General features: G+C 44.8%; 1 protein-coding gene across 1 annotated transcript; it reads right to left on the bottom strand.

Annotated features, from left to right (window-relative positions):
- Positions 1-32076: 32076 nt before the first annotated feature.
- IRF1 (interferon regulatory factor 1) lies at positions 32077-44815 on the bottom strand. The gene is made up of 10 exons (XM_040405114.1): positions 44769-44815; positions 38353-38443; positions 38158-38257; positions 37302-37478; positions 35365-35414; positions 35124-35253; positions 34633-34755; positions 34181-34224; positions 33943-34069; positions 32077-33547 (listed from the first exon to the last, which is right to left on the bottom strand). The coding sequence occupies exons 2-10, from the start codon at positions 38437-38439 to the stop codon at positions 33465-33467; spliced, it is 921 nt and encodes a 306-aa protein (XP_040261048.1). The 5' UTR covers positions 38440-38443; positions 44769-44815; the 3' UTR covers positions 32077-33464.
- Positions 44816-72089: the final 27274 nt, after the last annotated feature.

The following is a 72089-nucleotide window of genomic DNA, read 5'->3' as shown; positions in this document are numbered from 1 at the left end:
TCCTTTTTCCCACTGCTGTAAGCTGCTAACACCTCTCGGTCCATCCAGGGTTTGATTAGGTTCACATGATAAATTTGGTAGGGTTTACGTCTACCTGGTTGGTGAACCCGGTAATTCACCTCTCCGACCTTCTCAACTATTTCATAAGGTCCTTGCCATTTGGCCAAAAATGTACTTTCTACTGTGGGGACAAGGATTAATACCCTATCCCCAGGGTTGAAGTTTCTTACTTTAGCCGACCTGTTGTAAACCCGGGACTGACTCTCCTGGGCCTGCAACAAGTGTTCTTTTACAATGGGCATTACTTTTCCAATCCTTTCCTGCATTTGGGACAAGTGTTCAATCACAGTTTTGTAGGGTGTAGCCTCACTCTCCCAGGTCTCTTTGGCAATATCCAAAAGACCCCGAGGGTGCCGACCATACACTAGCTCGAACTGAGAAAATCCGGTAGATGCTTGAGGCACCTCCTGTACAGAAAACATAAGATATGGTAAAAGACAATCCCAGTCTTTCCCATCCTGTGCCACCACTTTTCTGAGCATCCCTTTTAAGGTTTTGTAGAACCTTTCAACTAATCTATCCGTTTGGGGGTGATAAACTGAGGTACGCAAGTGAGTTATTTTCAACAGTTTACACAACTCTTTTGTAACGTTTGACATAAAGGGCGTCCCCTGGTCAGTGAGTACTTCTTTAGGTATGCCCACTCTAGTAAACATCTGGAACAACTCCTTGGCTATCACTTTTGCAGAGGTTTTCCTTAGAGGTATTGCTTCAGGATAGTGGATAGCATAATCAAGGACAACCAAAATGTATTGGTGACCTCTGGCAGACTTAACAAGAGGTCCCACCAAATCCATTGCAATCCTCTCAAAGGGAGTTTCAATAATCGGGAGTGGTACTAACGGACTCCTAAAGGTCGCTACCGGGTTGTGTAATTGACACTCTGGGCATGAATCACAGTATTCTTTTATCTCTTTATGTACCCCGGGCCAATAAAACCTCTGCAAAATCCGGTCTTTGTTTTTTTTCATAAGCCAAGTGCCCTCCTAGCACATGTGAATGGGCTAGATCCATCACCTTTTGGCGATGCAATTTTGGGACCACAAGTTGCTCCACAACTTGTCCATTTTGCTCATCAACTCTATATAAGAGTTCATTCTCTATAGAAAAATGGGGAAATATTTTCTCTACCCCAGTATCTTGAGGTACCCCATTGACTACTTTCACACTTTGCCATGCGTGGGTTAATGTAGGGTCCCTGAGTTGAGCTGTCCCAAAGTTATCATTGGAGACTGGCAAGTCAGGGAGACCAATTTCCGGGACATCCTCAGTATCACCTGCAAGCACTGCTAAGAGAAAATTCTCGGTTTCACTCTGGGTCACCCCTACTGTTTGCACATTTTCAGTCTCAGCCAGGGGAATGGGATCTACAGCGGACCCACTTAAACACTTATCAAGCATATTCCACATTTTCCAAAACAGAGGAAAATCACACCCCACAATGACAGTATGCAACAGACTGTTTACAACCCCCACTTCATGGGTTACTTTCCCGCACGGGGTTTCAAAAGAGACTATAGCAGTGGGGTACCCTTTTGTATCCCCATGTATGCAGATGACCCCCATCTGTCTCTTTTGCAGCTTCCTAGTGTCCACCAGGCTGCCATGCACAAGAGTCACTAGACTACCAGAGTCCAACAGAGCTTGAACTGAGTGTCCTTTAATCACCAAGCTGCAAGTTTGTCGCTCCATATCTGGGGTCGGCAAGGCAGAGTAGGCAGGTCCCGCAAACAATGACCTCCTCCGCCCACTGTCACACTCCATAGGCTCATCAGCCAAAGGACAGTTGGCAGCCACGTGGCCCAGTCCTTGACATCGCCAGCAAACAATGTTTTTGACCACCCAAGGCTGTCTAGGGCTAACTGGCTTAAGAGGTCTGGCTAATAGGTCAGTCTCAGTTCCTACTTTACAGCCCTCCCTCGCCCCCTTTAGATTAGGAACAGTCTTACCGCGATCAGTAGACTTCTGGCTCCCTGGGGCCGGCCAAGTAGGAGAGAGGTCTTGGAGATACTCCTCGGTGTTCAGATACCGCTCCACTAGGGCGACGAGCTGATCCACATCCCTGGGGTCCGCTTGTCCCACACAGCGCTGTATCCGAACTGGTAGAGCACGAACAAACCAGTCCAGGACCACTCTTTAGATACCTCTGGCTGTAGCCATTTTTTAGCCAGGTGAAAAAGATCATACATTTGCAACCTTGCTGGTTTATCCAATTGGAAAGTCCAGTTGTGCACTCGCTGGGCTCTGACCGCAGATGTTACACCCAAGCGAGCGAGAATTTCTGCTTTCAGTTTTGGGTACTGGCTGGCATCCTGCTCACTGAAATCATAGTAGGCTTTCTGAGGCTCCCCACTCAGAAATGGAGCAAGGGTGTCTACCCACTGTTCGGCTGGGAGTTTCTCTCTTTCAGCGGCTCTTTCAAAAATGGTGAGGTAGGTCTCCACATCATCCCCTGCTACCATTTTTTGAAGGTAAGCTTGCACTCTCCTCCCCACAGAGATGGATTCCTCCTGGACATGGGGCCTTTCAGCCAGCACCGCTATCTGCTCCACCAGACTTTTATTAAGCGATTGCTGTTCTCTGAAACCAGCTTGCTTAGTCTCCATGAACAACCGATTGGTTTCCTGCTGGTTAGCAGTCGCCTTTTGGAGCTGTATGTTAGCCTGGATCAGCTGTTTCAGCACTTCCTCCATATCTGCACTGTTTGTTTTTTTCAGAACAGCAGACTTAACCAAGGACATAAAACTTGCTGGATTTTTGTGCCAGCGCAGCCTCCACCATATGTAGCGGGATTAGCTCACGGGACCGCCGTCTCCTGGGATAGACGGGCGCTATAGGCACATAAAACACAGTCCAGTCCAAGCAAGTATGGTGCAACTGGCCTCAGCCAGTTTTATTGACTTTTGCAGAAAAAGAATTAAACAAAACAGTTCAAAACAAATTAAATACCTGGCCGTCTGGCCACTACTTCTAAACAGGCATTAGTCCCTAACTACATGAAACTGAGCCTTGTGCCCAGCTCCATCAACAAAACACACTGTTGTTTTTGACTCACCCAGCAGGGTTCTTCCCAGGAGCAGAGAGATCAGCTAGTGAGCTGTTTGCCCTTTTATAGCACACTCAGGTTCCAAGGTGATTAGCCACAGTTACCCTGAATACCTGGCGTGGCTAATTGGAGCAGGGACCCACCCAACTCTCCCTGCTCCAAGCAGCCAGGCCCTTCTAACCAGGTTTTTTTTTAACAAAACCCTTGCAAAGAGAAAACCTAGTTTTCCTTGCTGTCAATTCCCTGGCTGCTTTTTAGAATGTATAGGACAGGAACCTAGGTGAAATGTAGACTCCTTCTACCACTTTCCCCCTGGTCCTGTCACACTATATATAGAATTTTATTTATTTTTAATTTATTTATTTAAATTTTTTGTTTGTTTGGGGGGAAAACCCATGCCATCATGGAGGATTCATGAAAAGGAAATTACCGGTAAGTAATATGGTTTTTCCCTTTCATCCTCCATGACGGCATACCATGAGATATAACAGATTAATCTTGTTCAGGGAGTGACTATGGCGTGCAATATCTTTCTACCAAAGGAAAGCTCGTGACTAGCCCTAGTATCTACCCTGTAGTGTTTAGTAAACGTATGAGAGCTTGACCATGTCTCTGCTATACAGATCTGTTCTAACGAAGCGCTTGCTCTTTCGGCCCAGGATGTTGCAACAGATCTTGTAGAGTGAGCTGTGAACAACTTTGGAGGAGATACCTCCTACAGACTTATAGGATTCTAATATGGCCATTTTTTTTTTCACCTGGACAAAGAATTCTTTGTGGTTTTGTGTCCTTTACTTGTTTGTGCAGTTCAGTGGTGCACATAATCAGTTTTCCTAAAGGACTTTGTGGTCTCTAAGTAGTACAAGATAGCTCTACGTACGTTCAATCTGTGAAATTTCTCCTCTCCATCTGATTTTGGATCTGAACAAAAAGATGGAACAATCTCCTCCTGTCTGAGAAAATTAGATACCACTTTAGAAAGGAAAGACTCGTCCAATCTAAAAACAATCCTGTCTGGAAAGACCATGCAAAATGGTTCCACTATTTTTAGAGCCTGGATCTCACTAACTCTACCTGCTGAGGTAATTGCTACTAAAAATAGGGTTTTTAGGACAACATATTTTAATGAGGCCTCTGAAACGGGTTCAAAGGGGAAATTCGTCAGGCCTGATAGAACGAAATTAAGATCCCGGGGGGAACTGTAGGTCTTAAGAAGGGTCTTAAATTATCTGCCCCTTTCAAAACCCAGATAACTCATGGTTGGTCCGCAATTTTTTCATCAAACACTGAACTTAATGCTGATATATGTACTCTTAAGGTATTTGGACTTAACTCTCTCAAAATCTGTTTGTAAGAATCCCAAAATTGCCTGGATGGAAAATCTCTGAGAAGAGTTCCCCGATTGAGTACACCAACTACAGAACCTTCTCTAGATCTTAGAATAAATCTTGAAAGTAACTTTTTTCCTGCTAGCCGCCATGGTGATAGACTGGACCCTGCGACAACAGATTTTGTCTCCAGGGAAGAATCCATGGTCTCTGAATTGACAGGAGCTTAAGAAGGAACTACGGCTTTTTTGGCCACAGAGGGGCTATTAAAATCATTTGGGCCTTGTCTAGGCGGATCTTTTTTAGCAACCTGGGAACTAACTGAAGAGGAGTAAAGGCGTACGGCAACTGAAAGTCCCACTTTTGTGACAGTGCATCTCCTCCTATGTTCCCGTCAAAAGGGTTTAGGGAAAATCTTTTTAGTTTTGTGTTTTCTGCAAGGCAAACAAATCCACTAGGGGAGTCCCCCATAATTCTGTAATCTGGAGAAAAACTTCCTTTTCTAGGCTCCATTCTGTTGACCTCAGTGAATTTCTGCTTAAGAAGTCCACCTTTGTATTTAGGGATCCTTTTTGGTGTACCACCGGTAGTTATCTTGAGTGAACTTTTGAATGTCTTTCCCTTCGATGTAATGGGACAATGCTTTTATAGCTTCCCAGACTGCGGACAATTCCCTCTGATTGAAAAGAGAGACCTCTGAGCCTTGGACTATTGTCCTTGGAAAGAGAGATGAAAGCAATGCGCTCCCCATCCCCAAAGGTTCGCGTCTGTAGTAATAACCTGCAGATGTTTGGTATTCCAAGAAACCCCCTCATCCGATGGTCTAAAATTATTCCACCACTATAAGGCCTGATTTACTCGTAAGGGAATTTGAATTGTCTCCTTTAAAGAGTCCTGACTTCTGTTCCAACACCCTAATAACTAGGGTTGTCCCGATACCACTTTTTTAGGACCGAGTACAAGTACCGATACTTTTTTTCAAGTAGTCACCGATACCGAATACCGATACTTTTTTTAAATGTCATGTGACCGTTTTGGGGGATCTGTGGATCTGTGGATGACGCACTGTCATGTGGGGGATCTGTGGATGGCACTGTTATGGGGGATCTGTGGATGGCACTGTTATGGGGATCTGTGGATGGCACTGTTATGGGGGATCTGTGGATGGCACTGTTATGGGGGATCTGTGGATGGCACTGTTATGGGGGATCTGTGGATGGCACTGTTATGGGGGATCTGTGGATGGCACTGTTATGGGGGATCTGTGGATGGCACTGTTATGGGGGATCTGTGGATGGCACTGTTATGGGGGATCTGTGGATGGCACTGTTATGGGGATCTGTGGATGGCACTGTTATGGGGGATCTGTGGATGGCGCTATTATGGGGATCTGTGGATGGTGCTGTTATGGGGGATCTGTGGATGGCACTGTTATGGGGATCTGTGGATGGCACTGTTATGGGGGATCTGTGGATGGCACTGTTATGGGGGATCTGTGGATGGCACTGTTATGGGGGATCTGTGGATGGCACTGTTATGGGGGATCTGTGGATGGCACTGTTATGGGGGATCTGTGGATGGTACTGCTATGGGGTGGGATATCTGTGGATGGCATTGTTATGGGGTGGGGGGATCTGAGGATGGCATTGTTATTTGGTGGGGGATCTGTGGATGGTGCTGTTATAGGGGATCTGTGGATGGAACTGTTATGGGGAGGATCTGTGGCTGACACTGCTATATGTCATCCACAGATCCCCCTCATAACAGTGTCCCCCAATACACCGGGCCCCGCCGCTCACCGAAGTATTTATAAACGTGAATCCTTATCCTGTTGTTAAGTTGAACTAACGCTGCCCTCTCCCATGTTCCCATGTCCCCCCTGTATCCCCACAGCACTTACTTAAGCTTCCATAGCAGGCAGAGCGGACGGCACCAGTAACGTCACTCACTGACGTCGCGCGCCTGCTCCGCCTGCTTCACTCATAAAGGGGGCGGAGCAGGCGCTCTACGTCAGTGAGTGACGTTACTGCTGCCGTCTGCTCTGCCTGCTATGGAAGCTTAAGTAAGTGCTGTGGGGATACAGGGGGGACATGGGAACATGGGAGAGGGCAGCGTTAGTTCAACTTAACAACAGGATAAGGATTCACGTTTATAAATACTTCGGTGAGCGGCGGGGCCCCGCCCATAGTTACGCCCATAGTATTCTATTTATGTATCGGGGCGGGGTATCGGCGGCTGAGTACCGCCGAGAAAACTCGGAATCGGTCCCGATACCGATACTAGTATCGGTATCGGGACAACCCTACTAATAACCATTGCTGAAGAATCAGAGTGTGAAACTGGGCCCATCTTACTGCTGGGATGCATGAGATTAAAGAGCCAATAGCTTCATAGTATCTCTGCTTGTGCATACTGACAGACTTTGAAATTCTGAAACTTTTTCACTTATCCCGACCACTTTCTGTGTTTGAAGAAAAAAAAATTCTGAAGAGTTGAGTCTAGACCCACCCCTAAAAATGTTAAACTCTGAGATGGACAGGGGTTTGATTTTTTTCCAGTTTATTATCCATCCTGTCTGATATAGCGTCTGACAGGTTATGAACAGATTGTTTTCTAAGATTCTTTTTGAGCTTCCTACGATTAACAGATCGTCCAAGTAAGGAATTCTTAACACATTCCTCCTTCTTAAGTGAGAGATTACCTCTAGCATTACTTTGGTAAATACCCCCGGAGCGGAGGTGATCCCAAAGGGGAGTACTTTAAACTGGAAATGAAGCGGTTCCCTTTTCAGAAAGACTGCTATGTGGAGGAATTTGACCTTTTTCACATACCGGAATATGGTAATCTTTTAAATCTATTGATGCCAAGAAATATACTCCTTTTAATAGATTTATGGTGGATCTTATGATATCCATTTTGAACTTGTCATATTTTATGAATCTGTTCAGGTTCTTCAAGTTTATTATCAGACGGTATCCCCCATCATTTTTTTTTTTACAAAAAAAAAATGTTGTGTATTAAATTTTTCTTGTAAAACCACCAATCTTTGAATTGGGGTTACTCTAAAAACATCCAAGGGAGGAGGAAGATGAAAGGAATATCGTAACCCTTTGATACAATATTTAGACCCCAAGGATTTACGTTAATCTCTTCCAATTCTTTTGTGAAAAAAACTTTAATCTCCCTCCCCCTGAAGCCTGGTGTCATTGCTTGGAAGATTCTGCATTTTTGGAATTACACAAGAAGCCTCTGTTTCCGGTCTTTTTATTTTCTCTGGACCACTGGTCTTCTTATTAGATATTTTGGCCTGGAAGGAACTATCTCCATGGGAGCTTTTTGACCTTCTGAAAGTGAAAATTCTTTTATTTGTATCCCTAGGAAACTATTTTTTTTTTTGAGTCCGAAGTCTTCTCTAAGATGCTTTTCCAATCCTGACCAAACATCAAATTCCCATGAAGGGCAAACTACATAGTTTCATCTTAGAATTGATGTCACCAATCCAAGATTTTAACCAAAAGCGCCCTTCTGGTCACTACCACTAGTCCCGAGGTTCGTGCTGCCATTCTGACTGATTCTGCTGTGCAATCAGACAAGAAGTCCACCGCTTTTAATAAGAGGGTAAAGGAGTACTTTAGGGAGTCATAAGAAGCCCCTTCTTTTAGGGATCTAGAAACTGATGTAGCTGCTAGATTTGGTTTCAGTAAAGCACCAGCGGCCTCTCAGGTCTTCTTCAGACTTGAATCTGCTTCTTATTCATGGGGTCTTTAAGGGACCCTATGTCCTCAAATGGAAGAGCATTTGTTCCCTTGAAAATTTTTGATAGGGATACATTTACTTTAGGACAGGACGTAAGCAATGCCTTGTCTCATCGTTTTTGGAATAAATAACTTCCTATTCCATTCCCTTTTTATTAATTCCTGCATATTTTTGTGGACTGTAAAAACTCTTTCCTTTGTTCTAGTCCACTAAACATCTGATCTTGGACGACCCTCTGGACCTTTTCGTCCGAGAGATCCATGGTCGCCTGATCTTTGATTAACTCCTTTGTATCCTCAGAGAAGAGAAAACTTTTAAATTCTGAATCTGAGTCCTGTTCTGACTCTGAGGACGATGAACTGGAGTAACCTAATTTAGGTTCCCTATATTTTGCCGCAGATGTACTAGGGGTAGGCATAGGATTTTCAGAAAGGGCTGCTCGCATCTCCCCTGATTATATAGAAGTAGAGTTGAGCGAACACCTGGGTGTTCGGGTTCGATAAGTTCGGCCGAACTTCCCGGAAATGTTCGGGATCCGAACCCGACCCGAACTTCGTCCCGAACCCGAACCCCATTGAAGTCAATGGGGACCCGAACTTTTCGGCACTAAAAAGGCTGTTAAACAGCCCAGGAAAGGGCTAGAGGGCTGCAAAAGGCAGCAAAATATAGTTAAATCCCCTGCAAACAAATGTGGATAGGGAAATGAATTAAAATAAAAATAAAATAAATAAAAATTTACCAATATCAATTGGAGAGAGGTCCCATAGCAGAGAATCAGGCTTCATGTCAGCAGAGAATCAGTCTTCATGTCATAGCAGAGAATCAGGCTTCACGTCACCCAAAACTGGAACAGTCCATTGTCAGATATTTAGGCCCCGGCACCCAGGCAGAGGAGAGAGGTCCCATAACATAGAATCTGGCTTCATGTCAGCAGAGAATCAGTCTTCATGTCATAGCAGAGAATCAGGCTTCATGTCATAGCAGAGAATCAGGCTTCACGTCACCCACCACTGGAACAGTCTATTGTCAGATACTTAGGCCCAGGCACCCAGGCAGAGGAGAGAGGTCCCATAGCAGAGAATCTGGCTTCATGTCAGCAGAGAATCAGTCTTCATGTCATAGCAGAGAATCAGGCTTCATGTCACCCACCACTGGAACAGGCCACTGTCAGATATTTTTAGGCCCCGGCACCCAGACAGAGGAGAGAGGTCCCATAACAGAGATTCAGGCTTCATGTCAGCAGAGAATCAGTCTTCATGTCATAGCAGAGAATCAGGCTTCATGTCACCCACCACTGGAACAGGCCACTGTCAGATATTTTTAAGCCCCGGCACCCAGACAGAGGAGAGAGGTCCCAAAGCAGAGATTCAGGCTTCATGTCAGCAGAGAATCAGTCTTCATGTCATAGCAGAGAATCAGGCTTCACGTCACCCACTACTGTAACAGTCCATTGTCACATATTTGGGTCCAGGCACCGAGGCAGAGGAGAGAGGTCCCATAGCAGAGAATCTGGCTTCATGTCAGCAGAGAATCAGTCTTCATGTCATAGCAGAGAATCAGGCTTAATGTCACCCACCACTGGAACAGGCCACTGTCAGATATTTTTAGGCCCCGGCACCCAGACAGAGGAGAGAGGTCCCATAACAGAGATTCAGGCTTCATGTCAGCAGAGAATCAGTCTTCATGTCATAGCAGAGAATCAGGCTTCACGTCACCCACTACTGGAACAGTCAATTGTCACATATTTAGGCCCAGGCACCCAGGCAGAGGAGAGAGGTCCCATAGCAGAGAATCTGGCTTCATGTCAGCAGAGAATCAGTCTTCATGTCATAGCAGAAAATCAGGCTTCATGTCACCCACCACTGGAACAGGCCACTGTCAGATATTTTTAGGCCCCGGCACCCAGACAGAGGAGAGGTTCATTCAACTTTGGGTTGCCCCGCAATATAATGGTAAAATGAAAATAAAAATAGGATTGAATGAGGAAGTGCCCTGGAGTACAATAATATATGGTTAAGGGGAGGTAGTTAATGTCTAATCTGCACAAGGGATGGACAGGTCCTGTGGGATCCATGCCTGGTTCATTTTTATGAACGTCAGCTTGTCCACATTCGCTGTACACAGACGCCTGCGTTTGTCTGTAATGACGCCCCCTGCCGTGCTGAATACACGTTCAGACAAAACGCTGGCCGCCGGGCAGGCCAGCACCTCCAAGGCATAAAAGGCTAGCTCTGGCCACGTGGACAATTTGGAGACCCAGAAGTTGAATGGGGCCGAACCATCAGTCAGTACATGGAGGGGTGCGCACAGGTACTGTTCCACCATGTTAGTGAAATGTTGCCTCCTGCTAACACGTTCCGTATCAGGTGGTGGTGCAGTTAGCTGTGGCGTGGTGACAAAACTTTTCAACATCTCTGCCATGCTAACCCTGCCCTCAGAGGAGCTGGCCGTGACACAGCTGCGTTGGCGACCTCTTGCTCCTCCTCTATCTTCGCCTTGGGCTTCCACTTGTTCCCCTGTGACATTTGGGAATGCTCTCAGTAGCGCGTCTAACAACGTGCGCTTGTACTCGCGCATCTTTCTATCACGCTCCAGTGCAGGAAGTAAGGTGGGCACATTGTCTTTGTACCGTGGATCCAGCAGGGTGGCAACCCAGTAGTCCGCACACGTTAAAATGTGGGCAACTCTGCTGTCGTTGCGCAGGCACTGCAGCATGTAGTCGCTCATGTGTGCCAGGCTGCCCAGAGGTAAGGACAAGCTGTCCTCTGTGGGAGGCTGTCACAGCCAGACAGCTGAGAAGCTCTGACAGGAGCCTTTCAGATCCTCCTCCTTGAATTTCTTTGTTTTGGTTGAGTTCCTCATCTCGTTAGTCTATCTCAGCTGTCATGCAGTTGGACTGATTGCTGCCCTTTAAGTTCCTCCCCAGAATGCAGTAGTGTGCGGCTTATACAACTTCCTGGAGTGTGTGTGCATGCTGTTCCTAGTTCTCAGTCCACAGTCCCCAGTCCCCAGTCGTCTGCAAGATAAGTGCTGTTTATGTATTTATGATTTTCTGTTTTCTGGATCCAGGTGACCCTGACTCCCTCTGTGTCTGTGTGGGGAGCCGGTGGTCGTATCCCCTCACTATTGTAGGGTCTTCAGGTGTAAGATAGTCGAGGTACGTGGATATGCGCCCATCCACCTTTGGGGTGGTCGCATAGGCTGAGCAATAAGGGAGAGCGGCAGGTCTCATGCAGGGGTCTCCCTTTTGTTCCTTAGTTGTGGATCCAGTGAGTCATTGTTTATATTGTATTGTCTTGTTTCCTGTACACCATCCGTGACATTATAAGCCGCCAAAACCGTCTCAAGCATGGATCCGGTTTCACTTTTGGCTGAACGCCTCCAGGGTCTTTCATTGGAGGTAGCTGATCTCCGTAGGATTTTTTCTCAGTTTCAAGTGACCGGTTCAGCTTGCGTTCATGGAGTTTGTGCTGAGCCTAAGATCTCGCTCTCGGATACGTTCTCTGGGGGTAGTGAGAATTTTGTGCATTTTATAGAGGCTTGCAAACTCCATTTTCGCCTTCTTCCCCATTCCTCTGGTGATGAAGAACGGAGGGTGGGGATCATTGTATCGCTGCTCAGGGGTAACGCTCAGTCTTGGGCCTTTTCGCTACCGGAGGGGGCACGGCCCCTCCGCTCAGTGGATGAATTCTTTTTAGCCCTGGGTCAGATATATGATGATCCGGATTGTATTGCTCTGGCTGAGTCTAAACTACGTCTGTTATGCCAGGGTAAACAATCCGCAGAGATATACTGCTCAGAATTTCGGAGATGGGCAGCTGATACTGGTTGGAATGATGCTGCACTCCGAAGTCAATTTTGCCAGGGTCTTTCAGAGGGATTGAAAGATGCATTTGCCTTTCATGAGAGGCCAATCTCCCTGGACTCTGCTATGTCTCAGGCCGTTCGTATTGACAGGCGTCTTAGTGAGAGAGGAGAGATCTCTCCTTCCTGTCATACTCAGTCCCGGGACAGTGCAGCGGTCTCATTCTGTGCGCAGGGGTCTCAGTCACTGTCAGCCCCTTCTGAGCAGGAACCCATGCAGCTGGGGTTGATTGCCTCAGACAATAGAAGATTCAGCCCGCATGGGAGGGTTTGTTTTTGTTGTGGAGGTATAAATCATTTGGCAAATGTTTGTCCCTCTAGGAGATTCAGGCAGTTTTCTGGGAGTAATAAAGAGACAAAAAGGAAAAAATCTTTTAAAAATGTTCCGTCTGTTACTATTGGCAGGGTTGAGGCGGAAATTGAAGGTTTTCCGTTTGCTTGTAGTTCCCGTTTTGTCCTACCTGCTAGGGTGGCGCTAGAGAGCAAGAGCATTTTTTGTGAGATTTTTGTGGATAGTGGAGCAGCTGTCAATCTCATTGATAATCAATTTGCAATAACTCATGGTTTCCAGGTATGCACTTTGGGAAAGGATATTCCTGTTTTTGCTATTGATTCCGCTCCACTTTCTCAGAAATCATTAAAGGGCATAGTTCACAATATCCGTTTAATTGTGAGTGATGCTCATGTTGAGGATGTGTCATGTTTCGTCCTAAGCGGTTTGCCTACTCCTCTAGTGTTGGGACTACCCTGGCTCACTAAACATAACCCCACCATTGATTGGCAAGCGAGGCAAATAAATGGTTGGAGTGACTTTTGCAGAGAGAATTGCCTCATAACATCTGTTTCTGAGGTTTCTACTAAGACTGTACCACCTTTCCTCTCTGAATTTTCGGATGTCTTCTCTGAGAGTGGAGTTCAGGATTTGCCTCCGCACAGGGAGTATGATTGCCCTATTAATCTCATCCCAGGCGCCAAGCTGCCTAAATCTCGTTTATACAATCTCTCCCAACCTGAGAGGGTCGCTATGCGTGCTTATATCTCTGAGAGTCTGAGAAAAGGACACATACGACCCTCGAAGTCACCTGTTGCCGCTGGCTTTTTCTTTGTTAAGAAAAAAGATGGTTCTTTAAGACCTTGTCTGGATTTCAGGGAGCTGAACAGTATCACTATTCGTGATCCTTATCCGCTTCCTTTGATCCCGGACCTGTTTAACCAGGTTGTTGGGGCTTGTTTTCCAAATTAGACCTAAGAGGGGCATACAACCTGGTCAGGGTCAGAGAAGGAGACGAATGGAAGACGGCTTTCAATACCCCTGGGGGCCATTTTGAGAATTTGGTTATGCCTTTTGGTTTGATGAATGCCCCAGCCGTTTTTCAGCATTTCGTGAACAGCATTTTTTATCATTTAATGGGAAAATTTGTATTAGTGTATTTGGATGACATTTTGATTTTTTCTCCTGATTTCAAGACTCATAAGGAACACTTACGTCAGGTCTTGCTCATTCTGCGGGAGAATAAATTATACGCAAAACTGGAAAAATGTGTGTTTGCAGTTCCAGAAATTCAATTTCTGGGGTTTCTTCTCTCCGCTTCTAGTTTTCGCATGGACCCCGAGAAGGTCCGCGCTGTGCTTGAGTGGGAGCTTCCTGAGAATCAGAAGGCGCTGATGCGTTTTTTGGGCTTTGCCAATTATTACAGGAAATTTATTTTGAATTATTCCTCTGTTGTTAAACCACTCACTGATATGACTAGAAAGGGGGTAGATTTTTCTTCCTGGTCGGTAGAGGCGCGTAAGGCCTTTTCTAATATCAAGGAGAGTTTTGCTTCCGCTCCCATCCTGGTACAACCTGATATTTCGTTACCCTTCATAGTTGAGGTTGATGCTTCTGAGGTAGGGGTGGGTGCGGTCTTGTCTCAGGGTTCCTCTCCTGCCAAATGGCAACCGTGTGCCTTTTTCTCAAAGAAACTCTCCTCCGCAGAGAGAAATTATGATGTGGGAGATAGGGAATTGTTGGCCATCAAGTTGGCTTTTGAGGAATGGCGCCATTGGCTAGAGGGAGCCAGACACCCTATTACCGTGTTTACTGACCATAAAAATCTGGCCTACTTGGAGTCAGCCAAGCGTCTGAACCCGAGACAAGCCAGATGGTCTTTGTTCTTTTCAAGGTTTAATTTTGTTGTCACGTTCCGCCCTGGGGTTAAGAATGTGAAGGCAGATGCCCTGTCACGTTGTTTTCCGGGAGGTGGGAATTTTGAAGACCCAGGTCCCATTTTGGCTGAAGGTGTGGTGGTCTCTGCTCTTTTTCCTGAATTGGAGGCAGAGGTGCAGGCAGCCCAGTCAGAAGCTCCTGATCTTTGTCCTCCTGGGAGGTTGTTTGTGCCTCTCGCTTTGAGACACAAGATTTTTAAAGAACACCACGATACGGTCCTTGCTGGGCACCCGGGGGCAAGAGCCACACTGGATCTCATCGCTCGGAGATTCTGGTGGCCTGCGCTTCATAAGTCAGTTGAGGGTTTTGTGGCAGCTTGCGAGACTTGCGCTCGGGCCAAAGTCCCTCATTCACGGCCATCAGGTCCTCTCCTCCCTTTGCCCATTCCTTCCCGTCCTTGGACACATCTGTCCATGGACTTCATAACGGACTTGCCTCGTTCCTCGGGGAAGACTGTGATTCTGGTGGTGGTGGACTGTTTTAGCAAAATGGTGCCTTTTATCCCTTTTCCTGGTTTGCCCAATGCTAAGACGCTGGCGCAGGCATTTATTGACCACATTGTCAAATTGCATGGTATTCCTTCAGACATAGTCTCTGATAGGGGCACACAGTTTGTTTCCAGATTCTGGAAGGCTTTCTGTTCTCGCTTGGGGGTTCGGTTGTCATTCTCTTCTGCTTTCCACCCGCAGTCGAATGGCCAGACGGAGCGCGTCAATCAGAATCTGGAGACATATCTACGCTGTTTTGTGGCGGAGAATCAGGAGGTGTTCTTTTTTGTCCCTTGCTGAGTTTGCTTTAAATAACCGTCATCAGGAGTCCTCTGATAAGTCACCATTTTTTGGTGCATATGGGTTTCATCCGCAGTTTGGGACTTTCTCGGGAGAGGGGTCTTCTGGTTTACCTGATGAAGACAGATTCTCCTCGTCTTTGTCATCTATTTGGCAAAAGATTCAGGATAATCTAAAGAGCATGAGTGAGAGATATAGGCGTGTGGCAGATAAGAGACGTGTGCCTGGTCCGGACCTGAATGTTGGTGATCTGGTGTGGTTGTCTACCAAGAATATCAAATTGAAGGTTCCCTCCTGGAAGTTGGGTCCTAGGTTTATTGGGCCTTACAAGATCCTGTCTGTCATCAATCCTGTTGCCTACCGTCTTGATCTTCATCAGACTTGGAAGATCCATAATGTTTTTCATAAGTCCTTATTGAAACCTTATGTTCAACCTATTGTACCCTCGCCTTTGCCTACTCCTCCGATTATGGTTGATGGAAATCTTGAATTTCAGGTCTCTAGGATTGTGGATTCTCGTCTTGTCCGCGGTTCCCTCCAGTACCTCGTTCATTGGGAGGGTTATGGTCCTGAGGAGAGGATGTGGGTCCCAGTGACGGACATTAAGGCCTCTCGTCTCATCAGGGCTTTCCATAGGTCCCATCCTGAGAAGGTGGGCTCTGAGTGTCCGGAGTCCACTCGTAGAGGGAGGGGTACTGTCACAGCCAGACAGATGAGAAGCTCTGACAGGAGCCTTTCAGATCCTCCTCCTTGAATTTCTTTGTTTTGGTTGAGTTCCTCATCTCGTTAGTCTATCTCAGCTGTCATGCAGTTGAACTGATTGCTGCCCTTTAAGTTCCTCCCCAGAATGCAGTAGTGTGCGGCTTATACAACTTCCTGGAGTGTGTGTGCATGCTGTTCCTAGTTCTCAGTCCACAGTCCCCAGTCCCCAGTCGTCTGCAAGATAAGTGCTGTTTATGTATTTATGATTTTCTGTTTTCTGGATCCAGGTGACCCTGACTCCCTCCGTGTCTGTGTGGGGAGCCGGTGGTCGTATCCCCTCACTATTGTAGGGTCTTCAGGTGTAAGATAGTCGAGGTACGTGGATATGCGCCCATCCACCTTTGGGGTGGTCGCATAGGCTGAGCAATAAGGGAGAGCGGCAGGTCTCATGCAGGGGTCTCCCTTTTGTTCCTTAGTTGTGGATCCAGTGAGTCATTGTTTATATTGTATTGTCTTGTTTCCTGTACACCATCCGTGACAGAGGCGTATCGTCATCGTCCTGCGTTTCCCCCCAGCCACGCACCAGTGATGGGCCCGAGCTGCGTTGGGTGCCACCCCGCTGTGAACATGCTTCATCCTCATCCTCCTCCACCTCCTCCTCATCCTCGTCCTCCTCGTCCTCCAGTAGTGGGCCCTGTCTGGCCACATTTGTACCTGGCTTATGGTGTTGCAAAAAACCTCCCTCTGAGTCACTTCGAATAGACTGGCCTGAAAGTGCTAAAAATGACCCCTCTTCCTCCTCCTCCTCCTCCTGGGCCACCTCCTCTTCCATCATCGCCCTAAGTGTTTTCTCAAGGAGACATAGAAGTGGTATTGTAACGCTGATAACGGCATCATCGCCACTGGCCATGTTGGTGGAGTACTCGAAACAGCGCAACAGGGCACACAGGTCTCGCATGGAGGCCCAGTCATTGGTGGTGAAGTGGTGCTGTTCCGCAGTGCGACTGACCCGTGCGTGCTGCAGCTGAAACTCCACTATGGCCTGCTGCTGCTCGCACAGTCTGTCCAGCATGTGCAAGGTGGAGTTCCACCTGGTGGGCACGTCGCATATGAGGCGGTGAGCGGGAAGGCCGAAGTTACGCTGTAGCGCAGACAGGCGAGCAGCGGCAGGATGTGAACGCCGGAAGCGCGAACAGACGGCCCGCACTTAATGCAGCAGCTCTGACATGTCGGGGTAGTTGCGAATGAACTTCTGCACCACCAAATTCAGCACATGCGCCAGGCAAGGGATGTGCGTCAAATCGGCTAGTCCCAGAGCTGCAACGAGATTTCGCCCATTATCGCACACCACCAGGCCGGGCTTGAGGCTCACCGGCAGCAACCACTCGTCGGTCTGTTGTTCTATACCCCACCACAACTCCTGTGCGGTGTGGGGCCTGTCCCCCAAACATATGAGTTTCAGAATGGCCTGCTGACGTTTACCCCGGGCTGTGCTGAAGTTGGTGGTGAAGGTGTGTGGCTGACTGGATGAGCAGGTGGAAGAAGAGGAGGAGGAAGCTGAGTAGGAGGAGGAGGAGACAGGAGGCAAAGAATGTTGCCCTGCGATCCTTGGCGGCGGAAGGACGTGCGCCAAACAGATCTCCGCCTGGGGCCCAGCTGCCACTACATTTACCCAGTGGGCAGTTAGGGAGATATAGCGTCCCTGGCCGTGCTTACTGGTCCACGTATCTGTGGTTATGATTTTATCAGATACTTGGTTGTGCAGGGAAGGCACGGCTCTCTTGGAGAAGTAGTGCCGGCTGGGAACAACATACTGTGGGACAGCAAGCGACATGAGCTGTTTGAAGCTGTCTGTGTCCACCAGCCTAAATGACAGATTTTATAGGCCAGTAGTTTAGAAATGCTGGCATTCAGGGCCAGGGATAGAGGGTGGCTAGGTGGGAATTTACGCTTTCTCTCAAATGTTTGTGAGATGGAGAGCTGAACGCTGCCGTGTGACATGGTTGAGATGCTTGGTGACGCAGGTGGTGGTGTTGGTGGTACATCCCATGTTTGCTGGGCGGCAGGTGCCAACGTTCCTCCAGAGGCGGAGGAAGAGGCCAAGGCGGCGGCAGCAGCAGAAGAGGCCGAGGCGGCAGCAGCAGAAGAGGTAGCAGGGGGAGCCTGAGTGACTTCGTTGTTTTTAAGGTGTTTACTCCACTGCAGTTCATGCTTTGCATGCAGGTGCCTAGTCATGCAGGTTGTGCTAAGGTTCAGAACGTTAATGCCTCGCTTCAGGCTCTGATGGCACAGCGTGTAAACCACTCGGGTCTTGTCGTCAGCACATTGTTTGAAGAAGTGCCATGCCAGGGAACTCCTTGAAGCTGCCTTTGGGGTGCTCGGTCCCAGATGGCGGCGGTCAGTAGCAGGCGGAGTCTCTTGGCGGCGGGTGTTCTGCTTTTGCCCACTGCTCCCTCTTTGTCTTTTGCTATGCTGTTGGCTCGGTCTCACCACTGCCTCTTCCTCCGAACTGTGAAAATCAGTGGCACGACCTTCATTCCATGTGGGGTCTAGGACCTCATCGTCCCCTGCATCGTCTTCATCCCTGACCTCCTGTTCAGTCTGCACACTGCAGAAAGACGCAGCAGTTGGAACCTGTGTTTCGTCATCATCAGAGACGTGCTGAGGTGGTATTCCCATGTCCTCATCATCAGGAAACATAAGTGGTTGTGCGTTAGTGCATTCTATGTGTTCCACCGCTGGGGAAGGTCTAGGTGGATGCCCTTGGGAAACCCTGCCAGCAGAGTCTTCAAACAGCATAAGAGACTGCTGCATAACTTGAGGCTCAGACAGTTTCCCTGATAAGCATGGGGGTGATGTGACAGACTGATGGGCTTGGTTTTCATGCGCCATCTGTGCGCTTTCTGCAGAAGACTGGGTGGGAGATAATGTGAACGTGCTGGATACACTGTCGGCCACCCAATTGACTAATGCCTGTACCTGCTCAGGCCTTACCATCCTTAGAACGGCATTGGGCCCCACCAAATATGGCTGTAAATTCTGGCGGCTACTGGGACATGAGGTAGTTGGTACACTAGGACGTGTGGCTGTGGCAGAACGGCCACGTCCTCTCCCAGCAACAGAGGGTCCACTAACACCACCACGACCATGTCCGCGTCCCTTACTAGATGTTTTCCTCATTGTTACCGTTCACCACAATAAGAAAAATATTATTTGGCCCAATGTATTGAATTCAAATTCCGGCCTTTTTTTATAGACACCTAACACTATCTGGCTATCTATTTAGGTACCGTATTACACTAATACATGCACAGCAGTAATGACAGATTTAGCTGAATATAAATTTGAGGCCTATTATTTAGGCGCTGGGTGACAGGTATACGTTTACGGACAGAATTAGACTTGGATCTGCACAGTAGCGTGTGTGTGAAGTTATTGAGAATTACCCTATCAGCACCTTGAATCTAATATACCCTTTTAGGGATAGATTTAAAGTAGGCCTGATACAGCAGAAACCACTAATTTAGAGAATTGCAAAATTGGGAATTGTATTTCAACCCAGAACAAAAACTGTGCTTTGACGGACACTAAATAACTTGACCAGCTAAAGCAATAATGACAGATTTGGATGAATTAGGCGCTGGGTGACAGGTATACGTTTACACACAGAATTAGACTTGGAATTGCACAGTAGCGTGTGTGTGAAGTTATTGAGAATAACTTGGTGACAGGCTCAGCTTGCCCCTGATGTAGTATATGGCCAAAAAATAACCACACTATTGATGGTTAAATGCACTTTGTGACAGGCTCAGCTTGCCCCTGATGTAGTATATGGCCAAAAAATAACCACACTATTGATGGTTAAATGCACTTGGTGACAGGCTCAGCTTGCCCCTGATGTAGTATATGGCCAAAAAATAACCACACTATTGATGGTTAAATGTACTTGGTGGCAACTTGTGCTGGCGCTCAACAAGACACAAAATGGCCGCCGATCAACCCAGAAAAAAGTGAATGAATAACGCTCTGGGCAGCCTAAAAACAGTGAGCAATTGAATAGCAGCAGTTCAATGATCCACAGCTGTAGATCGATCACTGAATGAAGTCTTTTGGAGGAGTTAATCACTGCCTAATCTCGCCCTAACGTCGCAGCTGCAACCTCTCCCTACACTTGTAACAGCAGAGTGACGTGCAGCGCTACGTGACCCAAGCTTATATAGAGGCTGGGTCACATGCTGCACTGGCCAATCACAGCCATGCCAATAGTAGGCATGGCTGTGACGGCCTCTTGGGGCAAGTAGTATGACGCTTGTTGATTGGCTGCTTTGCAGCCTTTCAAAAAGCGCCAAGAAAGCGCCGAACACAGACTTTTACGAAAATGTTCGGGTCCGTGTCACGGACACCCCAAAATTCAGTACGAACCCGAACTATACAGTTCGGGTTCGCTCATCCCTATATAGAAGCATAGAATGTGTCGGCAGATAAGAACCATTTGGCCCATCTAGTCTGCCCAATATACGGAATACTATGAATAGCCGCTGGCCCTATCTTATATGAAGGATGGCCTTTTGCCTATCCCATGCATGCTTAAACTCCTTCACTGTATTTGCAGCTACCACTTCTGCAGGAAGGCTATTCCTTGCATCCACTACTCTTTCAGTAAAGTAATACTTCCTGATATTACTTTTAAACCTTTGCCCCTCTAATTTAAAACTGTCCTCTTGTAGCAGTTTTTCTTCTTTTAAATATTCTCTCCTCTTTTACCTTGTTGATTTTCTTTATGTATTTAAACGTTTCTATCATATCCCCTGTCTCGTCTTTCTTCGAAGCTATACATGTTAAGGTCCTTTAATCTTTCCTGGTAAGTTTTATCCTGCAATCCGTGTACTAGTTTAGTAGCTCTTCTCTGAACTCTCTCCAAAGTATCAATATCCTTCTGGAGATATGGTCTCCAGTACTGCGCACAATACTCCCAATGAGGTCTCACCAGTGCTCTGTAGAGTGGCATGAGCACCTCCCTGTTTCTACTGGTAATGCCTCTCCCTATACACCCAAGCATTCTGCTAGCATTTCCTGCTGCTCTCTGACATTGTCTGCCTACCTTTAAGTCTTCTGAAATAATGACCCCTAAATCCCTTTCCTCAGATACTGAGGTTAGGACTGTATCACTGATTTTATATTCTGCTCCTGGGTTTTTACACCCCAGGTGCATTATCTTGCACTTATCAACATTAAATTTTAGTTGCTAGATTTTTGACCATTCCTCTAGTTTTCCTAAATCCTTTTCCATTTGGTGTATCCCTCCAGGAACATCAACCCTGTTACAAATCTTTGTGTCATCAGCAAAAAAAACACACCTTACCATCAAGGCCTTCTGCAATTTCGCTGATAAAGATATTAATCAATATGGGTCCCAGAACAGATCCCTGAGGTACCCCATTGGTAACAAGACCATGGTCTGAATATACTCCATTGACTACAACCCTCTGTTGTCTGTCCCTCAGCCACTGCCTAATCCATTCAACAATATGGAAGTCCAAGCCCAAAGACTGCAATTTATTGATAAGCCTTCTATGTGGGACAGGATCAAAAGCCTTACTAAAGTCTAGATAAACTAGGTCTACTGCACCTCCGCCATCTATAATTTTAGTCACCCAATCAAAAAAAATCAATATGCTGTTTTACATCTTTCAATCCATGGGATTTTAGATGTCCCACAATCCTCTCCTTAAGTATGGTTTCCATTAATTTCCCCACTATTGGATGTCAGGCTTACTGGCCTATAGTTGCCCGATTCCTCCCCACTACCTTTCTTGTGAATGGGCACAACATTTGCTAATTTCCAATCTTCTGGGACGACTCCTGTTACCAGTGATTGGTTAAATAAATCTGTTAATGGTTTTGCTAGTTCACAGATGAGCTCTTTTAATAGCTTTGGGTGTATCCCATCAGGCCCCTGTGACTTATTTGTATTAATTTTAGACAGCTGACTTAGAACCTCTTCCTCTGTAAAGACACATGCATCAAAAGATTCATTAGTCTTCCATCCTAACTGAGGTCCTTTTCCTTCATTTTCCTATGTAAAAACTGAACAGAAGTATTCATTGAGGCAGTCAGCTAGTTCTTTATCTTCTTCCATATACCTTCCTTCTTATGTTTTTAATTTGGTAATTCCTTGTTTTTGTTTCCTTTTTTCATTTATGTATCTGAAGAATGTCTTATCGCCTTTTTTCACTGACTGAGCTAATTTCTCTTCTGCCTGTGCTTTAGAAGCTCTTATAACTTGTTTGGCCTCTCTCTGCCTAATCTTATAAATTTGCCTGTTATCCTCGTTTTTAAAAAAAATAATTACTAAATGCTATCTTTTTGTTTTTAATGATTTTGGCCATTTCTGCTGAGTACCACAGTGGTCTCTTCTTTTTTTTGCTTTTACTGACAAGCCTAATGCAATTTTATGTTGCCTTCAATAGTGCCACCTTTAAGTAGTCCCATTTCTCCTGGACTCTTAAAACTGTTCCAATCTGATAGGGACTTGTATACCACTAATCTAACTTTAAAAAAGTCAGGTTTTTCTCAAATCTAAAACTTTTGTTTTTGTGTGGTGTGAATCAGTCATTGTACTTATAGTAAACCACACTGACTGGTGATCACTAGATCCCAAGCTTTCCCCTACAGTAATATCAGATACTAAATTCCCATTTGTGAATACTAAATCTAAAATGGCCTCCTTCCGGGTTGGCTCCTCAACTACTTGCTGTAGAGATAATCCCAGTAGGGAATCTAGAATATCTGTACTCCTGGCAGAACTAGCTATTTTGGTTTTCAAGTTTAAATCCGGAAGATTAAAGTCTCCCATAATGATAACTTCCCCCTTCAATGTCATTTTAGCTATTTTCTCAACTAGTAGATCATCTAATTCTTTGACTTGGCTAGGTGGTATATATATATATATATATATATATATCTCACACCTACACAAGTTACCTTATGATTATCAAGCTGCAAGGTAACCCAAACTGACTCTAAATTGGTCTCGCTAACTTGTATTAAATTAGATTTTATGCTATCTTTCACATACAGGGCCATCCCTCCCCCTTCTTGCCTTCTCTGTCTTTCCTATATAGAGAGAACCCTGGTATGGTTATATCCCAGTCATTACTCCCATTGAACCACGTCTCAGTAACAGCCACTAAATCTATATATTACGTCCCTTAATTCCTCTCTAATAGAAGGAACCAGATCCTTTGCCATATTTGTAGTACATTTTTTGCAGAGTTTTTTTTAGTAATTTTACTGAACATAACAAGTTTTTGGAGTAGGTTTAGCTCTCTGAGCCCCATCCTCATCACTGTACATGCATACAGGAAGAGAGGAAGACAGAGGTACAAGGGGGTTAGCATACAGTACAGACAAAAAGTTTGGACACACCTTCTCATTCAAAGAGTTTTCTTTATTTTCATGACTATGAAAATTGTAGATTCACACTGAAGGCATCAAAACTATGAATTAACACATGTGGAATTATATACATAACAAACAAGTGTGAAACAACTGAAAATATGTCATATTCTAGGTTCTTTAAAGTAGCCACCTTTTGCTGTGATTACTGCTTTGCACACTCTTGGCATTTTCTTGATGAGCTTCTAGAGGAAGTCCCCGGAAATGGTTTTCACTTCACAGGTGTGCCCTGTCAGGTTTAATAAGTGGGATTTATTGCCTTATAAATGGGGTTGGGACAATCAGTGGCGTTGAGGAGAAGTCAGGTGGATACACAGCTGATAGTCCTACTGAATAGACTGTTAGAATTTGTATTATGGCAAGAAAAAAGCAGCTAAGTAAAGAAAAATGAGTGGCCATCATTACTTTAAGAAATGAAGGTCAGTCAGTCAGCCGAAAAATTGGGAAAACTTTGAAAGTAAAGGCTATTTGACCATGAAGGAGAGTGATGGGGTTGCTGCGCCAGATGACCTGGCCTCCACAGTCACCGGACCTGAACCCAATCGAGATGGTTTGGGGTGAGCTGGACCGCAGAGTGAAGGCAAAAGGGCCAACAAGTGCTAATCATCTCTGGGAACTCCTTCAAGACTGTTGGAAGAGCATTTCCGGGGACTACCTCTTGAAGCTTATCAAGAGAATGCCAAGAGTGTGCAAAGCAGTAATCAAAGCAAAAGGTGGCTACTTTGAAGAACCTAGAATATGACATATTTTCAGTTGTTTCACACTTGTTTGTTCTGTATATAATTCCACATGTGTTAATTCATAGTTTTGATGCCTTCATAGTCATGAAAATAAAGAAAACTCTTTGAATGAGAAGGTGTGACCAAACTTTTGGTCTGTACTGTAAGTAAAAATATACAGCATTTCCCCAAGAGACTTTCAATAACTTACAATAGTCGGCCCCTGGGATGTCTCCATTTGGACTGTACCAGGCTTAGAAATGTTTGTCCACTTTACATCTGTCCCCTTTAAAAACGCTTACCTGCAGACTCCAGATCAGCGGGCGACATCCGCCTTGATCCTGCGCGCCAATTTTAGCTCCACTCCCTTAGCGTGTGTTCCACAGACCGGAAGTACCTCCTGGAACGCACCCGACGTCATCGCAAGCGCCGAAAGGTATCGGGCTACAATGAGGAGCTTGAACACGACCGGAGGAACTCCCTGAGTGACCGGTCTGTACATGGACCTCCACCCCCGGCGCGCAGAGCAGGAAGTATAGAGCAGGGATCCCAACGCTTACCAGCATCTCAATACCCAACTAGGGCACGGGTGCTGCCTGCTTCCCTCATGTGGAAAGGCATTCCATCTTCTTATCTTGCCTCACAGCAAGTGCCATGAGGATAATCCGTCTCCACCTAGAGGGACAGGAAGACAGTCAAATTTATACTTCCTGTCCCCAACTGGTTGGAGGCGGGTCATCTCTCATGGTATGCCGTCATGGAGAATGAAAGTGAAAAAGCTACTACAAAAGTGACAACCACTATGGCAACAGATTGTGCAACTTGCAGCAGCAACAAAATAAATGTTTTTCCCACTATAGAAATTGATGGCCTATCAAGTGCAGCTCCTTCACGTATCACCTGCTCTGCAACACAGCTACATTCATTTGTGCCTCACTGTCAGGAAGGACTGCCTTCATATTTGAGATCAGTAAAGGTCTCAGATGTTGAGCCCCAACAAATAAGGCTTCTTTCACATCTGCGCTATTATTTCCATTCTTCTGATCTATTATAGGTGCAGAATGAAAATAACGGAAGTGTCGGACTCAGCACATAACTGACAGGAACGGAGCCTAAACAGATCCCAATCGACTTTAATGAGATCTGCTAGGTATCCTTTTGGGAGAACTTTTTTTTAGAAGAGAAAAAAAGTCCTGCCTGCAGGATTTTTCTCTACTATTCTTGAACTCTGGCAGAAGCCCCCGAAATTCAAAATTCATTGGGATAGAGCAACACCCTACACAGTTTTTCTGCTCCTTAAACAATTTCAGGAGCGTGAGGGGGAAGGCACTGGCACTTCATGATACAGACACATCTCTTGCGCTGAGGACCCAGTAACCTACCACATTTTGCACACACAACTGCAGTGGGGCCTCTGGCAGCTGTATCAAACAGCAGCCCAAAGCAAGTTCAGTTGCTCTTTGGGGTGCGTGTGCGAGATCCTGTCTAACATACCACTCTGAAGTGACATATTAAAAAGGGACTGTCCAGGATTGGAAAAACATGGTTGCCTTGTTCAAGAAACAAATGCTAAACCTGTCATTTCCATAGAAGCAAAGGCGCTGAGCTGCAATACCCCACAAAACCTGTGGACAGTTGTGCACCGGTTTAAAGTTAGCTACATTTTGTAAACATAGACAAGCCTTTTAGGGCTCATTCACACAAACTTGTGCTGCCCGTTGCCGTATTGCGGGCCGCATTTGCGGATCCGCAATACACGGGCACTGTTCTGTGTGCATTTCGCATCACGGATGCACACCCATTCACTTCAATGGGTCTGCAAATCCGGAGATGCGGAACGGAACACTACTGAGTGCTTCCTTGGGTTCCGTTCCGTGCCTCCACACCGCAAAAGGATAGAACTTGCGCTCTCTTTTTGCGAAACGGACAGATCGGGTCCGCGATCCCCTTGCAGCCGAGTCACGGTCGGTGCCCGTGCATTGCGGTCCACAGCACAGGCTTCACACAGTCATGTGAACAAGCCCTTATTGTGTAGTTGAAAAGCACTAGCTCTGTGCCGATGCTGCCTCTCTATCACTGTACCAGATTTTGGTGGCTTTCAACAAGTAAAAAAAAAAAAAAAAGTTATCCAGGAGCAAGAGTAGGTCATCAATAGTAGGTCATCAATAGTAGAGTAGGCCATCAATATTTGATCAGTGGGCTTTCGAAACCACCAATCAGTTGTTTGAAGAGGCCACATACTCGGTGAGTGCTGCAACCTCCTCACAGCATATTAAGCACAGCGCTGTACATCGTATCATGACTGCTTGGTATTGCAGCTCAAGCCTATGCACACAGTGAATCCCCAACATCAAAAAAATAGAACATGTTCTACTTAGTCCGGTTTCACGGACTGACAGGCCCCTATTCAATTGCAGGAGATCGTTAACTTCCGCTTCTCAGAGAGGCATCAGTGAAAGTAATGTCACTTTTTTTTACTGGTTTTTCATTGTAAATGTCTACAGATGCAATCCTGCAGAATCAGATTACACAGGGTTTGTTGCACGCTTCCTTGGATACACTAAACTCTGCATAAAAGCCAAACAAACAACTATTTGAAAAGTTGCTTAATTTTTCGTTTGAGGTGTTCATAGCAGTTAAAGCTCTAAAACAGATTTGTGGACAGGACCTGGCGAATGGAGGACGCCCAACCACCACCCCCCTACCTAACTGGCCTGAGGTGTGCCTTGGCCTCACTAGGTCGGTATGCCTGAAAAAGGGGGCATGCCCTGGATGTGAAAGTTGGATGACTGAATGAAGAATGGGAATGGGTGGGCAGGGGATGTCCGAATGCCGACGTGCTGCCTGGGAGAAGTGGACCGCTTATAACAGGTACTGGTCCCTCCCACAAATCCAAGCTAGCCTGCGGCCAGCCTTATCACTTGTGGACAGGACCTGGCGAATGGAGGACGCCCAACCACCACCCCCCTACCTAACTGGCCTGAGGTGTGCCTTGGCCTCACTAGGTCGGTATGCCTGAAAAAGGGGGCAAAACCCACCAGTGAGGGAAGGATGGCCCGCCGTGCTATTCTGCCAATGTACTGAATGCTTGGACCAATTCTGCCAGAGGCTCCGGGATATACCGGACAAAGCACCCTGAGCGCCAGCGCCCCAAGTGCTTGATGATATGCGCAGGAACTCCATGTTTGGACGCTGAGGATGCCGCACCAATGCGGAAAGAATGCCCCGAGAATTGAGCCGGATTCAATCCTATACTGGACAACAGGGTACGGATATGTTTGGTGAACTGGCTGGCCGTCAGGGGATCAACAGGGAATGGAAGTAACGGGTCGTTGGGGCCGTGGAGACTAAGGGCCAGCAAGAGGTTGTCCAAGACTGTCACTGGACACCATGCGTTTGTAGTCTGGAAGAATTTGACTACATGGCCGAGACCTACCTGCCTAGTTTTATTGTGCGGCAACTGCAGATGAAAGATGCTGCCCATCCTAACTAAGTCTCCCTTGCGGAGAGCCACCGCCCCTCGTCTGGCCTGTGTCACTTCGCCTGGTCTTAAAAGCCCATAAAACGCCAAGTACATCGCTGCCTTGATCACCAGGCTGGGAAGGACCCCGAATGGTGACAACGAGAGGACGTTCGACAGGCTACGAAACGTGTCCCCCGTAATTGGTTGACGGACCGACTTGACCGTGACCTGACTTTTCTGGATGCCTCTGAGGATGGCCTTAATCGGGTGAGCTGCAAATATAGAGGGTCTATCTGGCTCTTGAAGTGCCAAAAAATACTGCACCCCTGCCAAATATAGCCTGATGGTGTTGTAGGATAACGCCAACACCGAGTGACAATAAGACACGAAAGCCACCATGTACTTGACCTGACCAGCGTCACCCCTAGGATATACCAACTGGAAGTCTAAGAAAACTACCCACGCTCTGCGGTATGACTTCAATGTACTGGTCGACAAAGACTTCGTAATGAGTGAACTGGCGACCACCAACAGAGAGTCTAGTCCAAGACCAGCAGCCGCCAGTCCGGTACCGGGGTGCCCACCGAGTCTGCTTCTGGGTTCTGTAAGAAAAAGCGTGAAAAATCAAAACGAGATAAAGCATCAGCTGCCACATTGCTGACCCCGTCCAGAAACTGGGCATGGAAATGAAACCCCTGTTCCAGGGCTACCCAGGTCAACCTACGCATGAAAGACATGATGAGTAACGATTTGGACCTACCCTTGCTAATGATCTCTGCAGTCGCCATGTTGTCAGTGTGGAAAACCACCGTGTGACCCGACCACCTATGCCCCCAAACTATAGCAGCTGCTACAATAGGATAGATCTCAAACAATGCCGACGTCTGAGAAAACCCCGGCATCTGTAGTACGTGCGTGGGCCATGAGCCGGCGAACCAATGAGAGCCAAATGGCCGCGAAACCTATCGAGGCAGCCGCGTCTGAAAATACGTGTGGAGAATCAGAAGTGGCACTTGGAATAAACATGGAAATGCCATTCCACCCGCTGAGAAATCCGTCCCACATGAACAGATCTGCCCGGGCATTGGCATCAAGATGCACTGATGCGTCCAAATCACTGGTCTGTTGCAGTAAGACTAACAACCTAGAAATAAATGATCTACCCTGAGGAATGATCCTCATGGCAAAGTTTAACATGCCCAACAGAGACTGCAATTCTCTCTTGGTGCAAACCTGAGACATGAGCAAAGAACGGACACCTGACTTGATCCTGTCGAGTTTGTCTAGTGGTAAACTGGCCGACATGTCGCGTGAATCCAGGGAGATCCCCAAGAACGTGACAACCTGCGCAGGCCCTTCTGTTTTGTGGGCAGCCACCGGAATGTTTAACTCCTTGAAAACTTGCAAGAGAACCTGCAAGTCAGCAGGCGCCCGTGAGGGTTCTTCTATCAACAGAAAATCATCCAGGTAGTGAATGACATTCTGGCAACCCTGTACTTCCAACAAAATCCATTCCAGGGCCTGCGCTAATTTGTCAAACAGACTGGGGCTGCTCTTGGAACCAAACGTCAACTTGGTGGCGAAATAGTATGCCTCTCTCCATTTGATGCCATGCCACTGCAAGAGAGAGGGCAGCAGTTTGAACGCATCAGAGACATCTGCCTTGGACAGCCAAGCGCCCGTGCCTGACTGTAGAATGACCTGGATAGCCTGGTCCACGGAAGTATACTTCAATGAAAACTCTTCAGACGGAATCAGTGAGTTGAGACTTGGAACGTGGGAAGAATGTGGAGCAGACAAGTCATAAATCAAACAGAATTTGAGTATTTACCCTGAACCACCACCACCGGGCTCACCCTCCACGTGCAAAAAGGAGAGGACTGGAAAGGACCAATGATAAAGCCCTTCTCCAGTATACTTGCCAGCAGCAGATCCACCAGATCAGCATGATTAGAAGCCGACTGCAGGTTGGGGCATTCATGCGTCTGCTGAGGCAAGGCGATGAGCCCAGTGTGGAACCCCCGTGAAAAACCTTCCACCAGAAAAGCGCGGAACGGCTGAACGGGATGAAGCCGCAGCAGCTGGTCTAGGACCTCGACATTCACCCGGCTCAGTCATGCCGGCTTCACGGTGCAGACCGTGACCGGATGTGCCCTAAAACATGTGGCACAAATATGCAGGAGCCTGCACTGGCTGAAGTTGCAGACAGCATAGTTAAAGTTGTTGCAGAGCTGGGCTTTTCCCAAGTAATGAATGGGTCTCCCTAGCTGGTCAAACTGGGTTGACTGCTGGCTAGGACCCGGGTTGATCCCACCTCTGGAGGTACTGGGGGCAGCTGTGAGGTCGGCCAAAGGGCACCAGGCGGTAGTATGAGCAGGAGACTGACATGTGGCGCACACCAGGGACTTCAGACTGGCGAAGTGCCTACAAAACAGCTCCATGTCAATATCGCTCCAGTCCGTGACTACCTGGAACTGGGCCCAAATGGCTGCCGCTTTGGCCGAGAAGGACCTATGGTAGCCATAGAATGCTGTGCCCCCGTAGTTATGCGCCAAGTCTACCACCCTGTAGAGGTAAATGTCCAACTCCTCTCTCCTATTGGGGCTGGCAGAACACAAAACGTCTCTGAAAAGACTGAAAGCCAGGACGAACTCGGCCAGGGTCAGCTTGCGACTGAGCCTGGGGTCTTTGGCCTTGAGTACCACTGACAACTCGCTACAACCGAAGGACTTGTTCTCTGTTACGTCGTGAGACGTAATTAACAAAGATGCCAGATTGACATCCTTGCGCTCTAAGATGTCCTTTCTTATACTGGGCCTGACGAAATAAACCGGCGCCACTGAAGGCACTCTCCCGCCCTGTGACAGGTTAGGTGTTGGAAGTAGGGAAGGCACGGTACCTGTGACCACAGCCGGAGGTGCCGCGCCGCCAGCCGGCCCAACTGCTGGGGGGGGACGCGATGCTGTTCCATTACTTCCATCCGGGCTTGTAAATCCTGAATGGAACTAGTGAGCGAGTTTAACACCAAGTGGATCTGTACCAATGAATTGGTGATGGTGGTATTGTCACCGGAAGAAGCAGGCCTGGCCTGTGGTGTAGCGGGAAACAGAAGTTTGAAAAGTTCCGCCTTTCTGGCAGTAGCCGCGAACGGAATCCCTCTCCTTAGTAATTCAGCCGTCAACTTAGGCACAGTCCAAGCCCTGAGGGATGGAGTGCTGCCGTGTTCGGACCCTCTTGGAGACGGAGGCAAGGACACAAACTCCTCAATATCTGATGGCTGAGACATGACGACTGAAACAACACAACGAAGAAGAAAGAAAAAACAAACAACAAATAAAAAACGAGAGGAGAGAGAAAAAAAAAAAAACAACCTGTTAACCCTACGACCTGAAGCCCGTAAGCCGACAGACAAACTGACAGAATCTAACCCCCCCCCCCCCCCGACAGCGTGAACGTATGACGAGCAGCCGACGAGGCTCACAGGGAGTATGATAGTCGTTTCCACTGACGTATGAAACGAGCCCGAGTTTATCTGAATCTGTGACGTGGCAGACTCATTAAAAACGAACACTGCGGGCTATTGAACCTACAGACGTGGTAGGTGATGTATGTAAGTATAGGAGTTGTGGAAAACAGACCGTATGACGTATGACACTATTCTACGAGATGATGCGAGGTGTCTCTGACTGTTGTGCGAGAGTGTGGCTGTACTGGTACATGTACCTATGCTAGTGGTGTCTGCAAGACGCTTGGTGGAAAAGGTTTCCACATAATATTTATTTTTATTTTATTTTTTTTAAGCAATCCCCCCTTTAATTTTTTCTATATTATTTTTATTTTTTTCTTACCACGCCCCCTAAAAAATTTTTATTTTTATATTTATTTTTTATTATACGCCAATTGTCAGATGTGCGGGACTACATGTATAAAAGGTAAGTATGTAGTGTATGTATATGAGGTCAAACGTGTGCACAGACAGAAAACCTTGCAGCAAATACCCAGTAATGACACCGGGACCCAGCCACTAGAGCCTAGACATGCTGTGCCCAGGTAACTTGTAGCCCCATGTGTATTTGGAAATCAGAATGAGCAGCAGGCAATGGTGCGTGTAGCAACGCTGCCCCCCGGTGTCAAAACCTGAGACCGCATGTGCCTGATCGCAAGAAGAAGCGATCCTGCCGCACACTTCCCCCTACCCTCATAACCTCCTGCCCTCCCTCGCTTACCCCACCTTCCTGAACAAAACCAGCGGTCTGGAAAAGCATGTGGCAGTTTGCAGGCAGAACGAAAGGCACCACCCGGCGTCTAGGAGCTCCAACTCGTGCGGACGCTTGGTGATGACGTCACACCCGGAAGTAGCGATGTCCGAATGCCGACGTGCTGCCTGGGAGAAGTGGACCGCTTATAACAGGTACTGGTCCCAGCCTTATCACTTGTGGTCTCTTTCCAGAGGCAAATAACCCAATACCCCAATATATAAAGTCGTAACACTCCCTTTAAACTGTTTAAAACATTTATTAAATCAAACACTTAAATAAAAAATACATAGTATTTACAAACTTGAATACATACACAGCTGCAGTTATAATGTACAAAGCTATGTCCTCAACAGCCTAACATGTGGCAATACAGGAGGAGTTTCTGTATAATCCATTGCCTATATTAGGGGGGGTCCAGCAAGCTCCGGCACTCCAGCCATTGTGAAACTACAATCCCCAGCATGCAAACATGTTCAGCTGTTCTTGACTTACAACAGAAATGAATGGAGCATGTGGTGTAGGTTCACAACAGCTGGAGGGCTGGCGATTGCTGAGCACTGGCCTATGTGATCACATGTCAATGCATTTTCACAAAAACACCCGGAGCAAGCATGAAAATTGACATTGAGTAAGAGCATGATGAATTTACAAAAAGGGACAATAAAATGCTTTCTGAGTTACCGCTGCTATTTACAATTCCTTCAAACACCTAAATGATCCTTCTTAGTCAATAGTCATTATATCCAGAAAACTAAATGTATAAATATACACTTATAACAGCTAGGTTTTGACACCGTCACGTTCACGTTCAAATGATTTCCTCATTTGTGTCCAGTTTAGAAGTCTGTTGGCCATGCTCTCCTTTTCAGGATACAAGTAGGATATAACAGTGGTGCTTCACAGGCATTTATTAAGAATGTACAAGCCAGCATCTTTATCCGCTTTCAATGTAAATGTGATAGTCTAAAAATGCACCATAATGAACACAGTGGCTATCTAGGCTAAGTTCACACTAAGGGTCCATCTACACTGGTCGCAACCAGGATTGCAGAGTAGCAGTGATCCCATAGAAAAGAATGGGATCGCTGCACCAGTCGCAAGAAATCCAGCAGTATCGCAGTGTAGCCGTGACGTTAATCTTAGACAGTATTGGTAAACCTGATCCAATATGTGGATGCATTGTGGCTCTAGTCCAACTATAAGAACATGTACATATGGTGATCTTTTAATATGCCTTTAAGTTATGTTAAAAATAATTGATTTTAACAACATCTGGTTTAGGATTTACTATGTAACATACAGTATGGGTACATAGCTTTGAATGACTGTCAAAGAGCTGTTCCTCTAGGAGTCACCTTATGAGCAATCATAAGCCGTTCTTCAATCTTCACCCGAGTCCTTTACAATTCACTGTGGCTAGCGAGGATCCCTTGTGTACTACATGGCTAGAAGCGTTCAAAGACATGTTGTGACTGCAAGGTTTGAAGGCAGATACATTGTAATTTCCACACTGGCTATGAAGTGAACATTGCATTAATGGAATAGTGGTATTGTAGTTGCTACTTCTGTTCACAGTTACATCTCTTTGCCAGGAATGTTACTTGGCAGCTCTAATCTTGCTTTGGCAGACATGCCTATACGATTCAAACACCGATCTGTGCTCATCTGCACTTCCAGGTTTCAGGAGCCATAATGTAGTTCCGTCGGCCTGATAGAAGAACCACTGTCTATGGCTCTTTTGTGAAGGCAATACACACCTAAACATCAGGACCACATTGTACAGTTCATGATGAAGCTTGGTAATGCTCACTATTAGCACATAATGGCTGATGTCAATTCATGCAAGTTGAAATCATATCCCGATTTCATTTCTGTAGTAACTCGGAGTTCAAACTCTATAAGAAATTCATGAAGAGAAATTGTGTTACGCTCATAGAAGTTACCAGTACCACTTATCCAATTCTACTTAGGCAGCAGTCACGGTTTTTATTGCATTGTTGATGCTATTTTTTTATTACACATGTTCTTTGGCGCACTTTTTGGGGAAAAGCAACAGTTCCAGATGTTAGCTGAAAGTAATGACATGAGCTCTGAAACAATGGGTCATCTGTATACCATATGGACCCACTAAGTGTCAGGTGTGACATGAAACAGTCGACCTTAGATTACCCTCACAGTAGTCCACATCATCCTAACAATGGATTTTATTTCCTGACACACAATAGTAATTTTACTGTTCGAACCCTGTACTCTGAAAGTGGTAATGTATAATGGAATAAAGAGACAATACCTGATAATCTGACGGCATCATATAAGGGATTATACTCTTGTAGAAAAGAAGTTTGACTTCCAGGTTCACTGGATAAATATCCTTTGCCGTCCAGGTTCGCCTGTTGCCAAACTATAGGTTCTAACATCTGTCCGAAAAGAGTAAGACTTGTTAATGTCATTAAAAATTAAATATAAAAATTTTTTTTTTTAAAAAGTTGACAATTGCAAAGTGTGAACTTCCCACACAATCTTTTTACCTTGTAAATCTCTTCAGCAGCTCTATCATCATCATCATCATACTCTGCAGAAGAGAAAATTCAATGTATTAATACCTCAGAATACCATTTAGGTCATATTCACATTGGCCTATTCTACTTCCACTGCCTTGCTCAGTTACAAGAGCAGAACAATGAACGTAATGGAAACACCGCAACCGACATAACTATTGATTATAATGAGATCCGCTGGATTTCTGTTTTGGTATATTAAGGGACAAAACATGCTGGCATACAGGACTATTATGTCTCTTATCTTGGACAACATACATATTACCACTGCCTTATTTCACCACTTTCTGCAAATAACTGCCGTCATCACCCAGCAATGAATTGCTTTCAAGACATTCAGTGTGCCAAGACCCCAGTAAAATAATTTTAATTACATTGAGCAATGATTTCTGCAAATGCAATATCTGTACTAAACTTATTACCTTCAGAGCCCATGGGTGACACCTGTAGAGTAGAGTACATATCATCTGTGCTATCAGGCATAGGCACATCAATTGGATCTTTCCATTCAGACCCACTGCTGGTAACTTCACATTCATTCAAGTCTGCAAGAGGATAGTCACATCATAAATCAGACTGAAGCTTGAAAAACATGCTAATCATCTACAAGTGTAACAGTACATGAGCTATTCTCTTTTAAGATTCTATTCAACCTTCATAAGTGTATCTGCATCCTATATGTGGATCAAGCCTTTAAGATCAGGCTGATGGCTGGGACACCCACTGACTGAAGTGGGTGCCACCAGTTCTTTTTAGCACTTGTAACTTGTGTATGTCCAGATCACTAAGTCATTACAGTCTTTGGTAAAGATTTTCTTAATCTTATGACTAAGTATCAAACTGAATTAATAACTACTGGCGATATCTATCATAGGAGAAAATTTGAAGAAGAAACAAGACAGTTTGAAGTTACCCAAGAAATCTGTACTGGTGATGTCGATTTCCTGTGTTGAATATAAATTTGCTGTGTAGCTGCTATGGTCGTCAGGGAGTTGACAGCTCTTCACAGCTTCTTCCAACTCCTCTGCAGATGAGCTTTCGGTCTGAAAAAGTAAAACGAGTAAGTATATGTTACCCACAAGTATTCTATACACCTACATTGTGCAAGTATTTTTGGCTGCAAGACATCTTCCAGCATATGGTAGAGGTCATACCTTTTTCTTTTGTCTTTTCTTGGACTCCTTTAAACATTTGGATTTGCGTTCTGTAAACAAAAAAATAAAAAATAAAAAACAAAAAAAACTCTAGTCACTTCAGTCATAAAATACATATATTAATTATGCAGGCAAAAGTGGGGAAGTTGCCCACAGCAACCAACTGTCATTTTCTAACCTGTGCTTTGGCACCAGAGCTGGTTGCTTTTAGTGCCAACTACAAATGGTGGCCATTAGCCTTAGGCCCCCTGCAGACGAGTATGTCCGGATGCGTTGCGTCTGCAATCAGGGAAAATTGTGCGAGTCAGTATGCAATTGCACAGTCAGTTTTGACTGTGATTGCGTTCCGATGTTCAGTTTCTATTGTGCGGGTGCAATGCATTTTGCACGCGCGTGATTAAAAAAATAAAAAGAGGGGGGGGGGGGGGGGGGGCCCTCTGGTACCCAGACCCAACCATGGTTATAAGGGAAAATAGCATTCTTAATACAGAATGCTTACTAAAATTTGGCTTTAGGCCACATATTAGTAAGCATTCTGTATTAAGAATGATATTTTCCCTTATAACCACATTATAAGGGAAAATACTGTAAATTGACTTTTATCAATTTACTTACATCTCCTAGCAACCATGCGTGAAAAAAAACAAAAAAAAACGCACCACATCCACACTTGTTTGCGGACGCATTAATTTCTATGGGGCCTGCGTTGCGTGAAAAATGCAGAATATAGAACATGCTACGATTTTAACGCAACGCACAAGTGATGCGTGCAAATCACCGCTCATCTTAACAGCCCCATTGAAGTGAATGGGTCCGGATTCAGTGCTGGTGCAATGAGTTTACCTCACTCATTGCACCCGCACGCAATTCTCGCCCGTGTGAAAGGGTCAGAGCAGGAAAGTAAAAACTGATGTGTAGTTAGGAAACGTTTCCATTTTTATTTTAATGCAGTATAAGCCCGAGTTCACACGAACGTGTGTGACCCGTGCCTGTGCTGCAGCCCGCAAATAGCGGGCCGCAATGCACGATCGCCGGCCGTAGGTCAGCCGCATCGGATCGCGGACCCTTTCACTTTAATGGGTCCGCGATCCGGCCGTTCCGCTAAAAGATAGGACTTGTTCTATCTTTTAGCGGAACGGAAGTACGGGAGGTAACCCCACAGAGGCACTCCGTAGTGCTTCCGAGGGGTCCCGTCCGGCTGTTCCGCGATTCCGGACCCATTGAAGTGAATGGGTCCGCATCCGTGATGCGGAATTCACATGGAACTGTGGCCGTGTATTGCGGTCCGCGATTTGCGGGCCGCAATATGGCCACAGATCACACACGTTCGTGTGAACTTAGCCTAAGGCCTATTGCACACGACCGTATGGCTTTTTCAGTGTTTTGCGATCCGTTTTTCACGGATCCGTTGTTCCGTTTTTTGTTTCCGTTGTGTTTCCGTTTCTGTTCCGTTTTTCCGTTCCGTTTTTCCGTATGGCATATACAGTATACAGTAATTACATAGATAAAATTGGGCTGGGCATAACATTTTCAATAGATGGTTCAGCAAAAAACGGAACGGAAACGGAAGACATACGGATGCATTTCCGTATGTGTTCCGTTTTTTTGCGGACCCATTGACTTGAATGGAGCCACGGACTGTGATTTGCGGGCAATAATAGGACATGTTCTATGTTAAAACGGAACGGAAAAACGGAAATACGGAAACGGAATGCATACGGAGTACATTCCGTTTTTTTTGCGGACCCATTGAAATCAATGGTTCCGTATACGGACCGTATACGGACCGCAAAAAACGGCCAGTAAACGGGGAAAAAAAACGGCCGTGTGAAAGAGGCCTAAGATTGTTTTGTTAGCAATTTGAGAAGTATACCGACATATACGCATAAAAATACTACTAAACAATGTACACCAAAACAATCAGAGTCTCATGTTACCTTTTTTATCTGTCTTGACCTGAACGGGCAGCATCTTGTAGACTCTGACAGCGCTGGAACCTTTATATATACTTCTATCCCTCACTTCATTAATATCAGGTAAAGAATTCATTGCACAGCGGAAGTTAGCTTTCCAGGTCTTTGGATCTGGCTCCTTTTCACCAACTTTAAACTTTCCTGTGTTAAGAAATAACCAATACTTTAGGTAACTGAACACAGTTATATCATACATCTACACAACAGGCACGCATACTGCATTCATATTTACTTCCATGGCTGAGAAATCTGCTGCATGTAGATAACAGAAAAGCATGGCACTCAATACAGTAAAAATAATCTTTTTTTAGGCTTGCAGGTACATGAAGATGTGCTGTGTAGGCCAAAGCGCAAATATGCATGAAATGGCCATCACCTTGACTTCCACATCTTCATGTACCTACAAGCCTAATAAAGGAGATAGTTTAACTGTATAGTGAGTGCCATGTATTTCATGCAAGTCCCAGCTCCTATTCTTTACCACTTTAGTGATATTTTGACAAGTCTCAATGACATATCAGAACAGATATAAGACGAATGCTTAAAAGTGTACTTCCAAATGTTAGCCTCAAAGGCTTGTCATCCCACCTCACATCACATAATATATGAAACAAAAATGTCCTTCCATCACCAATAGATCCAATTATGATGTGGAAAGCCTCAAAGTGGTGTTTGAGTTTTTTTTTTTTCTAACCAAGCCAAACATGACCTCTGTTCTAGGGACACAAGCAACTGTGTAGCCAGATAAGTCTACAAGACCATGAACTACTGGCGCAATGTACATTTAGAATCCCAAGTACACATGCACTTTGACACCTACCAGTATGAATAGCCCAGCTACGGAAAAGACATGCATCTTTCTCAATATCCCAACCATGACGTGCGGCGTGCTTCCAGGGAATCTGGAAAATGCCTTCTTCCTGAAGGAATCAGATATCACCGGTTTAGACCGAATTAGAATCGCCAAGAGCAAATGGTCACATCTAGGTACAGTCTATGTGCAAACAGACAATACCTTGTTTATCCATGTCAGGCCAGGGATTTTATTGGATTCAATCTGCTCTTCGAGCCAAGGTCTCATCCTCAGACGTGACACAGGCATTTTGCTGTAGAAACACAAAATGTCAGCGTTAGAACTAGGTTTCCCTTCCAGTCCAAGATATCTACAATGCACATGTGATATATTCTCTGTACTAGATACTACACCACATTATTATCCTCCTGCAGAACAAGGGTCATTTGTGTTATCTGTGGATGATCTGCTGAAGTTTCAGAAATCTTTCTGCAGAACGTGCAGGAATTTACAAACCTCGTTCAGGGTACAGATTGTCTGCAGCGGGACTTCCTGTGCGGATTTCATCCTGTACTCACTGTAAAGGGTGAAATCCGCACCACATGTTGAACTGCTGCAGATGTTTTCCGCAGCATGTGGAGGACATCTATCAATTCACAATTTATGCTGTGGATTTGTGTGTGTGGTGGACCTATGAGGATGCACCCTTAAAAATACAAGGAGCTGCAGAAATTCCTGCACACCAAAGTGACGCTGTCCAAAACAAACTGAAGAAACTTTTGACAATTATTTTTAAACACAAAAATCAAAAGAATCATCATGGTTGCCCGCTGAGTACACAACAAAGAACACTACACCAGCCCATAAGGTTGCATTACAAAATGGTATTAACATGATTCTGTGGGACTCAAACTAAGGCTACTTTCACACTAGCGTTCGGGGCTCCGCTTGTGAGTTCCGTTTGAAGGCTCTCACAAGCGGCCCCGAACGGATCCGTACAGCCCTAATGCATTCTGAATGGATGCGGATCCCCTCAGAATGCATCAGTTTGGCTCCGTTTGGCCTCCGCTCCGCTCAGCAGGCGGACACCCGAACGCAGCTTGCAGCGTTTTCGTGTCCGCCTGGCCGTGCGGAGCCAAACGGATCCGTCCAGACTTACAATGCAAGTCAATGGGGACAGATCCGTTTGACGTTGACACAATATGGTGCAATTTCAAACAGATCCGTCCCCCATTGACTTTCAATGTAAAGTCAGGAGTCCCTATTAATATACCATCAGATCTGAGTTTTTATATTTTAACTTGAAGCGTCCCCATCACCATGGGAACGCCTCTATGTTAGAATATACCATCGGATTTGAGTTACATCGTAAAACTCAGATCCGACAGTATATTCTAACACAGAGGCGTTCCCATGGTGATGGGGACGCTTTATGTTAGAATATACTGAGAACTGTGTACATGACGCCTGGCAGATGCTGCCAGGCAGCAGGGGGCAGACCCCCCCCCCCCTCCTGTAATTAACTTATTGGTGGCCAGTGCGGCCCCCCTCCCTCCCCAGTATTAATTGTAACCAGTGCGGCCCCCCTCCCTCTATATTCATCGGTGGCCAGTGCGGATTCCCAGTATTAAATATGACCAGTGCGGCCTCCCCCTCCCTCCCCAGTATTAAATATGACCAGTGCGGCCTCCCCCTCCCTCTATATTTATTGGTGGCCAGTGCGGATTCCAAGTATGGCCTCCCCAGTGCGGCCTCCCCTCTCCCCCCCCCCCTAATTAAAATCACACACACACACACACACACACACACACACACACACACCCCCCCCCCCCCATCATTGGTGGCAGCGGAGAGTACCGATCGGAGTCCCAGTTTAAATCGCTGGGGCTCCGATCGGTTACCATGGCAACCAAGACGCTATTGCAGTCTTGGCTGCCATGGTTACTTAGCAATAAATACAAGCATTATACTTACCTGAAGAGCTGCGATGTGTGTCCGGCTGGGAGCTCCTCCTACTGGTAAGTGAAAGGTCTGTGCGGCGCATTGCCTATTGCACAGACCTGTCACTTACCAGTAGGAGGAGCTCCCGGCCGGACACACATCGCAGCTCTTCAGGTAAGTATAATGCTTGTATTTATTGCTAAGTAACCATGGCAGCCAAGACTGCAATAGCGTCTTGGTTGCCATGGTAACCGATCGGAGCCCCAGCGATTTAAACTGGGACTCCGATCGGTACTCTCAGCTGCCACCAATGATGGGGGGGGGTGATTTTAATTAGGGGGGGGGGGGGGGAGGGGAGGCCGCACTGGGGAGGCCATACTTGGAATCCGCACTGGCCACCAATAAATATAGAGGGAGGGGGAGGCCGCACTGGTCATATTTAATACTGGGGAGGGAGGGAGGGGGAGGCCGCACTGGTCATATTTAATACTGGGGAGGGAGGGAGGGGGAGGCCGCACTGGTCATATTTTTTATACTGAGAATCCGCACTGGCCACCGATGAATATAGAGGGAGGGGGGCCGCACTGGTTACAATTAATACTGGGGAGGGAGGGGGGCCGCACTGGCCACCAATAAGTTAAATACAGGAGGGGGGGTCTGCCCCCCTGCTGCCTGATCTGAGTTTTCCGAAGTGAAAAATCAGATCTGAAATGAACAGTTATGCAAACGGATCCGTTCTGAACGGATGCAAGCGTTTGCATTATAGGAGCTGATCCGTCTGTACAGACACCAGACGGATCCGCTCCTAACGCAAGTGTGAAAGTAGCCTAAGGCTGGGTTCACATTTGCGTCCTTAATTCCGGCAATCTGGCGAAAATTAACTGTATCCGGCATACATGCATTTTTTTGTCTGGCTGAAAGCCAGCACATATGCCGCTAAGCGGCCGGATCCCATTACAGTGAATGGGGATCCTGCTGTGCCGGATATGGTAAGCTCCAGCGGTCTGTTCCTCAGTCAGAACTAAAACCGCAGATGTAAATCCAGGCAGAGCAGACTGTTTAGTTCCAACCTAGTGCCTGGTCTCTTCCTCCTGAACAGCAGCTTTGAAATATGAGATCATTAGGACTAGAAAGCCAGGGAAACATTGCACGCAATGCTGAGCTCCGCCTAGCTTCAGTTTCCTTAAAGGGCTTCTGTCACTCCACTAAACTCATTTTTTTTTTGTCTCCTTAAAATCCTTATGCTGCGATTTCTCAATATATAGGGCTATTACTCAGTTTGGTTCAGTAGTTATATATAAAAAGTGACTTTTATAATATGCAAATTACTTCTCTAGCAGCAGGTAGGGCGGCTACCTGCTGCTAGCAGCCGCATCCTCCGTTCATAATGACGCCCCCTCCTCATGTTGATTGACAGGGCCAGCGGACGCGCTCGTTCTCTGCTGGCCCTGTCTGCATTCAAAATCTGGCGCCGTACCTGTCTTGAGTCGGCGCAGGCGCACTGAGGGGAGGACGCTCGCTCGGCCGCTCCATCCTCAGTGCGCCTGCGCCGATGACGTCACATGTACACCCGGCGCAGGAGCACTGAGGATGGAGCAGCCGAGCGAGCGTCCTCCACTTAGTGCGCCTGCGCCAACTGAAGACCGGTGCGATATTTAAAACACAGACAGGGCCAGTCAGAGAACGAGCGCGTCCGCTGGCCCTGTCAATCAACATGAGGAGGGGGCGTCATTATGAATGGAGGATGCGGCTGCTAGCAGCAGGTAGCAGGCTGCTAGAGAGGTAATTTGCATATTATAAAAGTCAGTTTTTTTGTATAACTACTGAACCAAACTGAGTAATAGCCCTATATATTGAGAAATCGCAGCATAAGGATTTTAAGGAGACAAAAAAATTGAGTTTAGTGGAGTGACAGAAGCCCTTTAAACCCTTAGTCACCACTAATACGCCTTTTTACTCACAAACATAGGGGGTTTTAGCTAAACAGCTGACTTTAATCAATTACATGTACCCAAAATGGTGCATTAAAAACTAGAACGTGTCCGGCAAAAAATAAGACCTCATACAAGTACAAAAAAAAAAAAAAAACAATTTATCGCTCTTGGAATGCGTTTAAAAAAAAAAAAATTATGCATAGTCACTAAGGGATTAAAAAGGTAAAGAATGTGTGTGTGTGTGTACACGCAAGATTTGCTGCCAACTCTAGAGTTCAGATAGAAGACAGAATATAGACTTAGGAGCTCTCTTACATGCTATCAGTTCATGGAAGACACAATACAGTAGGTTTGAAGAGGACCTTTCATGGGTCCAGACATTAAAGGGATTCTTGTAGATGTCCAAAAAAATAAATAAAAAAAATGGAGACAGCACGTCCAAAAGGTGGATTTTTATTCCAGATGCAACGTTTCGGCTTAGCCATTGTCAAGCATGCTTGACAGAGGCTATCACTAAGCCGAAACGTTGCATCTGGAATAAAAATCCACCTTTTGGACATGCGGTCTCCATTTTTTTTTTGGACATCTACAAGTTGTTAATATTGGGGGGCTTTTTACCACCTCCCTCGGAGACGAGCACCCACAGCATCATTACTAAGGAGTGCTGTCCACCCGTGTTTTTTTTATTAAAGGGATTCTGTCATGAGATTTTACCCCTATAACCTAATATGTGCTCATGTTCGGAGTAATAATAAGAATCCTAAGCTGGCATTATTATACTTCACTGTGGCTCTATTTGCAAAAACAGGTTTTTATAACCTGTCAATCACTCACTTAAGGTGCCCAATGGGAGGTCCGTTAATACAGGGTGCCCGGCTGCACCCCTCGCCGTCCGGTGCCCAGCGCCGCCTTCCTAGCTCAGCACCGCCTCCGCAATCCTACCCGTCCCACTGCTCAGCCTGATGCGCCGCAGACTACTGGCAGCGGCTTCGTTGAGCGAAGTGTGCATGCGCCGGCCTGATGCTGAGCCTAGTTCGCAGGCGCGGGATCTGGCAGAGGGACGGGTAGGATTGCGGAGGCCGCGCTGAGCTGGCAAGGCAGCGCTGGGCACCAGACGGCGAGCGGTGCGGTCGGGCACCCTGTATTAACGGACCTCCCCTTGGGCACCTTAAGTGAGTGACAGGTTATAAAAACCTGTTTTTGTGCAAATAGAGCCAGAGTGAAGTTTAATAATGCCAGCTTAGGATTCTTATTATTACTCCGGACATGAGCATATGTTTGTTATAGGGGTAAAATCTCATGACAGAATCCCTTTAACTACCAGGATATGTAGGGCACTGCACTGACGTAATATTTTGTTGAGAAACAGGGCAGTCTCCTCCTCCCTGTACCGATGCTATTCATTAGCATACCAGGTGGGAAAACTGCAGGCGATTACAGCAGGAGCCCATACAAACTAGTAAGCAATATTACACCCCTGCACAGTGCCCTACATAACCTGCTAGTTATTTCATAATGTCTGGACCCATGAAAGGTCCTCTTTAATACTGAGCCCCTACTTATATCAACCACATTCACTGTCTAAACAGATACATTAGATATATCTACTCATGTATTTGTTCTTTTTCTGCAAAAACATTACAAAAAAAAATAATAATAATTTATATATAATATACTTATTCCCCCCCCCCCCTTTTCCCCCCTTCCAACCTTCTAGAAACTCACACAACTTAGGCTACTTTCACACTTGCGGCAGTGTGATCGGATCCGCCGATCTGCCGCTAACTGAAAGCATTTGCGAGACGGATCCGGGTGCGGATCCGTCTCACAAATGCATTGCAAGGACAAATCCGTCTCTCCGCTTGTCATGCGGACCGACGGATCCGTCTTGTACATTTTTACCGATCTGCGCATGCCGGAACGACAGAATGCCGGATCCGGCGCTAATTCATTCCTATGGGAAAAAATGCCGGGTCCGGCGTTCAGGCAAGTCTTCAGTTTTTTTCGCCGGAGAGAAAACTCTAGCATGCTGCGGTTTTCTTTTTTGCCTGATCAGTCAAAACGACTGAACTGAAGACATCCTGATGCAAACTGAACGGATTACTCTCCATTCAGAATGCATGGGGACATACCTGATCAGTTCTTTTCCGGTATAGAGCCCCTGTGACGGAACTCTATGCCGGAAAAGAACAACGCAAGTGTGAAAGTAGCCTTACCAGTAACCTGCTTTCCCCATACACTAGGCTCCATGCTCGGCTGTAATAACCATGCACCCTTCATGGACAAAGATAGATAGATTGTGTAATATATATATATATATATATATATATATATATATATACACATACACACACACTTACTAGACACCACTGCGGGCTTTAGCCAGAGCACAGGCGCCACTTGGGGACAGCTTAGCAGCACTACAGCTCCCCGCCCACTTCTTGTTTTTTTGACAGTGAACTTCCTTGTGCAGCGTGCTGCTGTCAGCCTAGAAGTCAAAGGCAATGCCCGCAAACCCCGATACAATCCTTGTGCACGAAATACCGGCAGCAGAACGGATCTAATCTGCAGGATATAGTAGTATGCATGGATAATATAGTAGTATGAACACCGGTGACTTCCGATGAAAGAAGAATTGCTTTTGAATGAGAATCACTACGTCAGACACGAGGTGTAATACATGCGAAAGTGTGCAGACAATATAACAGTCCACGGCTGCATCTCCAAGCTCTTTGCATCCCTATAGAGAAAGCAGGACGTTACCTGACAGTCCTCAGTGCGGCGGAGCTGTGTAATCCTGCTATAGCGGCTTCACCTCACGTCTTGTGTAGATCCAGTCCTGGGAACAGTCAGCAAGCAGCTCTGTAGTGTACTGCTGGGGGATGCCCAGGTATATTAGCCTGGTAAACCCGCCCTGACAGGACAGGGCGCCCCTATTGGCTGCTGGAGATGTCACAGCCAAGCATCATTTCGGGGAAATCAGGCTGTTTAGAAACTGAGCGAAGACTGGGGAAGTCCCAGCAAGTCCCTGGCCCCGCCCCCAGCACGAGCCATAACAAACAGTGGAAGCCGGCGGTGGAGCTATGGCCGCACACTCCCCGGTGGCCTCACATCTCGCCTGCAGCTCAAAGAAGCAGAGATGCAACTTCTTGCGTCTACATTGCATGTTTTTACCTCACATTATTGGAAAGCTGATGAGTTACTAGAGTATACTGTTACTGGGGTACTGCACCAGGGTGGCCAACCAGAATGTTTCTTTTTTCTGGACAGCTTATACCAAAATTATACAAATTGGAAAATTGGTAATGAATGATAAAGATTATAAGTAATCCTTGCCTATAGCTTAATATACTGATAAGAACTCATCACCAGCATTTACTGGGAGCTGTAAAATGAGAATTATCACTAAAATAATCTAGTCAAGAAACACCAGCCTCCAAAAAAAAAATCACGGACGCGTCTATTTATGAATTTTTTTATCGACAAAGGAAAAAAGTGGCCTATTTTTATGGACTGTCCAGAAATTTCAGGACAATCTTTAAAGATAGGCGACTTTTTTTGTGTGTCTGTGAAAAAAAGGTCTAGATGCTCTTAAAAAGAGAGACTCTGAGGTCCCTTCTTTGGAGACTCTGAGGTCCCTTCTGCAGGCCTGGAGAGCATACCATTGGTATGTAGGGGCCAATACTCAGGGAAGTCCCGACAGCATGCTGAAGGTAAGGCCGGCTTGTTGATGTGGCCGGCTTCTTACCTCCTAAGCCCCCTGCTCCATATCTTAATTGGAGGAGGACAGAACTTGGCAGCTATTGGTGGCCACCACAGAGGAACAGCTTCTGGGGCAGTATATTGTGCTGCACTGCGGTATTTGGTTCTGCTGGGATGGTATTTTGTGTTGCACTGTGTTATTACTAATCCCGCCTACTTGTGTTGGTCCTACCTACTTGTTTTGCACTGCTTTTTGTCAGTTTCCACCCATCTATATAATGGGGCCACTTTTAGTTTTTTTCTGGGGTATGTCAGATGAGTGGTAGTTCAATCTATGGACTCTACTAGAGTAGCCTACAGTGCCTATCCATGATCTACAGTTTAGCACAAAGCTGTATTTGGAACCACTTTCCTCCATGAACAATTTGGACAATTTATTAATGGAAACTGTATGTAACTCAAAGAGTGCAAGACATATATGCATACTGGCCATGTCAATTATAGGGTATCCTGGTGTCTTTGTCTTTTTTTCTCTTTCTTTTTCTTTTTTTCTCTAACTCATTTTCAAAATTTGGGCGGCCGTCCTTTTGCCTTCTGTCCTTCCTTATCCTGTCTCTTTTTTTTTTTTTGTGTGTTTATATCATTGAACTCCTATGATGTCACTTGTTAGACCTGACATGCGCAATGGTTCCATGATGGTGTAGACACAGACTCGCGATACTTGGTGACGCGATTCCGTGTTAACATCGTCATCACGTGATCACGGGGCGATCACGTCATTACATGCATTTCCTGGGCGCTGGATGTGCTTTCTTACCTCACTTCCTGAGTTGCAGAGACAACGTAGAATAGGATCATTATCTCTCATGTGGTGATTGGTTGACTGGTGTATGTAAGCTGTGTCCTTCAGTGATGACGCTACCCCCAGACGAAGGTACGCCGAAACGCGCGTTGGGGTTGGCGCCATCCTAGAGGAGACACAGCATGGGTAATTGTTCCGTGTCCTTTGATTATATATGACATGGTTGCATTTGCACTTTATCCTTTAAAGGGGTTCTGCACTTTCATTTAACTGATGATCTATCCTCTGGATAGATCATCAGCTTCTGATTGGCGGGGGTCCGACCCCCGGGACCCCCGCCGATCAGCTGTTTGAGAAGGCAGCGGCGCTCCAGCAGCGCTGCGGCCTTCTCACTGTTTGCCGACTGACGTCACACCTAGTATCAACTAGCGTGGGCGCGGCTAAGCTCCATTCAAGTGAACAGAGCTTAGCCCCGCTCATGCTAGTTGATACTAGTCGTGACGTCAGTGGGCCAGCGGTAAACAGTGAGAAGGCCGTGGCGCTGCTGGAGCGCCGCTGCCTTCTCAAACAGCTGATCAGCGGGGGTCCCGGGTGTCGGACCCCCGCCGATCAAAAGCTGATGATCTATCCAGAGGATAGATCATCAGTTAAATGAAAGTGCAGAACCCCTTTAATGTATCATACAGATGGATTGATATATGGACATGTATCTGCTGTGTTTATCCTCCAGTGATCTCGTCGTCTCTTCTTTTCTCCTGCACCATACTTTCTTTTAATCATGTTTGTCAATTCATGTAATTTTGTATTAAAGTAATAATATCATAAGCGGTCTGGCAGTCTTTTGTAGGTTTTGTATTGTGGTAGTTTGCCATAGGCTTATGCCAGTCAATTACTCGTTAGTAATTATTCCCTGGTTTGGGTATATATTGGTTTTTGTGTTTACATTCTGTTGTTATTACAGATTCAACCACAACCAAGATGATGGAAGAGCAATCCTGGCTCACGTCCTTGGACAGTATTTTTAAAGACAAGGGTGCGGGTGTTGGGTGTGGAGACCCGGCAAATATAAAAGAAATGCAATCGACCCTTCCGAATTTATTTTACAAAAGAACAAAGACATGGTGGAATAAGGCGTTCCTGGAGAGATTCCTACAGTTGGATTTGATACCACGAGGTCTACAGATTCAGGTGACACCATCTTTTGATATTGACAGTGAAACCTTTTTTTTCTACCAGCTGGGAAGAAATATGCACCGAGTCAGCCAGGAAATTGATGAATCTTGTGATCAGGCACAATAGCCAGACTTTAATGTTTCTGGATGCAGATATTGAGAAGTTACAACTGACCCTAAAACAAGAATGCAATAAGGAGTCTTTAGCAGCCTTTGATATGACACTTAATAAAATAAGAGTTTTGAGAAGTGGGAAAAGGAGATTCATGAAGTGAAATCAAGAACATTTTCCAGGGATTGTGAGGATTTTCAGCAAAAACGGGTGTATAAATGGAGACGCAAAGACACCTACTATCAGAGGAGAGGCAATTCCGCCTTTCGTAATCGGACATCCTCGATGCTATCTCTATCATCAATCTCAGATAATCAGGAGCCAGATGGCAGAATGACCAGGTCAGGCGTGATGCAAAAAAGAAAGACACCGCCCGGTACTGTCTCAAGTGGAAAAAGGAGGACCTTTTTGGAGAAAAGGGAGAACGGTAACCACAATGAGTTGAAGCAGTAAAAAATCTACATATTTTTGCTCGTTCATTGCTTTTAAAAGGATGGCATCACAATGAGGATACTGTGGGAAATTTGTCCACCCCGGAAGAACTACAAGCAGTTCGGATTTTGGAAGAATTAGCAGGAGAAAATGAACAATATACATTAGAGGAGATCCCTGCATCCATCAAATATGATCAACTCGATCCCGACTGGACAATTTTTGCAGGTCCTGAGGATATGCTCGACGGATCAGATATTTGAACAACAAGCAAATGATTTAAAAGCAGAGATTCATTAGTCGTGGGTATAGTCAACGCTCGTGGGTATATATTCCCAGGGATAGGAAAAACAAGATGGGGTTTTGTCCCATGTGGAAAATGTATCGCATGTCCAAACATGGAGAGAGCAACCTCTTTCAATGATTCGACTCATGGGAAAACATTCCAAATAACACTGTGTCTCACATGTAGTGGCGTCGCTGATTCCCCCCAAAGCAGGCCGGTGAATACTAATGAGCGCTTCCATTATGGAAGCGCTCATTAGTACCGAAGGACCAGGAAGCGGTAAACGCTCTGTACTTACCACTTCCTGGTCCTCGGCTGTCGGCTGTGCAGGGCTGCGCACAGCGTGAGGGCGCTCTGTGACCTCACGCTGTGCGTGCCAGTTCAGAGCACAGTCGACTGAGGAGAGAGAAAATTGCAGGCGGCGTCCAGGAGCAGGAGAGGTAAGTGGTTTTTTATTTTTTTTAAAATGTGGCTGCTGGAGGCATAATAGGGGCTAATCATGAGAGGCATAATGGGGGCTAATTGGAGGCATATGGGGGCTAATTAGAGGTGTATGGAGGCTAATTAGAGGCATATGGGGGCTAATTAGAGGCATATGGGGGCTAATGAGGCATATGGGGCTAATGAAGCATATGGGGGCTAATGAAGCATATGGGGGCTAATGAAGCATAATGGGGGCTAATGAGAGGCATCATGGGGGCTAATTAGAGATACAATGGGGGCTAATTAGACTATTAGAGGCATATGAGGGCTAATGAGGCATATGGGGAGTAATGAGGCATATGGGGCTAATTAGGCATATGAGCGCTAATAAGAGGCATAATGGGGGTGAATTAGAGATATAATGGGGGCTAATTAGGCATATGGGGCTAATGAAGCATATGGGGGCTAATGAAGCATATGGGGGCTAATGAAGCATAATGGGGGCTAATGAGAGGCATCATGGGGGCTAATTAGAGATACAATGGGGGCTAATTAGACTATTAGAGGCATATGAGGGCTAATGAGGCATATGGGGAGTAATGAGGCATATGGGGCTAATTAGGCATATGAGCGCTAATAAGAGGCATAATGGGGGTGAATTAGAGATATAATGGGGGCTAATGAGGCATATGGGAGCTAATTAGGCATATGGGGGCTAATGAGACATGGGGGCTAATAAGAGGCATAATGTGGGCTAATGAGGCATAATGGGGGCTACTGAGGCATAAGGGCTGATATGGGGGCTAATGAGAGACATGGGGGTGATAAGAGGCATAATGGGGGCTAATAAGAGGAATAATGGGGGCTAATGAGGCATAAGGGCTTATAATGGGGCTAATGAGGCATAAGGGGTGATATGGGGGCTAATGAGAGGCATGGGGGTGATAAGAGGCATAATGGGGGCTAATAAGAGGAATAATGGGGGCTAATGAGGCATAAGGGCTTATAATGGGGGCTAATGAAGCATAAGGGCTGATATGGGGGCTAATGAGAGGCATAATGGGGGCTAATGAGAGGCATAATGGGGGCTAATGAGAGGCATAATGGGGGCTAATGAGAGGCATAATGGGGGCTAATGAGAGGCATGGGGGTGATAAGAGGCATAATGGGGGCTAATAAGAGGAATAATGGGGGCTAATGAAGCATAAGGGCTGATATGGGGGCTAATGAGAGGCATGGGGGCTGATATGGGAGTGATGAGAGGCATAATAAGTGTCATCCACAGATGCCCCCATAAACGTGTGTCTTCCACAGATCCACCATAACAGTACGCCTGCGCACTGACGAGAGACAGAAAGAAGGTGAAAGAATCCGCGGAAGCAAGCAGAGGACTGCACAGCAGACGACTGAATAGCTTCTTTTGTAAGGAAATTGTTTTATTATAAATGTATCCCTGCATACCGCAATTCTCTCGTATTTTGTAATCTTATTTATATATACTTATTTTGATTTTGCCCCCCCATTTTTGACTGTGGTATCTTTGTGCCCCCCCCCTATATATTGTTCCTAGAGTCGCCATTACTCACATGTACAAGTACAGCAATCGTTTATTACGCGAAATGTCCTTGCCCTAAAATTTATGTGGGTTTAACCACAAAGGGAGCTGAAAATTAGGGTGCGTGAACATGTTAGAGATATCATGTCAGCAACCAATGAAAGAGACCTGAGCAACTTAAAACCGGTGACGAGACATTTCAAGTGATATCACAAATGCAATCCTATGTACCTGAAAGTTCGGGCGATTGATTGCGTTCTAAAAAACATCAGAGGTGGGGATATATCAAAAAGATTGGCACAGCTTGAATGCAAGTGGATTTGGAAACTAAATACGTTGTGTCCAAATGGTTTGAATGAATCCACTGGTTTCTCCTCATATTTATAGGTCTTTGTAGGGTAAATCCGGGTCTCCACACCCAAGTGGGTCTTGTTTTAATGTTTGCTTCACGATTTTTAACAGATTTGGACCTCTTGTTTAGGGTCATCTATGGGGCTGGTATCCGTATATAATCACCACGTGACATACCCCCCACATATGGTGTAGTCAATGACTTTACAGTATTGATGGAGGAAGTGGGTAGGCACGTGTAGCTAATGGGAGAGCATTTATGTATGGGAGGTTGACTTGGGAACAAGAGGCGGCCCCAATTGTTTTAAGCAACGTGTATTAGAGTGTCATTTTCATATTATGTGACTACATTAGAAGATCATATATAGTCATGTTCTGCGGAAGGGTCCGGTTGATATCAGGATGGGCTGTTTAAGAGGTCATTGGTAGGGCCACATTAATGTGTCACAATCGTGCAGATACAGTTGTTAACTAGTGATTGGTGACCACCTCCTTAGGTTTATACCTGATGGTATCCATTCTAGACCACTGTGCAGTATGTTACCAACCTGAGATTGTGTATCATCTCTTATGGAGTTCTATTCTTAGGTATTTATCTCATATATACACTTCTTTACATTTTCCTCTATCTTTTGTTACACCTATCACAAGTGTTACGTTTACATGTGTAGAGTTTATCTTATATACACTTCACACATTTTTACATTTTTTAGATGTGTCCACACATGCATTAAGTGTGTATCAGATCCCCTGGTCTGGTATCCCATTACAATGTAGTATGTTACCACAATATCATGCACTTTTTGATGCACTCTCACCTTTCTGTAAGTGACATGCACAGAGTATAGGACATGTACACTTACACATATATGACAATTGTCACCATCCTGATTTTTTTTAGCATTATATTCTTTTCCTTTTTGTGGGGTTTTGTGTTTTAAAGAATAGTTTTCTTCAAACACTTACTTATTAATTTTTTCGATATAATCTATGATATTCATTTTCGAATTATGGATTGTGGGTTACACGACCCAATCAATTTTTTATTTTCGAATAATGGATCAAAAATGTATACAATCTTTGTACTTTATCCTTTAATGTATCATACAGATGGATTGATAGATGGACATGTATCCGCTGTGTTTATCCTCCAGTGATGTTGTCTCTTCTTTTCTCCTGCACCATACTTTCTTCTAATCATGTTTGTCAATTCATGTAATTTTGTAATAAAGTAATAATATCATAAGCGGTCTGACAGTCTTTTGTAGGTTTTGTATAGGGTATAGTATACTCTACACCTGGAGATAGTATGGGTCAGCCTGAAGTTAAGGAACCATAGTGTGACCAGAGCACTGAAATTTAGTAAAGATCCTACCCAAACCTGTTATAGTGGGAGGCAGCACCAACCTAGTTGTGAATTCTTCTTGTATGGATTACAGTTATCCCTTCTATGGCAATAAATTGGTTTACCTACCTCAAGACAAATAATTTTCAATAAATGTTAACTTATGCCCAACTAAACTTTACTCTGTTATTATATCCATTTGCACCTGTGGGTGCTGGCGTCACAAATATTAGGGACATTGCCTTCCCTGCACCTAATACAAATAACATCAAGGGCACCTCTGTCGCCACCGGGAAGGAGACTCCCCTCACTGCACGCCAACCCAGGGAGCTACAAAACCTCAGAGATTGTGCATTCCTCTATCCACATTCACACTTGCTGCGGCTATGTACGCTGCACAGGTCCTGTAACCTCTTCCTACTCCTCAATTTCTGTGTCTCCTGGCTAGTGTCATGTAACTAGGTCTTGTGAAACCCATAAGACAGCCTCTGACCTTGAGCTATGCGGGCAGGTGGCTTCTCGGTTGGCCTGGTTTCGTCAGGAGGGTTCTTTCTCTCTTCTTCTCCCTTGAGTTCATACCAACACCTCCTGGTATGGGGTCCTGAGCTTGTCCTGTACCGGTATGATGTTAAGGGTACAGTTTTCGTTACCTCAACGTTGATGTCGATACCTGGTGTGCGCCAGTATGGTCAGCTTGGCTTGACTTCTTACTTATAACTTACAAAAATACAGACGATAGTTACTTATCACTAGCAGAAGGACCCGGCTTCGGACGGGTATATTTCATCTATTTCATTTAATGTGCGTGTGTCGTTAAAAGATATCGACAGTATACCCTATAACAGTGACCCCAGTCCCCCACCCCTTAACAGTGCCCCGCCAGTTTAAAATTGGACCTCCACAGCAGCCCTTCCCCCTAACTTTGACCTTCACAGCAGCTCGTCCCCGGTTAACAGTGAGTTTCACAGCACCCCACTCCCTTGACAATGACCTCCTCAGGGGCCCACCCCCTTAACAGTGACCTCCATAGCAGTTGCCCCTTTAATAGTGGCCCCTGTCCCCTTAGCAGTGACCTCCACAGTGTCCGCCCCTTTAGCAGTGACCTCCACAGCGGCCTGCCCCCTTAACAGTAACATCCATAGTGAACACCTCTTTAACAGTGACCTCCTAGTGCCCGCCCTTTTAACAATGACCTCCACAGCGCCCTACCCCTTTAATGCTAGGGCTACACAACAATATGTGTCACGCGAAATTTTGTCTCAACTATTTTTATAATGATGGGCTATGGTGTCGCACTGCAACATGTGACATGCTGCTACTGCGACACGACAGTTGCAAAAAATCCATCCAAGATGGATTTTTCTGCTACTGTTACGTCGCAGTTGCAGCATGTCACATGTCGCAGTGCAACACCATAGACTATCATTATAAAAATTGTTGCGCGACATTGGTGCGACCTCAAGGTCACGTGACACATGTAGCAGTGTCGTTGTGCCCTATGTGTCATGCGACTTATTGTCACGCAACACATGTCGTCGTGTAGCCCTAGCCTAAAGCTGACCTACAGCAGTGAAGAAAAATGGCTGGGTTGTTATGGAAACCTGGAATAAAACTGTGTGTATATAAAGACTAAGGGCCTGCGAGCTTCTATTGGCTGATACGGGACATGTGACCGTGTGTATGGCAGTTGGGATATAAAGAGAAAGACTTGCAGGCTTGTATTGGCTAATGCAGGTCATTTTTGGGGAATATCTCAGGAATGGTATGTCCTAGAGAGCTGTGACCCTCACAAGATTTGTTTCCAGGTAGCAAAGGATGTGTGTACCAAGTTTCGTTGAAATCGATGGTTGCGTTTTTGAGTGATCGCGGAACATACATACACACATACATACGTCCTTCTTTATATACAGTTGCAAGAAAAAGTATGTGAACCCTTTGGAATGATATGGATTTCTGCACAAATTGGTCATAAAATGTGATCTGACCTTCATCTAAGTCACAACAATAGACAATCACAGTCTGCTTAAACTAAAAACACAAAGAAATAAATGTTACCATATTTTTATTGAACACACCATGTAAACATTCACAGTGCAGGTGGAAAAAGTTTGTGAACCCTTAGATTTAAATGGGTATTCTCATCTTAATGATCACTGTTAAATCTGTTAATGATTTAACAGTGATCATTTTTTAAAATATATTTAATTAACAAATTCCCACCCCTTAGAAGTAAATAAACATATACTTACCTGACTGTTGTCTTCCGTCTCCCCTGGTTACGGCCACCGCTCTTCTCAGGAATCACGGTAGCCACGCATGCGCAGACGACTTCTCTTCTCCCGGCCTGCCGCGCGCTGTACTGAACGCGCACGCCGAGGCCGCGCATGCACTATGGTGATTTCTTCCTGGCCAGTATAGTATACTTGCCAGGAAGAAGTCACCAGGGCGCATGCGCGGCCTCGGCGTGCGCGTTCAGTAGAGCACGCTGCCCGGCCGGGAGAATACTTCAATCAAGATGGAGCCCGCCCCCTGCCGAGTGCCGAAACCAGGAAGTGGACAGCGTGCCGGGAGCAGGTAAGTATCAAATAGCGAACAATGGATATTTAGAGAAGCTCCACCAGCAAACTACTGGAGTCCAGCCTTTCAGTTACCAGCTGAAAAAACGAGCAAATCAATAATAAATCAATCAGGCTGGCTAACAGTATTTTTGCATACATAAAATTTATTATCCCACTAAAATATTAAAATATTAAACATAACCTAATTTTATGTCGACATATCAGCATGAATATATATAGATACATACAATGCGGAGCTCACGCATACATCTATATAGCTGGAGTACTCCAAATGTTCGCGTCTATCTGCAGGAATCGTACAATTAAACCACTCGAGTATTCGTATAATTATATACTGTAATAGTTTATAAATCATAAATTTAAGAATGCCACAATATAAAAATACAATAATACAGATATTGAATATCTGTATTATTGTATTTTTGTATTTTTATATTGTGGCATTCTTAAATTTATGATTTATAAACTATTACTGTTTAGTATTTTTTATATATTTGAAGTATTTTTATGTTTAGGGTGTGGATTGGGAGTGTGCAGTTTGCAAATAATCTGCGACTGCACGATCCGGAATCCGGACCAGATATTGCAATAAGCCCAGAAAGGGTATATAAAGACATGACCAGTAGGTCTTCATTCAGCATTTCACATTTGTCTACTGAGGAAGGAACTTGTGTTCCGAAACGCGTCTAGTGTGAACTTGACCCAGCTATTGGTGTGTTATTTCTAACTCTGCAAAAAAAAAAAAGGACTTTTTCGATTATTTGTATCGAATTTATTTCGATAGGGGTGAGTTCGATACCAGCTCTAAGCGGCTCCAGCTGTAAAACACCATCACAGTGGATAAAACTATGTTGGCTTGTCCAACATAGCGCAGCAACCCTGTTAAGCAGAACTAAATTCTATACTGACCGAACTCTGCTTCATCGATTTCCGCCATCCCGACCAATTCAAGTGGATCACATCATCGACCAATACACCATCTTCCTGGTTGGTCACGTGAGACGCCACGTAGAACGAGTCGAGAGACTACTCCGCAAGAGGAGGTAGTGAATCAACACGAGTTGAAGGCGGTACAACTACCATCAGGAAGCACTGTTTGAGCGTGAAGTTTTTCTTACCAGGGACCGCAGAGAGGACACTCTTTGAACCATCAGGTTCCAACTACCGGTAAAACAGTATACAATTATACGAATACTCGAGTGGTTTAATTGTACGATTCCTGCAGATAGACGCCAACATTGCAAGCTAAGAGGTCTTATTCATTTGGAGTACTCCAGCTATATAGATGTATGCGTGAGCTCCGCATTGTATGTATCTATATATAAAAATACTGTGAGCCAGACTGATTGATTTATTATTGATTTACAAGTATCAAATAGCGTGTTGAGAATACCCCTTTAATAACTGGTTGAACCTCCTTTCGCAGCAATAACTTCAACCAAACGTTTCCTGTAGTTGCAGATCAGATGTGCACAACGGTCAGGAGTAATTCTTGACCATTCTTCTTTACAGAACTGTTTCAGTTCAGCAATATTCTTGGAATGTCTGGTGTGAATCGCTTTCTTGAGGTCATGCAACAGCATCTCAATCGGGTTGAGGTCAGGACTCTGACTTAGCCACTCCAGAAGGCGTATTTTCTTCTGTTTTAGCCATTCTGTTGTTGATTTACTTCTATGCTTTAGGTCCTGTTGCAACACCCATCTTCTGTTGAGCTTTTCCTGCAAAATGTCTTGATAAACTTGGGAATTCCTTTTTCCGTCAATGAGGTAATAAAATAATAGGCCCTTTTAAATATAGATTAAAAAATCTTTACTGAATGTAAACAAGGTGCTGCCTATGGGTCTCCCATTAGCATAATGCCAATTTAGGAGTAAAGCGGGGGGGGGGGGGGGGGGGGGGGGCCAAAAATAAGGGATAGAGATAAGGATAGATTAAGGAGAAAGGATGCACAGTGAGAGGGACACACTGCTGGGTCAAAAGCCCTAGGAGTCCCTAACGCTAGCTCCTCACCACCCTATATGCTTAAACTAGCCCTACGTACCCCTGCCTAAAGGTACCTTTATTGGGATCCACTGTTGACCCCAGAGGACTACGTATGTTCAATTTACCACACTGCTACATAGCTTAGTTTACCTCATATCTTTTTTTGTCAGTCCAATCTTTCGCCCTCCTTTGACCGATAGAAATTGTCCTTTTTAGATCTCAGGGACCACACTCTATCTTTCGGACAAAGCTGGGCAGTCCACGTTTAGGCAGGGGTACGTAGGGCTAGTGTAAGCATATAGGGTGGTGAGGAGCTAGCGTTAGGGACTCCTAGGGCTATTGACCCAGCAGTGTGTCCCTCTCACTGTGCATCCTTTCTCCTTAATCTATCCTTATCTCTATCCCTTATTTTTGGTCCCCCCCCCTTACTCCTAAATTGGCATTATGCTAATGGGAGACCCATAGGCAGCACCTTGTTTACATTCAGTAAAGATTTTTTAATCTATATTTAAAAGGGCCTATTATTTTATTTTTTGATACTATTAAATGTTAAGTATTAATAAGCTACCCATATTGTGAGTATTTATTGGATTAAAGGGTTTAGCCCAATACACTAGTACCAGTTTGACCAGACTCTAATTTGGTTGTGTTAATTGAGATCGCTGCATCCGTAACAACCAGCTCTATAAAAATATCACATGACCTAACCCCTCAGGTGAGCACCGTAAAAAAAAGAAAAAAAAAAAACAGTGCCAAATAAGCCATATTTTGTCACCTTACATCACAAAAATTGCAACACCAAGTGATCAAAAAGGCGTATGCCCCCAAAATAGTACCAATCAAACAGTCACCTCATCCTGTAATAAATAAGACCTTACCTAAGACAATTGGTCAAAAAATAAAAACACTATGACTCTCAGACAATGGAGACACTAAAAAATGTTTTTTTTTTCTTCAAAACTGCTATTATTGTGTTAAAGTGAAATAAAAAAAAAAATAGACATATTAGGTATTGCCGCATCCGGAAAAACAGCTCTCTAAAAATATAACATGACCTAACCCCTCAGGTGAACACCATAAAAAAATAAAAATAAAACTGTGGCAAAAAAATGTTTTGTCACCTAACATCACATAAAGTGCAACACCAAGCAATCAAAAAGTCGTATCCCAAAATAGTAGCAATCAAACCGTCACCTCAACATGCATAAAATTAGATCCTAAATAAGACAATTGGTCAAAAAATAAAAAAGCTATGGCTCTCAGACTATGGAGACACAAAAACATCATATTTTTTTTGTTTAAAAAATGCTATTATTGTGTAAAACTTAAATAAATAAGAAAAGTATACATATTAGGTATTTCCACGTTCGTAACGATCTGCTCTATAAAAATGTCACATGACCTAACCGCTCAGGTGAACGCTGTAAAATAAATAAATAAAAACTGTGCTAAAACAACAAATTTTTTGGTCACCTTGCCCTATAAAGTGAAATAATGAATGATCAAAAAATCATATGTACCCAAAAATGGTACCAATAAAAACATCAACTCTTCCTGCAAAAAAAGAGCCCCTGCACAAGACGATCGGCAGAAAAATAATAAAAATAAGGCGTTCAGAAAATGGAGACACAAAAACATAATTTTAAAAAAAAATATGCTTTATTATGTAAAACTAAAACAAACAAACAAACAAAGTAGACATATTTGATATCATTGCGTCCGTAAAAACCTGTTCTATAAAGATAGCACATGATCTACCCTGTCAGATGAATGTTGTAAAAAAAAAAAAAAAACTGTGCCAAAACAGCCATTTGTTGGTTACCTTGCCTCACAAAAAATGTATTATAGAGCAATTAAAAATGATATGTACCCCAAAATAGTACCAATAAAACTGCCACATTATCCCCTAGTTTCCAAAAGGGGGTAATATTTTGGGAGTTACTGCTGTAAGGGTGCATCAGGGGGGCTTCAAATGGGACATGGCATCTAAAAACTAGTTCAGGCAAATCTGCCTTCCATAAACCACATGGCGCTCCTTTTCTTCTGCGCCCTGCCGTGTGCCCTTACATCAGTTTACAACCACTTGTGGGGTGTTTCTGTAAACTGCAGAATCAGGGTAATAAATATTGAGTTTTGTTTGGCTGTTAACCCTCGATGTGTTAAAGAAAAAAATGGATTAACATGGAAAATCTGCCCAAAAAGTGAAATTTAGAAATGTCATCTCCATTTTCCTTAACACCTAAAGGGTTAACAAAGTTTGTAAAATCAGTTTTGAGTAACTTGAGGGGTGTAGTTTCTACAATGGGGTAATTTATGGGGTATTTCCACTATGTAAGCCCAACAAAGTGACTTCTGACCTGAACTGGTCCTTAAAAAGTGGGTTTTGGAAACTCTTAAAAATTTTAAGAATTGCTTCTACAATTCTAAGCCTTCTAACGTCCTAAAAAAATAAAATGACATTTCCAAAATGATGTCAACATAAAGTAGACATATGGGGAACGTTAAGTAATAAATATTTTATGAGGTATTACTTTCTGTTTTAAAAGCAGTGAAATTGAAATTTAGAAAATTGCAAATTTTTCAAACTTTTTCGTAAATTTTGGATTATTTTATAAATAAAGGTGAAATATATCAACTCAAATTTAGCACTGTCATGAAGTACAATGTGTCACGAGAAAACATTCTCATAATGGCTAGGATAAGTAAAAGCGTTCCAAAGTTATTACCACATAACGTGACACGTCAGATTTGCAAAATTAGGCTCTGTCAGGAAGGGGGAAATGGCCCGGATGTGAAGTGGTTAATGTAACACGGACGTCACACAGATGTCTTCCTTTTTTTATTTTTATTTTTATTTTATTTATATGGATCTGTGTTTTGGGGACCACAAAATACATACTGTCATGTGCATGAGCCCTTAGGCATGGATTCCAGATGATATACCATCAAAATTGTCATCAGTATTGCTTCAGTATTTAATCAGGATTTATATGCATATTCCTGCACTCCCACAGACTGTAATGGGCATATTTGGAAACAAATACGCTCAAAGCTTGGACATGCTGCGGAAATGTTAGCGGAAAAACTATGCCAGCCAGGAGCTGGGGCAATGGCGTCACTACAGTTTGATTGTCCCCAGGGCAAACTTTGAATTGGGCCCCCCCCCCGAGCCCCCGCCCACTATAGGTTTGAATGCGTTGTAGTAGAAAATCAACTCTCTCTCACCGTCTATATATTTTATTTTGCCCCCTATATACTTCATTTTTTTTGCCCCCTCTGTGTATACATCATTTTGCACACTGTATACAGTATATTCAATGTTTTGCCCCTCTGTATATATTTCATTTTTGCCCCCTCTGTATATATACACTCACCTAAAGAATTATTAGGAACACCATACTAATATGGTGTTGGACCCCCGTTTGCCTTCAGAACTGCCTTAATTCTACGTGGCATTGATTCAACAAGGTGCTGATAGCATTCTTTAGAAATGTTGGCCCATATTGATAGGATAGCATCTTGCAGTTGATGGAGATTTGAGGGATGCACATCCAGGGCACGAAGCTCCCGTTCCACCACATCCCAAAGATGCTCTATTGGGTTGAGATCTGGTGACTGTGGGGGCCATTTTAGCACAGTGAACTCATTGTCATGTTCAAGAAACCAATTTGAAATGATTCGAGCTTTGTGACATGGTGCATTATCCTGCTGGAAGTAGCCATCAGAGGATGATTACATGTTCTCATTCTGTTTACGCCAAATTCGGACTCTACCATTTGAATGTCTCAACAGAAATCGAGACTCATCAGACCAGGCAACATTTTTCCAGTCTTCAACAGTCCAATTTTGGTGAGCTCGTGCAAATTGTAGCCTCTTTTTCCTATTTGTAGTGGAAATGAGTGGTACCCGGTGGGGTCTTCTGCTGTTGTAGCCCATCCGCCTCAAGGTTGTGCGTGTTGTGGCTTCACAAATGCTTTGCTGCATACCTCGGTTGTAACGAGTGGTTATTTCAGTCAACGTTGCTCTTCTATCAGCTTGAATCAGTCGGCCCATTCTCCTCTGACCTCTAGCATCCACAAGGCATTTTTGCCCACAGGACTGCCGCATACTGGATGTTTTTCCCTTTTCACACCATTCTTTGTAAACCCTAGAAATGGTTGTGCGTGAAAATCCCAGTAACTGAGCAGATTGTAAAATACTCAGACCGGCCCGTCTGGCACCAACAACCATGCCACGCTCAAAATTGCCTAAATCACCTTTCTTTCCCATTCTGACATTCAGTTTGGAGTTCAGGAGATTGTCTTTACCAGGACCACACCCCTAAATGCATTGAAGCAACTGCCATGTGATTGGTTGACTAGATAATTGCATTAATGAGAAATAGAACAGGTGTTCCTAATAATTCTTTAGGTGAGTGTATATATATATATATAAATTGCATTTTGCCCCCTCTGTATATATATTCCATTTTGCCCCCTCTGTATATATTCCATTTTGCCCCCTCTGTATATATTCCATTTTGCCCCCTCTGTATATATTCCATTTTTTGCCCCCTCTGTATATATTCCATTTTTTGCCCCCTCTGTATATATTCCATTTTTTGCCCCCTCTGTATATATTCCATTTTTTGCCCCCTGGTTGAGCGGCGCCAGAGAGGGTAAGGTTAGGTACGCAGTGCTGCGCCGCCAGCCAGGCACAGAGGCCCCGACTGGCCATTAAAAGCACTTGCGGCAAGTTGCGGGGCTGCGGGCTGGGCCCCGGTCACGGTCACACCCTCTGCGACCGCGATCGTTACGCCCCTGGGCTGGGGTCGTTTTTACGACAGGAGCAGGGACTGCCACAAATGCGCCTGATTTATGATGAGGCAACACAAAGGGGAAACGAAGACTAAAAAGACGGTCTTAGTAAATGTGCCCCAAGGATTTAAGCTGCCAATACACATTAGTTTAATGTCATATCTTCCTGAAATTGCTGATATTTCCCAACAATTCAATACGTATGTGGTATTTTGAAGGTCAGATTGACTGCAGATGTCAGCTAAAGCCAATTTCATCAGCTAAAGCCAATTTCAGCATACTTGATTCTTAGGCAGTTCTTCAAGTTCGCAATGGAGTGAAAAATATAATAAAATAATTCTTGTACAGAAATTTTAAAAGAATATGTACATGCTGATGCTTTCCTCTGAGAGCATAAGGCCTCTTTCAGACGGGCGTTGCGGGAAAATGTGCGGGTGCGTTATGGGAACACCCGCGATTTTTCAGCGAGATTGCAAAACATTGTAATGCGTTTTGCACTCGCGTGAGAAAAATCCTGCATGTTTGGTACCCAAACCCGAACTTCTTCACAGAAGTTCGGGCTTGGGATCGGTGTTCTGTAGATTGTATTATTTCCCCTTATAACATAGTTATAAGGGAAAATAATAGCATTCTGAATACAAAATGCATAGTAAAATAGCGCTGGAGGGGTTAAAAGAAAATTACAAATAATTTAACTCACCTTAGTCCACTTGCTCGCGCAGCCCGGCATCTCCTTCTGTCTCCTTTACTGAACAGGACCTGGGGTGAGCATTCCCTACAGGTAAAGGACCTGTGGTGACATCACTCCGGTCATCACATGATCCATCACCATGGTAAAAGATCATGTGATGGATCATGTGATGACCGGAGTGACATCACCACAGGTCCTTTACTTGTAGTGAATGCTCACCACAGGTCCTGTTCAGTAAAGGAGACAGAAGGAGATGCCGGGCTGCGCGAGCAAGTGGACTAAGGTGAGTTAAAATGATATATTTTTTTTTAACCCCTCCAGCGCTATTTTACCCTGCATTCTGTATTCAGAATGCTATTATTCTCCCTTATAACCATGTTATATGGGAAAATAATAATGATCGGGTCTCCATCCCGATCGTCTCCTAGCAACCGTGCGTGAAAATCGCACCGCATCCGTACTTGCTTGCGGATGCTTGCAATTTTCACGCAACCCCATTCACTTCTATGGGGCCTGTGTTGCGTGAAAAACGCTGAATATAGAGCATGCTGCGATTTTCACGCAACGCACAAGTGATGCGTGAAAATCACCGCTCATGTGAACAGCCCCATAGAAATGAATGGGTCAGGATTCAGTGCGGGTGCAATGCGTTCAACTCACGCATCGCATTCCGTGCGGAATACTCGCCCGTGTGAAAGGGGCCTAACACTTTTGTTGATAGTGTCCCATCACCTTATGACAAAGCTTCCTCTTGTGGTATGATTAGAAACTTCTGAAAGCACTAATACCAGGAAAGTCTTAGGCTAATTTGATACGATGAAACACGGGAATCACGCTCTGTGTAACAGCCACATTTCCTGGACCGAACGCTGCTCTTCAAACCCAAACTCACAACATCATAATACTTTCTCCCTTACTGTGGGCCTAATGTACTATATTCACAGCGTTATGTGAGTAGAGTACAGTAGACGAGCAGTCAGGCAGGAACTCACAGCATCATAAATCATTATAATGCTATCAGTTCTGGTCAGAGGAGCAGTGTCCGGTCTGGGAAATGCAGCCATTAAACAGAGCTTGTTTCCCAGATTGAACATGCTCATATGAAATTATGTAGCCTTATGGCTAATGGCCATGAGTGTAAGGGCCCTTTGCCCATGCTGCGGACCGCAAATAGCGGTCCGCAATACACGTGCTCTGGCTGTGTGCACTCTGTTTGCAGGTCCATTGACTTGATTAGGTCTGCGATCCACAACATGCGGCCAAAGTTAGAACATGTTCTATTTTTTTGCATTGCAGAGGCACAGGTGGGGAGCCCACGGAAATACTTTGTACTGCTTCTGTGGGCTTTTGATCCATGCCTCCCTTTTGCAAAAGATAGGTGAAGTCCTATCTTCGGTCTTATGTTGTGGATTGCAGACTCATTCAAGTCAATGGGTCCGCATCCATACCACGGAGTGGACACGGCCAGTGCCTGTATATTGCAGACCATCCGTTTACAGTCCACAATACGGGCACTGAGCCCTTAAGCTGGCGTGCATGAGCCCTTAGGCCTTATACACACAACAGAGAAAAATGGGCACTTGATGGCAGTCTGTAGGTGTATGCACATGTCTGTTTTTTAATGGACTGTGAATACTGTCTGTCAGAAGGCAGAGAAAGCCCCCTCCCTTGGCATAACCTCACAGATGCTGGGTACATGACCAGTATTATAGAGCCGGCACCCTCCATGTATGGAGCAGGATCAGTGTAGCAACCCGCTCCATATAAGGCTCTGTGCATAATGCCGTACATGTACAGCATTATACTCTTGTAGAAATATTAATAGTTGTAATCTGGTAGGGGGTTAAGCGGCCAGATCCCCGTCTCATCCCATTGCGCAGCCTTATCGAACTATACCGGATACGGTTAGATCTCGCAGTCTGTTTCTCTGCCAAAGTTTACAATCCTTTACATAGGCCAATTTTGCAGGCGATTATCAGGAAGGAAGCATTACTTCTTGGCAATTACCTGCATGTCACCAGTGGAGACCGCCGCATTTACATGCAGTGATCTCCTCTGCAGTATGTGGAGGAGTGATCACTAATGCCACCACGCATCCCCATACTGACTTTGTTTGCTGGCAGCAGATGCTGTTTACTGAGTATGAAGTGCTGCCTGCAAACAACTATTTTTGTGACCGCATGAATGATGCGATCAATGCGATTCCGGCGGCACCTTAACACAGCCAGGCAATCGGGAGCAATTATCTGGAGGATTCTCTGCCCATGTAAAGGGTCCTTTAGAAGTAAAACTAAGGGCTCTTTCACACCTGCGTTATTGTCTTCCGGCATAGAGTTCCGTCGTCGGGGCTCTATGCCGGAAGAATCCTGATCAGGATTATCCTAATGCATTCTGAATGGAGAGTAATCCGTTCAGGATGCATCAGGATGTCTTCAGTTCCGGTACGGAACGTTTGTTGGCCGGAGAAAATACCGCAGCATGCTGCGCTTTTTGCTCCGGCCAAAAATCCGGAACACTTGCCGCAAGGCCGGATCCGGAATTAATGCCCATTGGAAGGCATTGATCCGGATCCGGCCTTAAGCTAAACGTCGTTTCGGCGCATTGCCGGAGCCGACATTTAGCTTTTTCAGAGTGGTTACCATGGCTGCCGGGACGCTAAAGTCCTGACAGCCATGGTAAGTGTAGTGGGGAGCGGGGGAGCAGTGTACTCACCGTCCGTGCGGCTCCCCGGGCGCTCCAGAGTGACGTCAGGGCGCCCCAAGCGCATGGATCACGTGATCCATGTGATCACGTCATCCATGCGCATGGGGCGCTCTGACGTCATTCTGGAGCGCCCCGGGAGCCGCACGGACTGTAAGTATACCGCTCCCCCGCTCCCCGCTCCTACTATGGCAACCAGGACTTTAATAGCGTCCTGGGTGCCATAGTAACACTGAAAGCATTTGGAAGACGGTTCCGTCTTCAAATGCTTTCAGTACACTTGCGTTTTTCCGGATCCGGCAGGCACCTCCGGCAACGGAAGTGCATGCCGGATCCCAACAACGCAAGTGTGAAAGAGGCCTAAGCTGAAATGTCATCTAGGAATAAAGATAAAAGGGAAGTGACAGAAAAAAAACAATAGAAGAGTAACTGGTAGATCCCGTTATGATTCTGATTAGGGAGTGATGGGAATTATGTAGGTCATATCAGGCAAAGGGGAATCAAGTTTGTAGAAGCTTTTTTTTGTTAGCCCAAAAGACAGGAAGAGTATAAGGGAAAGACTAATATACCGCAGTCTGCAGGCAGCATGTTCTAGAGCAGCAGGAGCTGAGCAGATTAATATCCAGTTTTTTAGGAAAAGATTCATTATAACTTGTAATTTATACATTTATATTCCTGCTCATTCTAGGCTTTGAAATCAAGGAGGCGGTCCTATCAGTGATTGACAGCTATCTCTGTATACACAGTCATAAAGGGCAGGCTGTCAATCACTGATAGGACCGCCTCCTTGACGTCAAAGCCCAGAATGAGCAGGAATTTAAATGTATGAATTACTGGTTTTACTGAATCGTTTCCCATAAAACTATACATCAATCTGCTCCTCCTGCTCTATAACATACCGCCTACAGCTCAGACACCATGTTAAACGTGACAGGTTCCCTTTAAGATTATCAGCCTATTAAAACCAGTACAGTTTCTCTAAATTTCATCAGTTGTGATGATTAGAGGAAGCCTCATGTGGCCATTTATTTTCCTTGCTGTAAATAAATGGCTGACAATTAAATGTTAGCCATAAACTTGACACAATAATTGACTGCATTGCGGTCATCCGTGGGATCATTCACACAAACTCCTTATGGTTTGTTCAATGTGTTTTCAGATCTAAGTCTTGATCTAATCCTGAATAAATAAATAAGTAGCAGTGGGGCACTCTCTATAGTAATGGGATCTTTATTGATGATGGAGTAAAATTATTAAACAATAGATAGTATGGTTCAGATTAAATAGCAGTAATAAAAAAGGCAATAGTAATATAATCAACTAAGAGTGGTCATTGACTCTAGACTCATCTGCATATAAACACAATAAAAACAATAAAATCTTATAATAAAATAAATTAAATCCCAATTGACAATATTAATCTCTAAAACTAACAATCTGTAAAACCTCTGATGTTTTGAAATAATCGCAATAAAACAATCGACCATGGTATTACCCCCATCCTATGGAAAGCACACCGATAGACTGAGGAGGCATGGACATTATCGCATGAAATATCGAACCGCCTAAGAAAACTTCTGCTGCACGGACGATACCTGGTTCCATTACAAGACCACGTGTGTTCAGAGGTTTGGCACGGAATTCAAATCAAACAAACAGCCCTTGAGACATGAACCCTGATTTCTAAAGAAGGTACACCGTGTCGAGGGCACAAAGTCCATTCAAGACCTCCCAGTAAGGTTGTGTTAATTCCTTTCAAAGGTAAGCGATCGCATCTTGTTGGATATACAGCGGGACGCCGCTATTTGCATTGAGTGAGTGGGACGCCGCTCGATATGCTACTAACTTTCATTTGTGCTTAAAATTGAACAATACCTGGCACATTGTTCTAACACTTGGAAGAACTTGGTGTTTTATCTCCTTGCGATTTATTTACCATTGAACTTTACCAGTAAATTCCACTATTGAATATTTACACTATTGAATACTCCACCTGGCCGATTGTTTTATCATTTGTATATCATATCTGGTCGATTTTTTTATTGCGATTATTTCAAAACATCAGAGGTTTTAAAGATTGTTAGTTTTAGAGATTAATATTGTCAATTGGGATTTAATTTTATTTATTTTATTATAAGATTTTATTGTTTTTATTGTGTTTATATGCAGATGAGTCTAGAGTCAATGACCACTCTTAGTTGATTATATTACTATTGCCTTTTTTATTGCTGCTATTTAATCTGAACCATACTATCTATTGTTTAATAATTTTACTCCATCATCAATAAAGATCCCATTACTATAGAGTGCCCCACTACTACTTATTTATTTATTCATATTTTGTCAGACTGGGTGTCGTCTGCCAGTGGGAGCACCTCTGAGAGATCCCCTCTCACTCTAGTGCGACATATCTCTGTATTTTATTGATCTAATCCTGGTCAGGTATTTACCTAACGTGTCCCCTGATGAGCCCAACTATAATATTGGTGAAACGCTTCGGAACAATGACGTCATTAACCAACACGGCCTCTTTTTGCTATAGTATCAATATCCCATCTATCTGTAATCAGGATCGGTTTACAGGAGTGATATAAAAACCTGGATTCTTATTTACTTTTTTTCTTTTTTGTGTATGTTTTGTTTTGTTTTCTAATATATTGTGCTACTCATCACTGTAGTGACGATTTTTGTTTTGGTCAGCATATATTAGCTGGTAGCTCTATCCCCTATTCAGGGCCATCCTAGGGCACTCAGGAGGTTCCTGATACGGGATCGCTCCTATCGGGCGGCCATTCAGTTTGTAGGCAGGGCATGATGGATATAGGGCTAGCTCTAGGGTCAGAACCCATAGTAAAATATATTTGGCCCATACCCACCTACCCGTGTCTCTAAGTGCATTTATATTATATTTTTTTCTTTTTTTCACGAATTCATTATTTGGGTTATTTTTTTATTTATTTTTTATGGTACATAATGAAGCCTGTTTTAGGGGTGGTAGTCTGAGACTGCTGACATTTCCATATACCACCTGTCGTAATATTATACCCACAGACGGGTCCTTGTTTGTACTGTGAATTCCACTGACCAATTATAGTCAATGAGCAAATCACGTCTGATTTTCCGCACATTGGTCCTTGCAGAGAAGTCTGCAGCATGTGTGTTGCCATGGCTCTGGAGGAGTGGAGGATGGGAGTGGTAGAGCCCCTGGCTGCAAAAGCTATTCCCATAAATCATAGTGGCAGTCCTCGATCTGGGCAGTGACAGGAGGGCATACCATTTCTTCCCTTGGGGCACAGCCCCAGGGCTCATGTACATGGCCGCTGCAAATTGCAGTACACAATTCACAGGCATCGACCATGGGGCCGCCGCATGCGTATCGCGGACCAATTCACTTGAATGTGGTCTGCGATCCGCATCCGACTGTCCACATCGCAAAAAAGTAGTGCATGCACTACTTTTTTCCGGTGCGGAGGCACGGACAGAAAACTCTGTAGTGCTTCCATGGGCTTCCAATCCGTGCCTCTGTTCCGTGACATACCGCATCTCCCGGATTGAGGACCCATTCAAGTGAATGGGTCCACACCCATGATGCGGGGTGCACACAGCCGGTGTCTGTGTATTGTGGTACCGCTGTTTGCGGGCCGCAATACGGCCACGGTCGGGCAACGGCCGTGTGCATGAGCTCTAATTTTGAGTCAGTAACCAGGACAGTAATAGAAAATAAACAAGTCTCTCTTTACTAAAGGGCAGAATGGTAGTTGTAGTACATCCAGCACAATTCCAAACAATTTACAGTGCAAATCTTCCCTGATAGGAATGTACGGATATGAGCAATAATGGGGCTTGTACTACACCTTTCCTCTATTGTGCTCTATCTGCAGAATCTAAGGCTGGCAATAAGATTCTTGCAAAACTTGTCTGTAATTCCCAGGCTGAACGGTACAGAATTAAGATATGGCTTGACATGACTGTGTGAAAGGGTGTATTGGCAATGTCCTTCTCACTGCTAAGTTAGCCTTGAACAACGAATGCCTTACTGACTGACTCCAATGCTTGGCCATGCAGATTCTGGACCTTATAGTTCTTCCTTTTCTCTCTCTTTCTGGAGTACTGCGAACTAGGGATGGCTTTCTTGATGCAAATACCTGTATTTTAGAGATAGTGATTCTCTGGAACTTGGGTCTAGTCTTCTGAGGGATAAGCACATGTAGCTCCTCTCTCATCCTCAGCTTACTCTAGATTCATTAAACTAGGGACAAACCTAGGTCCATCTTCTAGCCTCCTACAAGGGCAGAGTCACGACCGTTAACCCTGATCTATCTATACAAAAATATGTAGGTACAATACAATACACCAGAACATTGCATAACAAGAAACTATTTTGCAAGTACCTTATTTGGTCCAATTCTTACACTAGATTTACAAATCAAGTCAATGGATCTGTGAAAAAACAGCACATGGACACCATCCGTGTCCAGCCCATTTAAAAGTGTCTGTTTTTAGTGAACAGAACATAGACAAGTTTTACAACTCAGCTGAATAAGGTCATAGTGAAATTCTGTACGTAGTTGTAGTGCTGACAGTAGATAGGAGTAGCATGTATCCTAACTGAATGCCTGTACTTCCAGTGTTTCAGTTTCCTATAAATCGGGCTGCCAGTCTATTTTCATTCTCAGCTGACAAATGCTGCAAGAATTTCTTCAACTCTATCCTTTAGAAGGAAGGGTTGTGCAGTGTCGTGTAAGTTAATTATGAATCACACCATTGAGCCGTGGCATTTAAAGTATGCATTTTCGATGTACATCAATAATAAGTCTTAAAGAGGTTTTCTGTAAAGTAGACTGGAAGGAGGTCTGACTGCTGGGGTCAATAACTAGAACAGGGTCTTGTGTTCTCCATTTGATTGGAAAAGGCTTTTAACTCCTCAGATACCATGTTCAAACGTGACCACAGCATCTGACTGAATGGCTCCCCTGTTTTGAGATCAAGGGAGTCGTGCTGTTGCTATGGCAGCCACGGTCCTTCTGAAGGTCCTGAGTCCTGTCTTAGCAAAGTTCCTATTGAGCCCTGCCACGGGAACACCATGGTATGGACCGAGCATGCATTTGCATCTGCATCAGGCAGCATCCCTTAGTAGTAACAGAATATACTGCACAAGACAGACACTGGACTATCTAACACCTGGGGGACTTTGTAGCTGTAACTATGGGGAGGCATCCTCTTTCTCCCCCTCTCTCCTCTTCTGAGGATACCATATATCCATCAACCATCTAGTCCTGTGTTAGACCATTATCCTCTGCTGCTACAGTACATACCAAAGGGCTATCACTTTTATACTGTCATTAAACTCAGTAATGTGATACAGTGCCCCATCACCGGTTTACTCCTCACCCATATATATTGTCTATTGAGACAGCTGGCATCCATTTTGTGAACTCCTAGTATCATTGACATCTGTATCAATGGCCTTCCATGTATCTTAAAACATTGGATTCATACCAGAGGACCTAATACTTAATCTCCCTATCTGGAAATATTGGGAGGATCGGTCTTGTCCTGGATGCAAGGGACTTACAGATTGCCGTAATCATTTGACCACCCAACCTGGGACTGCTTATCTGTGGGGCATTTCTTTGTTTAGTTAATTTTAGCATAAATTTTAACTATGTTTACAAAGTGCCTGTCATGGTGCCATCATCCTCTGAGTAACCATTCAACAGGGAAAACTTCTTGGCACACCTGGGGAGAGCTTTACTCTTCTGCAACTCCTTTCTCAGAGGATGTCATCTTGCAGGCTTGTATTATAAATCTGCACTTTATGTTGGGATTTATGTGTTATATTTATGTCCTGTTTTTGTTTATGGTCATGACTCAGTAAAAGCACTTTTTTGATACTACAATTGTGGTTGTGGGCGATATTTATTGTGGGTTACCTTGACTTTTTTTTTTTTTTTTACAAAACATTGTGCACTACAATGGTAAATGCAATTGACAATATATGGCTAAACCCTAACACTGATATTAAAATGAGACTTTCGCCAATATATATTTTGCCTTATATCAAGAACATACCGGAGCCCGCGCATCTTGTCAAGGTATCTCAAAGTGGCACGGGACCTAACACTAACCTACCTGTGCTGTATGGGCAATTACAGGGGCCGTATGGGCAATTACAGGGGCATAAGGTCTGACATACAGCGAACAACTCCCAGTTACCTCCAGAGTGAAATCACACATACAATGAGAGGAGAGAGGAGGCTGCGAGTCCCACCTATCACTGACTCATGTGACGCAGGCCGCATAGAACAAAATCAAGGCACATTCAAACCTGGAGTTGCCACACCTCCAGGCATGCATGTAAAAACAGAATAACAAAATAAAGTTGTCTTAAAAGGCAGAAAATGCTCAAAACCCCATATACTGTTACACATTTCTAACCGAGGGAGCAAATTCTGCACATGTGATACGTTATACAGCAATCCCCAGCAAAAATGCATAAAATGGAGGACCACATGTACCACTTTATTTTGTTATTCTGTTGGTACATGCACACCTGGAGGTGTGGCAACTCGAGGTTTGAATGTGCCTTGATTTTGATCCATGGTTGCACCTGTGCGGCCTGCGTCACATGAGTCAGTGATAGGTGGGACTCACAGCCTCCTCCCTCCTCCCATTGTATGTGTGATTTCACGCTGGAGGTAACTGGGAGTTGTTCACAGTGTATTAGACCTTATGCCCCTGTAATTGCCCATACGGCCCTTGTAATTGCCTATAAAGCACAGGTAGGTTAGCGTTAGGTCCCGTACCACTTTGAGATAACTTGATGGGGTGCACAGGCTCCGGTAAGTTCTTGATATAAGAATATATTGGCGAGAATCTCATTTTAATATCAGTGTGAGGGTTTAGCCATATACTGTCAATTGCATTTACCATTGTAGTGCACCATTTTTTTGTCAATTTCTGTTTTATATAGCCAATCACATCCACACATTTGGTTATCCTGTGTAGGATGTCTTTGTGGTACATGTGATCCACTGCAGGCATCCTCCATTGTATGCATTTTTGCTTGGGATTGCTGCTAGCAACAGACCACATGTGCAGGATTTGCTCCCCTGGTTAGAAATGCGCAACAGCATATGGGGCTTTGAGCATTTT

Source organism: Bufo bufo, chromosome 1, assembly GCF_905171765.1.
Source record: "Bufo bufo chromosome 1, aBufBuf1.1, whole genome shotgun sequence".
NCBI classification, from domain to species: Eukaryota; Metazoa; Chordata; class Amphibia; order Anura; family Bufonidae; genus Bufo; species Bufo bufo.
The sequence above is the reverse complement of the archived record's forward strand: the minus strand, read 5'-3'. Positions and strand labels throughout refer to the sequence as shown.

Excerpts from the sequence above, each read along its gene's own strand:
- IRF1 (XM_040405114.1), bottom strand. The coding sequence starts at position 38,439 with ATGCCTGTGTCACGTCTGAGGATGAGACCTTGGCTCGAAGAGCAGATT. Across the intron at positions 35,254-35,364 it reads AGAAAAGACAAAAGAAAAAG|ACCGAAAGCTCATCTGCAGA; the intron begins GTATGACCTCTA and ends TTACTTTTTCAG. Across the intron at positions 33,548-33,942 it reads TGATGCCGTCAGATTATCAG|AGTTTGAACTCCGAGTTACT; the intron begins GTATTGTCTCTT and ends AATTTCTTATAG.